General features: G+C 38.2%; 1 protein-coding gene and 1 pseudogene across 15 annotated transcripts; both read right to left on the bottom strand.

Annotated features, from left to right (window-relative positions):
• Positions 1 to 21,694: 21,694 nt before the first annotated feature.
• On the bottom strand, positions 21,695 to 22,315 carry LOC129082210 (60S ribosomal protein L10-like; annotated as a pseudogene).
• Positions 22,316 to 26,051: 3,736 nt separating this feature from the next.
• On the bottom strand, positions 26,052 to 68,703 carry FMR1 (fragile X messenger ribonucleoprotein 1). 15 transcript variants are annotated; one of them, XM_054587911.1, is made up of 17 exons: positions 68,558 to 68,703; positions 58,674 to 58,726; positions 52,782 to 52,875; positions 50,169 to 50,240; positions 49,738 to 49,886; positions 48,086 to 48,179; positions 47,888 to 48,004; positions 45,115 to 45,285; positions 44,940 to 45,018; positions 39,665 to 39,774; positions 38,841 to 38,975; positions 38,282 to 38,344; positions 35,878 to 35,964; positions 33,229 to 33,424; positions 31,504 to 31,686; positions 30,676 to 30,758; positions 26,052 to 28,510 (listed from the first exon to the last, which is right to left on the bottom strand). In XM_054587911.1, exons 1-17 carry the CDS (start codon positions 68,606 to 68,608, stop codon positions 28,349 to 28,351), a joined length of 1,899 nt encoding a protein of 632 aa, XP_054443886.1. In that variant the 5' UTR covers positions 68,609 to 68,703; the 3' UTR covers positions 26,052 to 28,348. The 15 variants fall into 15 exon arrangements, with proteins under 15 accessions (XP_054443886.1, XP_054443888.1, XP_054443887.1 ...); XM_054587913.1 differs by having other exon boundaries at positions 26,052 to 28,459; XM_054587912.1 differs by having other exon boundaries at positions 31,504 to 31,650.
• Positions 68,704 to 72,089: the final 3,386 nt, after the last annotated feature.

Raw genomic sequence — 72,089 nt, 5'->3', positions numbered from 1 at the left:
AAACCTACACAGACTGAAAGTGTGGGGTTGGAAAAAAACTATTCCAAGCAAATGCTCAGAAAAAAAAAAATAGCTGGGGTACCAATACTTACATCAGACAAAGTAGATTTCAAATCAAAGGCCCTAGAAAGAGACACAGAAGGACAATTTATAATACTCAAGGGAAGAGTCCATCAAGAACATATAAATATTCACACAGGTATGTGAACCCAACATAGAAACACCCGAATACATAAGGAAAATCTCGGAGGACTTCAAAAGAGATATAGACAGGAACACAATTATAGTAGGGCATTTTAACAACTCAGTGTCAACAATGGATAGATCTTCCAAACAAAATATCAAGAAGGATAGTGTGGACCTGAATGATGCATTAGATCAAATGGACTTAACTAATATATATAGAACTTTTCAACCCAAAGAACCAAAATAGGCATTCTTTTCAACTCCACATGGAACATTTCCAAAGATAGACAACATGATAAGACACATAACAAGACTCAATAAATTCAAGAAAATTGAAATCTGTGGTCTGAAGCATTTTTTCAGACCACAGGGACTTGAGACTAGACACCAACCTCATTGAAAAAAACTCAAAAACTGTCAAATTCACAGACACTGAATAACATGTTATCAAATAATTTATGGGTTATCAATGAGATCAAGGAAGAAATCAAAAAGTTTCTGGAAACAAAGGGAAATGAATGCAAATAGCCTAAATCCTACAGACATGGCAAAGGCAGTCCTGAGAGAAAAGTTTACAGCAATATAGGACCACCTTAGAAAGATAGAAACATTTCAAATAAACAATCTAACCCTACATCTAAAAGAACTGGATGAGCAAAACCAAACAAAGCCCAGAGCGAGCAAAGTGAAGGCAATAACCAAGATCAGAGCCAAATTAAATGACTTAGAGATGAAAATAACAATTCAAAGGATCAATAAATCCAGGAGCTGGTTCTTTGAAAAGATAAACAAAATGGACAAGCCTTTAAAAACAATCATCAGGAAAAAAAGAGGGAGTGCCCTAATGAAATCATAAATGAAAATGGAGAGATTACAACTTATATCTCAGAAATACAAAGGATTGTAGGAAATTACTATGAACAACTATACACCAAGAAACTTAAACACCTGGGTGAAATGGACAATTTCCTAGAAATATATATTCTTCCCAAACTGAATGAATAAGAATCAGAAAGCCTGAACAGGCCAATAACAGCTGATGAAATTGAAGCAGTAATCAAAACACTCCAGGCACACAAGAATCCTGGACCAGATGGTTTTACAGGGGAATTTTATGAAACATTTAAGGAAGAGCTAACCTCTGTCCTCAGACATTCCCAAAAAGTTCAAGAAGAGGGAAGACTCCCAGACTCTTTCTGAGGTTCAGAGGTCAGAATTATCCTAATCCCTAAACCAGATAAAGACACAACAAAGAAAGAAAACTACAGGCCAATATTGCTGATGAACATATACACTAAAATCCACTACAAAATATTGGCAAACCACATCCAGCAATACATTAAAAAGATTATAAACCATGATTAAGGGGGATTCATCCCAGGGATGCAAGGATGGTACAATATTCACAAATCAATAAATGTAATACACCGCATAAACAAAAGGAAAGAGAAAAATCGCATGATCATATCATTAGATGTTGAAGTAACATTTGATAAGGTATAGTACTCACATATGATAAAAACACTCAGCAAAGTGAGAATACCTCAACATAATACAGCACACATTCAAAAAATCTACAGCTAATATCATCCTGAACAGGCAAAAACAAATTTTTCACACCAAAATCAGGAACAGGGCAAACATATCCACTTTCACCACTTCTATTCAACACAGTATTGGAAGTCCTGGCCACTGCTATTCAGACAATAAAAAGGAATAAAATGCATGCAAATTGATAAGGAGGAAGTAAAACTGTCACTGTTTGCAGAAGATATGATATTGTACATAGAAATTCCCATAGACGCCTCCAAAAAACTACCCAACCTAATAAGTGGATTTGGCAAAGCAGCAGGATACAAAGGCAATATTCAGAAATCAAAGGCATTTTTGTACACCAACAATGAAATATCAGAATCAGAAATCAGGGGGAAAATCCCATTTGCTATAGCAACAAGAAAAATAAAGTACCTAGGAATAAACTTACCCAAGGAAGTAGAACTTGTACTCAGAAAACTACACAACACTGAAGAAAGAAATTAAAGAAGACACAAATAAATGGAAGTCTATACTGTGTTCAGGGATTGAAAGAATTAACACCTTCAACATGTCCATACAACACAGAGCAATGTATAGATTCAACACAATCCCAATTAAAATTCCAATTACACATTTCACAGATATAGAACAAACATTTCAAAAATTTATAAGGAATCATAAAAGACCCTGAATCACCTCAACAATTTTGAAAAACAAGAACAAAGGAGGAGGAATCACAATATCTGACATCAAACTATATTACAAGGCCACTGTAATCAAAACAGTCTGCTACTGGCATAAGAACAGACACATAGATCAATGGAAGAGAATAGAGAGCCCAGAAATAAACTCAAGTCTCTATGGGCAATTAATATTCCACAAAAGGGGTAGAAGCATAAAATGAAGTAAAAATATCCTCTTCAACAAATGGTGTTGGGAGATCTGGACAGCTACATGCAGAAAAATGAAACTCGGCCTCCAACTTATACCATACAAAAAAAATAAACTCAAGATTGATAAAAGATTTAAATATAGGTCTCCACACCAAAAACGTCCTAGAGGAGAACATAGGAAACTCTCAGATATTCCTCACAGCAATATTTTCACCAATATGCCCCCTAGAGCAAGGAAATAAAGGAAAGAATGAACAAAGGGGACTTCATCAAAATAAGAAGCTTCTGCACAGCTAAAGAAAACATCCACAAAATGGAAACGGAAACGACTGTATGGGAAAATATACTTGCTAATGAAACCTCAGAAAAGTGTTTGACCTACAAAATATATAAAGAACTCACATGACTCCACTCCAGGAAGACAAATAATCCAGTGAAAAAATGGGCAAAGGATCTGAAGAGACACTTCTTCAAGGAGGACATACACAGGGCCCAGAGACATATGCAAGGATGGTCAGCATAACGAGCAATCGGAGAGATGCAAATTAAAACTACAATGAGATACCACTTTACACTGGTCAGAATGGCCATCATAAACAAATCAACAAACAAGTGCCAGTGAGGCTATGGAGAAAATGGAACCCTAGTACACTGTTGGTGAGAATGCAGGCTGGTGCAGCCACTGTGGAAATAGTATGGAATTTCATGAAGAAAACTAAAAATGGAACTGACTTTTGACCCATCAATTTTCACTGCTGAGATTATACCCTAAGAATCCTGAAACATCAATTCAAAAGGACCTATACGCCCCAAGGTTTATAGCAGAAAAATTTACAATAGCCATGGCAGCACAATTTACAATAGCCTAGTGCCCATCAGTAAATGAATGGACAAAAAACTATTGTACATTTACACAGTGGAAGACTATGGAACAGAAAGAAAGAAGGAGCTACTACCCTTCACGACAGCATGTATGGAACTGGAGAGCATTATGCTAAGTGAAATCAGCCAGGCGGTAAAAGGTAAATACCATCTGATTTCACATATAAGTGGAACAAAATCAACAGAAAAAACAAGTAAAAAGAATATAACCAGAGACATTGAAATAAAGAACAAACTGACAGTAACCAGAGAAGAGAGGGGAGGGGATGACAAGGGCAAAAAGAGGAAAGGTCATCAAGGGACACATATAAAGTACACATTAACAAAGTCAAAAATGGTTAAGATTGAGGGTGGGAGGTTGGATGGATGGGGTGGGGAGAAAATGAAAAAACTGTGCTTGAACAACAATTAAAATTTTTTTAAAGGACTCTAAATAAAATATAAGCAACATTAAACATATTGGGAAATGAGCATTGTCTTATTATGTAATCTACAGACATCATTCATGACCAGTATTTTTTTTAATTAATGGATTTACTTTGCCAAATACATTAGCCTCTACATTCCCCCCACTACTTTCCCCTGACCCTAACCCCCTCTTCCTCCCTCAATCCTTCCCCACTGTGGCTTTGTCCACGAGTCCTTGCAATATGTTCCTTGACTTTCCCCTTCCCTTTCTTTTCTCCCAACCCCTCCTCCCTCCTTCCCTCTTGTCTCTGTTGGTTACTTTTCCTTTCAGTGCTGCTGGTCTTCTTTTCCTTGCATCTTTGTTTTGCTGGTTAGGTTCCGCTTATAGATGAGATCATATGGTTACTTGTCTTTTACCCCCTGGCTTATTTCACTTAGCACAATGCTCTCTAGTTCCATCCATGCTGTCGCAAAGTTTAGTAGTTCTTTTTTTCTTGCTGCTGCATAGTATTCCATTGTGTAAATGTACCATAATTTTTGGATCCAATAATCTACCGATAAGCATTTCGGTTGCTTCCAACACTTGGCTATTGTAAAGGGTACTGCTATGAACACTGGGGTGCATAGGTTATTTTGAATTGGCGTTTTGGGATTCCTAGCGTATAGTCCCAGCAGAGGAATCAGTGGATCAAAAGGCCGTTCCATTTCCAGCCTTTTGAGGAAATTCCACACTGCTTTCCACAGTGGCTGCACCAGTCTGCATTCCCACCAACAGTGGACTAGGGTTCCCTTTTCTCCACAGCCTCGCCAGCACCTGCTGTTTGTTGATCTGTTTATGATGGCCAATCTGACTGGTGTGAGGTGGTACCTCATGGTGGTTTTGATCTGCATTTCTCTGATGACTAGCGATGCCGAGAATCCTTTCAAATGTCTCTGGGCCACCTGTAACTCTTCCTTGGAAAAGTGTATGCCCAGGTCCTTTGCCCATTTTTTGATTGGGTCGTTTGTCTTCTTGGAGTAAAGTCAAGTGAGTTCTTTGTATATCTTGGAGATCAAACCTCTATCTGATGTATCATTAGCAAATATATTTTCCCATACGGTTGGCTCCCTTTTCATTTTGCTGATGTTTTCTTTAGCCATGCAAAAGCTCCTTATTTTGATAAGGTCCCACTTGTTTATTCTTTCCTTTATGTCCCTTGCTTTAGGAGACGTATCAGTGAAAAAATTGCTGTGTGAGATATCCGAGAGTCTCCTGCCAATGATCTCCTCTAGGACTTTTATCAGGTTGAGACTTATATTTAAGTCGTTTATCCATCTGGAGTTTATTTTTGTGTATGGTGTCAGCTGATGATCCTATTTCAATTTTTTGCATGTAGCTGTCCAGCTCTCCCAATATAATTTGTTGAAGAGTCTATTATTACTCCATTTTATGCTTCCACCTCATTTGTCAAATATTAGTTTCCCACATAGACTTGGGCTTATTTCTGGGCTTTCTATTCTGTTCTGCTGGTCTAGGGGTCTATTCTTGTGCCAGTACCAGATTGTTTTGAGTATAGTGGCTTTGTAATATCATTTGATATCCCATGTTGTGATCCCTCCTACTTTTTTTTCCCCTCAAAATTGCTGTGGATATTGGGGGTCGTTTATGGTTCCATATAAATTTTTGAAATGTCTGTTCTATTTCTGTGAAATACGTCATTGGTATCTTAATAGGGATTGCATTGAATCTATAAATTGTTTTACCTAGTATGGATATTTGGATGCTATTAATTCTTCCGGTCCAGGAGTACGGTATACACGTCCATTTATTTGTGTCTTCTTTAATTCCTTTCTTCAGTGTTGTGTAGTTTTCTGTGTACAGGTATTTTACCTCCTTGGTTAAATTTATTCCTAGGTACTTTATTTTTCTTCTTGCTATATCAAGTGGTATTTTTTTTTATTTCTTCTTGTTGTATTTTATTGCTCGTTTACTTCAATGCCTTTGATTTCTGAATGTTGACTTTGTATCCTGCTATTTTGCCAAAGTCCCTTATTAGAGGGAGTAGTTTTTTGGTGGAGTCTACACGGTTTTCTATGTACCCTATCATGTCATCTGCAAACAATGATAGTTTTACTTCCTCCTTTCCTATTTGGACGCCTTTTATTTCTTTTTCTTGTCTGATCACTGTGGCTAGGACTTCTAATGCCATGTTCAAAAGAAGTGGTGAAAGCAGACATCCTTGTCATGGTCCCGATCGTAGTAGGAAAGCTTTAATTTTTGCCTGTTGAGTGTGATGTTGGCTGTAGATTTTCCATATATGGCCTTTATTACCTTGAGGAATGCCCCATTTATTCCCATTTTGCTGAGTGTTTTGATCATAAATGGGTACTGTACCTTATCGAATGCTTTCTCTGCGTCTATCGAGATGATCATGTGTTTTTTTGTCTTCTCTTTTATTTATGCGATGTATTATGTTTATTGATTTGTGTATATTGAACCATTCCTGCATCCCTGGGATGAATCCCACTTGATAATGAAGGATGATCTTTTTAATGTATTACTGCATGAGGTTTGCCAATATTTTGTTGAGGATTTTACCGTCTATGTTCATCAGTGAAACTGACCTATACTTTACTTTCTTTGTAGGGTCTTTATCTGGTTTTGGGATTTGGGTGATGCTGGCCTCATAAAAAGAGTCTGGGAGTCTTCCCTCCTCTTGAATTTTTTGGAATAGTCTGAGAAGGACAGGGGTTAGCTCTTCCTTAAATGATTTGTAAAATTCTCCTGTGAAACAGTCCGGCCCAGGGCTTTTGTGTGCTGGGAGTTTCCTGATTATTGCTTCAATTTCCCCAGCTGTTATTGGTCTCTTCAAACTTTCTGTTTCTTCCTCTTTCAGTGTTGGAAGATTATACTTTTCTAGAAATGTGTCCATTTCATCAAGGTTTTCAAATTTCTTGGCGTATAATTGTTCATAGTAGTTTCTGTCAATCCTTTGTATTTCTGTGATATCAGTTGTTATTTCTCCTCTTTCATTTTGCATATTATTTATTTGGGTCCTCTCCGTTTTTTTCCTTGATAAGTCTTCATAAAGGTTTGTCAATTTTATTTATCTTTTCAAGGAACCAGCACCTGGATTGGTTGATCCTTTGAATTGTTCTTTTCATCTCTATGTCACTCAGTTCTGCTCTAATCTTGATTATTTCCTTCCTTCTACTTACTCTGGGATTTATTTGTTGTTTCTCCAGTTCTTGAAGGAGTACTGTTAGGTCTTTTATTTGCAATGTTTCTATCTTTTTTTATGTTAGCCTGTATTGCTATGAGCTTCCCTCTCCGGACTGCCTTTGCTGTGTCCCTTAGGTTTTGGACTGTTGTATGTTAATTTTTTTTGTTTCCAGAATTTTTTTGATTTCTTCTCTTATCTCATTATTGACCCATTCATTGTTTAATAGTCTACTGTTCTGTCTCCATGAGTTTGCACATTTTTGAAGTTTCTCTTTGAGGTTGATTTCCAGTTTCAAGCCCTTGTGGTCCGAGAAAAAGTTTGGTATTATTTCAATTTTCCTGAATTTGCTGAGGCTTGCTTTGTGTGCTATCATGTGCTCTATCTTTGAAAAATACCTATGCACATTTGAAAATAATGTGTATTTCTCTTTTTGGGGATGTAAGGTTCTATATATGTCAGTTAAGTTCATTTCATTCAATGCATCATTCAGCTCCACAACATCCTTCTTAATGCTTTGTTTGGAAGATCTGTCCATTTTTGACAGTGGGGTGTTAAAATCCTCTACTATCAGTGTGTTGCTATCTATATCTTTTTAGAAGTTGTCCAAGATTTTCCTTATATATTTGGGTGCTCCTTTGTTGGGCGAATATAAGTTTACAATGTTTATATCTTCTAGATAGATTCTTCCTTTAAGTATTATAAAGTGTCCCTCTGGGTCGCTTTTTATGGCCTGTATTTTGAAATCTATTTTGTCTGATATAAGTATTGCAACCCCTGCATTTTTCTCTTGACCATTTGCATGGAATATTTTTTCCATCCCTTTACTTTCAATCTGTGTAGGTCTTTTGCTCTAAGGTGGGTCTCTTGTAGGTCTCATATCTGTGGGTCATGTTTTCTTATCCATTCCGTTATCCTGTGTCTTTTGATTGGGACATTTAGTCCATTTACATTGAGAGTTATTACTCATAGAAACCTATTCATTTCTTCTCTTTATACCTGTGTTTTTCTTCTTCTCACTCTTTTCCTTCATCTGCTTAAACCAGTCCCCTTAGCTTACCTTGTAGTGCTGTTTTTGTGTAGACATATTCTTTTAGCCTTCTTTAGTCTGGGAAACTCATTTCCCCTTCTATTTTTATTTAGAACCATGCTGGGTAGAGCAGCCTTGGCTGTAGGCCCTTGCTTTTCATGACTGGGAATAGTTGTTGTCATTCCCTTCTGGCTTGTAGAGTTTCGTTTAAGAAGTCATCTCCTAGCTGTATTGGGGCTCCCTTGTATGTTACTCCATTTCTCTCTTGTTACCTTTAGGATTCCCTCTTTGTCTTTGATAGTTGTCATTTTAATGATGATGTGTCTTGGAGTGGGCCTCCTTGGGTCTCCTTTGAATGGGTTCCTCTGTGCTTCCTGAATCCATGAGAACTTTTTTCTTCTCAAATTCTGGAAATTTTCCATCATTACTTTTTCAAAGAGGTTCTCTATCCTTTGCTCCTCCTCTTCTCCTTCTGGTATCCTATTATGCTGATATTATTGCGTTTCAGGTTGTCCTGCATTTCCCTAAATGCCTCTTCATTCTTTTTGAGTCTTTTTTCCATTTCTTGTTCTTTCTGGGAACTTTTTTCTACCTTATCCTCCATCTCGCTGATTTGATCCTCCGCTTCATCTACCCTGCTTTTGAATCCTTCTACTGTGTTCTTCAATTCAGAAATGGTATTTTCATATCCTCTTGTGCCTTCTTGATAGTGTCTATATCCTTTTCCATATTGATATAGTTTGCTGTAAAATCCTGATAGTTTTTCTGGAGTTTCTCATAGTAATCTTTAAGGTGGCTGAGCTCATTGAGCTTCCTTAAAGCCATTATTTTGAATTCAATATCTGATAGTTCCCTTGCCTCCATTTCATTTAGCCCTCTCTGTGGGGATTTGTCTTTTCCCCTCTTTTGAGGGGAACCTCTTTTTCTTCTCATTTTTGTGAGAGTCTATTACTTTTGTTTGTTTGTTTGTTTGTTTGTTTATTTTTGCTTCTGCCTCAATTGATCAATCTAGATTTACTGACTTTGTGGATTAAACTTCTATGGTAGAAGGCAGGTCTTGTATTTATTTATTTATTTTTCCTTTACTTTTCTTTCTGGGTCTGCCTCTGATGGTGTCAATTGTTGACCATATCTGACCTTGGGTCATTTGTTTGGCCTTCCAGGAATCTACTGTTTGTGTCTGTCTCCTGCTTCGGGCAGCTCTGTGACCCCTTCAGTCAGGGATCCACTATTTCTACGGATTGCTCTGCACTCTCACGCAGGCTCCTTGAGCACCCTCCACAGCATGCAGGATCCCTTGCATTCCTGGGCTCACCCATGCTCAGGCCTGGGCGGGCACGCCCGCCTGAGGGTACTCACCTGACCTCGTGCACTGGCCTGCCTCCCAGCGCACACCCCGGCACTGGTCAGTTTAGGGTTTTTTATTGTGTGCTTCCCCTGCTTTTGGCTCTTTGGGAGCGTGGCCTGCCCACGCAAAATGGAGACTAGGAAATGGGAAGAAGTCATCTCCTGGACTCTGGTTAATCCTGTCTCCCGTCTCTCCCTAAGGGTCTCTGGGCAGCTCTGAGACCATTCTGGCTAGGGATCCACTATTTCTCCGGACTGTAATCGTGCACCTTCCTGCTCCTGCTCCAGCTTCTGCCTCTTTGGGCGTGTGTCCTGCCTGCACAAATAGGGACTACGGAATGGGGAGTGACTCTGGGGAGAAGGATCTCAGATAATCCTTCTGTTCTTCCCCCAACCCCTCCATCTCCAGTCTCTCCTCAAGGGTCTCTATGCAGATCTGTGTCCCATTTGGCCAGGGATCCTCTATTTCTTCAAGCCAGTCTGCACTCAGCCCCTAGCCCACACCTGCACAAGTTGTGTGTGGAGCGCACAAAAGGGGGGTTAATTGATTCTCTTTTGCCTGGGCAAGGCGGTAGCTGCAGAGTGGGAGGTGAGTTATGACCAGGGCTCCGCTGGCCACCGTCTCTGTTCTCTTCACAAAGTTTTCCTCGCAGGTCTTTCCTCATGCACCAACCCACCCTCCTGCTGCTATTAAAGGGCGGTTGGCCCTTTAAATGTCTCTTTGCATCTCCAGCCACCTGTCTCTGACAGAGAGCACCCCTTAGCTTTTTGGGGTTGGGTTTTGTCTGTGCGTTTTCCTGATTTCAGCTGCTGTAGTCTAGGGGTCCCCATTTATGGTTCAGACCCTGTTCTCAGGGGGATCTAATTGACCGTTTCAATGTCCCCCCGGTGCTGGTCCCCGTGGGTGCCCAGCCCACCCTTTCGAGCCTGCACCACACTTCTCACCCGTTGGGATGTGTGAGAGTTGAATCCACTGTCTGTCTGCGGCTTCAAGGCTCTTCTCTCTCTATCGTTCCATTGTTTTCCAGGTGATTTCTCCACAATTTAGTCGCAATTCCAGTTTGGTCTTGGGAGGAGGTCAGCGTGACTCCCATTCACTCCTCCACCATCTTTTTCCTCTAATCCTCATGGCCAGTTTTAAATACTGTCCTTTATAACAAGAGGAAACAATATTTTCTGGTTCAATATTCATTTTAGAATCACATGCTGCACTTAATTGTCATGTCTTTTTAGTTTCCTTTGATCATAAACAGTTTCTCAGTATTTCTTTGCCTTCCATGACCTCAATAATTGTGAAGAGTATAAATTATTTACTTGTTGTACTGTCCATCAATGTGAGCTTGTATGATGTTTCCAAATGATTAGATTTTGCTTATTAATATTTTTAGCAGAAACACTGCAGAAGTGCGTTGTGCTGAACTCAGTGTGTCATATGAGGAAACTCATATCTATTTGCCCTGTAATTATCTTTGAAAAATTATTTTTAATTTTTAATTGCAGTTGATATACAATATATTGTTTCAGATGTACAGCCAAATGATTAGAAAGTTATTTGTAGCTTACAAATAAGTCTAACATCCATCTGACCCCATACATCGTTATTAAAATATTAGTGACTGTATTCCCTGTGCTGCACTTTACATCCCCATGATTATTCTGCAACCTCCAGTTTGTACTTTGTAAGGCCTTCACCTTTTTCACCCATTCTCCAAACCCCATCCCATCTTGTAAAATGCTCTCTGTTTCTGTTCTGCTTGTTTTTTTTTCTTGTTCGTTTGTTTTTTAGATCCCACATGTAAGTGAAATCCTATGGCCTTTATCTTTCTCTATCTGACTTATTTTACTCAACACAGTACCCTCTAAGTCCATCTATGTTTTTGCAGATGGAAAAATTTTATTCCTCTGTACAGATGAGTCAAATTTCATTGTATATGTGTACCACTTCTTCTTTATCTATTCATGAATTGATGGACACTTAGGTTGTTTCCATATCTTGGCTATTATAAATTTGTTTCAATGAACATATGGATGCATATATCTTTTCAATTTAGAGGTTTGGGTTTCTTTGGATAAATACCCAGAAGTGGAATTGCTACATCCTTTTTTGTGTCTTGTTATATACCCTTTGTTTTAAAGGACATTATTGGCTGGTGTTTTTTGTTTCTTTCCATTTGCATGAAATCATTTTCAATCCCTTTACTTGTATGTGTCTTTTCATCTGAAGTGAGTCTCTTGTATACAGCCTATGTAAGGGTCTTATTTTGTTATCCACTCAGCCACCATATGTCCTTTGAGCATTTATATTTACACTTAAAGTAATTGTTGATAGATCTGTATTTATTATTCATATTTTTAATTGTTTTCTTCTTAAAGAAAGACTTTTAACATTTCATGTGATGCTGGTTTGGTGGTGATGAATGTCTTTATCTTTTTGTTATCTGGGAAGCTTTTTATCTGTCCTTTGGTTCTAAATAATAGCTTTGCTGGGTAGAGCAATCTTGGTTATAGGTCTTTGCTTTTCATAACTTGAAATGTTTTGTGCCAATCCCTTCTAACCAGCAAAAATTTTGTTGAGAAATCAGCTGACAGTATTATGGGACCTCCCTTGTAAGTTAACTACTGTTTTTGTTTTTGTTTTTTATTTTATGTTGTTGATGCTTTTAAGATTCCCTCTTTGTCTTTAACCCTTGCCCTTTTAATTATGATGTGTCTTGGAGTGGGCATCTTTGGGTTTATCTTGTTTGGGACTCTCTGTGCTTCCTGGACTTGTATGTTTATTTCCTTCACCAGGTTGAGGAAGTTTTCCATCATTAATTTTTCAAATAGATTCCCAGTTCCTTGCTCTCTCTCTTCTCCTTCTGGTACCCCCATGATGCAAATGTAAGCTTAAAATTGCTCCAGAAGCTCATTAAATAATCCTCATTTTTTTATTCTTTTTTTTTCTTTTTTGCTCATTTGATTGGGTGTTTTTTGCTTAACATTTTACAAATCACTGATTTGATCATCTGCTTCATTTACTCTACTATTGATTACTCTACTATTGATTATAATGTATTCATTTCAGTTATTGTATTCTTCATTGCTAACTGGTTCTTTTTTATGTGTTTTTTTTTTTTGACAGATCTTGTCTCGGATTTATTTATTCTAATAGCACAGGAAGACACCAGATCAATGCAGATAGCATCCCAGGGGTCACACAAGTCCTTTCATCCTCACATCAGTAAAAGAGGTGTCTACTGTCATGCCTTCATGGGAACCTGGGGAACTTTAGGAGCCTGAGCCAGAGCCAGAACCAGAGCTTGAGCTGGAGCCAAAGCCATAGCCACAGCATAGGGCTTGGTTTGAGCCTTGACCTTAGACTTTGGTTGGAAGGGCATGAGACCTTTATCATGTGGGTATGAGCATGGTTTTTAAGCTTGGGGTGAGCAATGAAAGCAAGTCAACTGAGGTTGTAGCTGCCATTATTTGAGATTTTGGGCTTGACCTCCTTGGACTTTGTGAAGTCCTAGATAGCCTTGGCGTGTTTGCTCATGGCCTTGGTGCTGTTGGCCTGCATATTCTTCGGGCCCTTCTTGCTGTGCTTCTTGGCAAAGTGAATGTTCCTCAGGAACTTGGAGTCTTCTCCTTTAAGAGATTTGTATCTTTGTGATCAGGGTTTCTTGATGTCATTTTGGCACCATTTTTTTCGGGATTGGTTGTGCATGCTGTGGTTCTTAAACTTGGCCATAGTGAAGCCCGCAGCTCCTAAAGCACCTGGGACCAGAAGAGGAAGAGACTTTTTAATATTTTATATCTCCATTTTTATGTTTCCTATATCTTTGTTGAAATTATCACTAAGTTCATCTACTCTTCCCTTAAGTTCATTGAGCATCCTTATAACCAGTGTTTTGAATTCTGCATCTGATAGATTGCTTCTCTCCATTTTGTTTAGTTCTTTTTCTGGAGTTTTGTTCTGTCCTTTCATTTGAGACATGGGTCTCTGTCTTCTCATTTTGGCTGGCTCCTTATGTTTCTTTCTATGTATTAGGTAGAGCTGTTACGTTTCCCAGTCTTGGTAGAGTGGTCTTATGTAGCAGGTATTCTATAGGGCCCAGTGGCACAGCCTGCCTGGTCATCCAATCTGGGTGCTCCAGGTGCTCTCCCCATGTGGTCTGTGTACACCCTCTTGTTGTAGTTGAGTCTTGACTGATGGCATATCAATGGGAAGGATCTACCCCAGGCATTTTGACTATGAGGATTGGCCACAACCAGCATGGAGGATCTGCTTGTAGGGGTTGATCTCACAAAGCAGGAGGTCAGCCCCTCCACAGAAGCATTCATTTTAGTAGTGCTCTGGTGTCCACTGAATCCAACACTTGAGTGTGTTCCTTGTGGAGCTTGTTGGTGGGTGGTGCTTTGGCATGGTCTGAAGCTGTCTACAGGGTATGCTGGATCTGGGGCCTCCTGAAAGGTGCAGTCCAAGGTCAACCGCTGCCTGTGGCCTGGCCAGGGCTACCTGGCATGAGCTATAAAATGAACTGCAGATGACTACTACTTTTGCTATCTTTGGAGGGGCCCAAGAGAGGCCAAGCTTCAAACCAAGACTGGCTGCTGCTAATGCCAGGCCTGGGACCACTTAGCAAAAGGCACAGGGTACACTGAGGCCCAATGCTGCTTGTTTGATAGATTTTAGGAAAGCCCACAGCATGAGCCAAAACAGGCCATTTGTATGGAAAAACCACAGCAAATTCCTTGGGTGGGCCCCAAAGTTAGGTGAGGCAGGGTCTCAGGGAATCACCAGAGATGGGTGAATAGTGTTAATCGGGTTGATGGCGTCTCAGATATGGCATCCACCTGCTGGCTCTGTTCAGGGAGCAAAGGAACAATGGCTTCTGCCAGCATTTCTGTCTGGAAAAAAAACTGCCCCTCCAGTCCTTGCCCTGATGCCAGACAAATTGGTTCCTACTCATCTTCCTCTGACACCTTTCAAGTTGCAGACCCAGCACTGTAGCTCAGAGAGAGTGAGTCTGAGTAAGTCTGAAGTCCCAAGAGGAACACTTGGGAATCCAGAAGACCTCTGTCTCACTCAGCCTCAGTCCCTGCTGGTTTTCATAGCCAGAGGTTATGGAGCCTTCTCTTCCTGGCACTGGAACACTGGGCTGGGGGTTCTGGTGTGGGGCTTGGAACCCTCGCTCCTCATGGGGGACTTCCAAGGCTGAGATATCCCTCTCAGGTTTTAACCATTGCACGTGGTTGTGGGGATCATCCTGTGTGGGGTCTCAGCCCCTCTTACCAGTCTTGACATGGCTCCTTCTCTATATCCTTAGTTGTACGACTTCTGTTCAGCTAGTTCAGGCAGTTCTGAATTATGGTTGTGCTGTAGTATAGTTGTAGTTTTGATGGGACTGTGAGAGGCTGTGAGTACCGTGTTTACCTACTCTGCAATCCTGAAAGGAAGCGCCATAATTATCTTGTATGCCCTTTTTTCTGCCACCCAGCATCTTTTTTGTCTGTATCTCCAGCATCAAATATACTGCCTGACTCATAGTTTATGTTTAATAAATATTAGTTGAATGAATGAATTTTGATTCCTATAAAAGAAAATATTACTCAAGCCAAGACTATGAATTATAAGCTTAGTTTCTCCTCTCTTCTTTTCCCCACTTGTAATAATCACTAAGTGTGTTGCAGCCTCTCTAGGCTGGACAGGTCCGCTCGGGGCTCAGGTAGACAGAAGAAGATGCATGGAGCCTTGGGGATGCTTGACATGCCTTTATTTGGGAGAGTCACACAGGCACAAGCCTGGTCCAGGGAAATCACACAGGCCACAAAGTCCGTATCTGCACCACACACAGGCCACGAGCCCATGTGGAGGGAGTCACACAGGCCACAAGCCCGAGTCCAAGTTGGTGCCCTGACTCCCCACCCTGTCCAAAGCTCCTATCTCTTTTATACTAGCCCCAAACAAAGCAGGGCAATCAAACCAGAAGGTGAAGTAACTATCATGAGCTGCACATGCGATCCTATTCAGTGCTACAGGGAAGTTTATCGCACCCTGGCTCAAGGCCGTGAGGCACAGGCAAAAGCATGTGGGAACATTGTTTTATCAGACTCCTCCAAGGTTGTGAGGAGTTGCTCCCTCCGGTTATCCATGCATCTGGGTGAGGGATCCAGACCACCTCCACGTACCCCACACTAAGTCTCACTCATTTTATCTCCTAAATATCATAGCAATGCCACACATATTCTTCATTCTGACTGCTGTTGTATTTGTTAATTATTTGAAAAGTCTGGCCTCCCTGACTTTCACTTTGACCCCTTTAAGCTATCTTTGAAAGGGAGTGAAAGAATCCATCACTGTCATGTATAATGGGCAGAAGAATAGATTAAGTTGGGGTAACTTACAAGCCCAAGTGTTAGTAAGTTGAGGTACATGGTCTCGTGTTCTGTCATTATCCCACAGTGAGAGCTGCCTTCCTGTTGGGGTCAGAAATTAATTATATTTTTCAATAGGATTTCTGGAGTTGGTAACTATGTCAAAGAAGACATTGTAAGATGAGAAGGGTCCTGCATATGAGTCCAAAGTTCATCATAAAAGTTGGAGAGTTCTCTGAAACCTCTAGTCACAGACTACAGACCAAGCGATGAGAAAAAGATCTTAGGGCTTAGATGGGGGTGGTTTAGAGACATGAGGCTAGCTTCTATAGTTGCTCTTGGGTAGCTCCAATTGCAGTGAGGTATTTAGCCAGAAGCAGCAAGAGCTGTTGGCCACAGTGCACATTGTTTAGTCAGAAAATAACCCAAAGCTATGAACAATACACAACATAATCAGAGGTAAAAGTCAAGGATATCTTTGGTAGTAAATCTCCTAGCTATCTCATTGGCAATCTCCCAAGTGAGCCTAGCGAGCCTTAGAAACATGTCTTAATGAGGGGAAACTCAGGTAAATTAGTGACAAATTGTTTCCCTAATGCCCCCAGAGAGAGCCTGCTGAGGGTATCAGCAACTGAGGCTGGGGATATATGGCTTGTGGTCACTGGATCTTTGATTACCAAAGAGGTGAATGACTACTCTCAGGAAGTGGTAACACTGTGTCTAATGGAGAAGCAGGGGAAGCAAAGGAGGCTGTCCTCCCACACAGAAAAACGAGTCCTAGAAGTGGATGGGAAGCACACAAATGCTGGTGTGTCCAAGGTCATCCTCTGCATACATTTAGCCTAGACATCACAAAGGATGGACGCATGAGTAGAGAAAGCCAAGGCAAACAGTGGCTGAGGCCACTGCCTGATAGAAGCAATACCTAAGGCATTGTTTGATAGTGGGATACTGATATGATTCCTCATAGCCAAATCAATTTGAAGGTGACATGTCTAGCTTTGTGATAGTTGGCACCATTGTCACCGTCCCAGACAGGTACAGCCTGCCCATACTTGGGCTAAGAAAACAGAAGTCATTTTCCCCTATCCTTTACTTATTTCATAGGGTTGGATATGTCCATGCCCAGGCAGTTTAGGTCCATGAGCTCCCCTTGACAATTATTCAGCCCTTATTTTATAGTCTGGAATAAAAAGCTCCACAGAGACACAGGGATAACAATTCATTTACCACAAGCAATCTCTTTATAGTGAGGGAGATGAGCATAAGAACCACAGCAGTGTCCCCAACTTGCAGAGGAAGTATGTGGCAAACGGAGTATCACAGCTATCTGCCCAGTGGGAAAGGACACCAAATGCCTTTTCAAATTTGTTTTTCACCCACATTTCTGTTACCCATGCAGTAAAAACTTCCTAGAAACTCACAATCATCAGTGCAGGTCCAAAAAAGGAATGGGTTTATAATTGTATAATGTGGTGGCCACACACATGTGCCATTCTAACCTGTTGTAGAGAGCACAATTGTCTGACAGTCCCAGTTGCTGCCCTTCTGGATCTATTACTGTGTGCAGAAGTCATATGTCCTATAGACTACTTCTAGCCAATAACTCAGCACAGTGGGGGTATTAATGCAGATCCACTCTTGTGAGTAAAAGAACTCCCTTAACAGGTGACTTTAGCTCAAGAACTCCCCATTGGCCTCATGAAAACTTACTTGGAATTGTACTGTAGTCTAAAATCCTTCCTACCCAATTCCTCTTCCTTCCTTTTCCTTTACAAATGTCCAATCTGCATCATGGTCTGAAAGTCTCTCTTCATTTTCTCTGGTATGCTGCAAAGGTAGTCCATCAAAGCCTCAAATCTACGTGTGCTATCTGGGGAAGTGGACAGCAACCCCATACCTAGAAATCTCACCTCCAAAATATGTAGGGGCAGGGAACCTATGAATTATATGTGCCAATATAAAAGCCAGTCCTGTCCTCTGTAGTAAGATCAAGTTCACCATAAATTACATGCTTGTGAAACCGCCAAGGGGTGTAGGCTCTGGGGGTGATAGTAGCTTCTTTGTATGTCAAATGACAGCCCTTCATGGTGGTTTTGTTACTGTGGTTGGTCTGTACATGGATCTAATACATCATCATGGGCATGATGACTAACTGGATCCTTTGACTTTCTCATTGCAGATGGCTTGCTTTTCTCAGGCTATGGTCCTTCCTAGGAGATAAATACATGTGACTTATTATGATTTATTAATTGAGCTTGTTGGTGAGTTATATTTTTTTCCATAGGATATGAATTTATTAGTCTCATCCTGATGGCCTGAGTGTGGCCATTAGAAGCAGCATGTGAGTCAATGTAAATATATATATTTGATTCATTGAGGAGCAGAATGCTTTATTATAAAAATCACCATTTGAAGTTCCACTCATTGTGCAGAGCAGCCGATGCCACAGGTTGTACAATTATAACAGATGGCTTAGTATTCCACTGAACTTGCTCACCCATCAATGAAACAGGCTTCCTTGTATGGTACCTAGTCTCAAAATTGAGACCCCATCGAGCCAGTAGCTCAGGCAAAGCAGGCAATGGGGACATCTCAGGACCTACTGGGTTGGCAGGTACCTATTCTTGTTTTTAGCTTGACTCCCAACTGAATATGATTTTCATTTCAGTTTTTTGGCTTCTTGCACTTTGTCAATTATTAAGCTAATGACTCTGAGTTCCACATTATCCTCCTTCCTATACTCTGCTCTGTAAGGATAGGCTGGGGCTCTGCACACCACATTTCTCCTTTGTTGGTGCTGCCTATTAGGTTCTGCAGTTAAGAGGTTCAGAGGGGTGCCCAACATTTTGGTGTCTCTGGGCCACAATGGAAGAAGAGTTGTCTTGGGCCACACACTAATTACACAAACACTAACAAAAACTGATGAGCAAAAACAAGGTTTTAAGTAGGTTTGAGATTTTATGTTGGGCCTCATTCATAGCCATCCTGGGCCACATGTGGCCTACAGGCCGCAGGTTGGAACCCCCTGCAGAGAGACTGGAAGACCATGGTTCTTCACTTTGTCAGGAATGGTTCAATAGCAGTAGCTGAATCCAGTTTCCAGATCTCCAACCCCCTGCCCTTCTCTTAGAACCAGTATCATCATGACTCCTCAGAAACATCAGTATCAGCCAGTTGCTGGCACCCCTTCCTTATTGGTCTGCCTGTGAGTTACCAAGGTATCATTACCGACTGAAGGTGCCCTTTCCCTAGGGTTCTGGGTTTTACTCCTGAGGGCCACTCCTTTGAGCTTTTAGGTTTTAATCATCCCAACATCATCCCCTCATTCACTCAGGCCACATAACAGTAAATGTGTCCTGCAGGCCCCACTCTGTGTTACTTCAACGTTTCTGTTTTGCATTTTCAATCTTTCAATATCAGTTTAACCAATCTCTGCACTAAATTCTCAGTTAAAATCACTAGTGTGATTTCTGTTTTCCTGACTGGACCATCAGTGATACGCCCATCTGAAGGGATTTGGTTTAGGGACAACCCATTACAGGATGGAAATATTGGATATCAGAGTTGCACTTTTTCCTTCAGTGAGACAATCTGTCCCAACCAGGGCCAGTAATTGTCATGCAAAAGGCATGCACCATTCAGAAGTGGAGAGATGACCCATCCTCAATGTTGGTAGAATCTTATTGCCAGAGGTATCATGTGTGGGACTGGGATCAGAATGAGTTGCAAGTGGAACAGGTATTGTTTTACTGTTGCCTGTGTTGCTCCTGTGGCTTCTTACTGCAGGACTCTCCAATCAAATTTGGCTACCAGTCTGGTGACTTAGTACAGACTCTTTTGTGTAGTTAGTGCCTGCAAGGCCAGCTGTCTTTCCTTATTAGGCTGTGGAGTATCTCTTTGGGCTGCTGCTCATATAGCCCCAAAGATAGGCACTTAGGTGGCTTGGTTCTGGTCTCTTTCCTCATTCAAGGCTCTGCCACCTGTGGACAACTGTGCTTAGAGAGCATGAATTATGGTGAGAATACTTTCCTCTGGGAGGGCTATTAAAATGTCATCAATATAATAGAATGGTTTGCCCAACTCTTTACTGATATATTACAGTTATTAAGTATTGCTGGGAAAGTTCAAAATGCCTGAGGCAGGACAGTCAAGGTGAACTTCATGCTCTGTCAGGTGAAAATAAACTACTCTTCTTTTTTTTTCCTAGAGAAATCTAGAAAGGAAAGCAAGAGTAATACAATGTTTTATTATATTACCATATAGAATTTTATATTTCCTGGTAGTCACTATTTAAAAAAAAATATGAAAAGAGACAGGTGTAACTAATCTTATTAAAATAGTTTTATGCCCTAACTGGTGTGGCTCAGTGGATTGAGCACCGCCCTGAGAACCAAAGGGTCGCCGGTTAGATTCTCAGTCAGACTACATGCCTGGGTTGCTGGCCAGGTCCCCAGTAGGGGGCACTCGAGAAGCAATCACACATTGATGTTTCTGTCTTTCTCCCTCCCTTCCCCTCTAAAAATAAATAAATAAAATCTTTAAAAAAATAGTTATTTGTCCTAGCTGGTGTGGCTCAATGGATTTGAGCACCTTCCTGCTAACCAAAGGGTCACCAGTTTGATTGCCAATGTAGGGCACATGCCTGGGTTGCAGGCCAGGTCCCCAGCAGGGGGTGTGCAAAATGCAACGGCACATTGATGTTTCTTTTCCTCTCTTTCTTCCTCTCTTCCCCTCTCTAAAAATAAATAAAATCTTTTTAAAAAATAAAAGTTATTTAACCCAACAGATCCAAAATATTAACATTTTGGCATCTAAATATAAAAATAATTAATTTACATTATTTTTTTCCAATTCTTCAAAATAGGTTGTGTATTCTACATACAGCATGTTTCAATTCAGACCAGCCATGTTTCAAACGCTCAACTCTCACATGTGACTAGCTGAAGAACTGGACAGTGCAGGTTTAGGGCCACCAAGTGCAAGTAATGGCTCGCAATTTAGTCTCCTGTTGGTGTATCAGGTGCTTTTAGTTCCATGGTAACCACTATTAAAGACACAATAATCTGTAATCAGGGGTTCAGGACACTGGATTTTCTCGCTGACTAAACCTATTTGCTCCGGCTGGTGTAATAAGCCTTGTACTGGTCTGTGAGAGTTTCAAACCCACAATCCTGAAAGGCTTGGAATAATGAAGCTCTGCATTCACCAGGAAGGATGGCAATGCCTGCACCCACCCAGCAGGTCAGTGTCATGTGCTGGGCTGGCAAAACCCTGCATGTCTGCATCAACTATACAGTGTGACAAAGGAACCATGAGCATAGTCTCACCAAAGGGACCAATGACATCTACAGTAAGTGTGTCAAGTCCCTTGGCTGTAAGTAAAATCATTCCCAAATCCTTCCAAGAAAATTAATTTACTGTAGACTTCATGGGTCCAGGAACATTTCTTCAGGCTCTAGTGTCTGGTAAGTCCAGTTATGCTGAATCCTCCTTACATTTATGTTCCAGGCTACATGGACTAGGGCAGAAAGTCAGCAATGCACTGGAACTTGGCAGAGGATTTGGCCCCAGGCCAAGTTTGCGTTAGAATGAGCTTTTGAAGGGCTTTCTAGCAGTCAGACTAGAAAACCAGTCTCCTGGGTGGTGCAAAGGCCTGTGGGGGATGGGTAGTATCTGAGTGTTGCTTCAGCAGCATGAAGATGAGGTTAACTGCTTAGCTTCTTCATCTGGATCCTTCTCCCAAGGTCACAGAAAGCTTTGGGGATTTGCTCGTCAGGCAGTGGGGAAAAATAAGAGCCTACATTCCTTTTTTCTTTTTTTTGACAGGAAGTAGGACTTATTGGTGGGTGTTAAGGTGGAAGCAGAGACTCATGACAGGATAGCCTGCCATTTTTCCAGGGGACAAAGATTAGGGATGTATTTGACCCCACGGCCATCTGGGATGAGCCGCTTTTCAGCCACCATGTCTTCAAATTCACTGGCATTAAACTTAGTAAAACCCCACTTCTTGGAGATGTGGATCTTCTGGTGGCCAGGGAACTTGAACTTGCCTCTGTGTAGGGCCTCAATCACATGCTCCTTGTTCTGCAGCTTGGTGCGGATGGACATAATGGCTTGGCCAATGTGGACCCGGGCCACTGTGCCTTGGGGTTTTCCAAAGGCACCCTACATACCTGTCTGGAGCCTGTCAGCTCCAGCACAGGATATCCTGTTGATGAGGATGACGTGGAAGGGGTGGAGCCACACTCAGATGTGAAATCCATCTTTGACACAGCTTTTCACCATGTACTTGGCAGAAATACAGGCAGCCTCCAGGGCCTCGGAGGAAAGCTGCTCATATTCATGACACCATGTGGTCAGAGTGGGAACTCATCCACTTTTGCCTTTTTCTGGGCCCAGGTCAAATATGTGGATCTTGGCATTACTGGATGGGACAGCGGCCCATGGTGACACCAGGATAGTCACTGGCATGCTGAAAGGAAAGAGCTAAGAGCCTACATTTCAGAAGAGAATCTTCCACCACTCAGGACCTCCTTGCTTTACCTCTCCATAGTTGTCTCCTTCATGCCCACTCTAAAAATCAGTCTTTTTGTTTTGTTTTGTTTTCTGTTCTTCCTGCAACCTACTTCGAGTGACTTGGGTTGCTTATCAGCCCACCAGACTCTGCTTTTCCCATCTCTCTCCTTACTTAGCAATTCCTTTGCTCAAGACCCTGAGCCCACAGAGTGCTTGCTGAGAGCCTCAGAAGGAAGTCTGGAGTTATGCTCTTTTCCTACCTTTTCATTTCTACTGAGACCTGTGAAACCTAACAGGGCCTCATATCATCTGCCACTTTTGGGTGAGGCCTAAATGAGCCCAAAAGGATTATCCTATCCCTTGCTCCCTGGCAGGAGTAAAATTAGGGATGTCTTCATCGAAGATCGCATCAAGCATTCTCTGAATTGAGTTCATTTGGTCACGAGTTATCCCTGATGCCTGGAATTTTCATCCAATGATGATATAATGCCAGACTGCCTCAAAGCAGCTGTGATTTCAGTAGGGATATTTCAGTTTTCATTCAGTGTCTCAAGGAAGTCTCTTCTTTGTGGCTATGTGAATCTGATTTCCAGGAGCATCCAACTCAAGCACAGGACAGGTGCATTTGCTCTCCCCACAATGGTCAGACTAGCCGATTTATTCTGCAAGAGGGAATCTGGTGGCAAACCCCAAATGCTGGCCATTCAATGTCCCTATTTCATGGGTGTAGCTTCATCATTATGTAAGCAGTTCAAGCCTCAGTGGACTCCTTGACCACTGCTGGGAGTCCAATTCCCTGTTAGTACATTGAAGCTCCTCAGGCTGTACCTCCCTCACTCCCCACACCCAAGCCCCTGGATGGTACACTGCACAATGATAGATTTCAAATCTAAGAGGTTAAGTTGCACCTGCTGTTCCAATGGCACCTGGGACCAAGGGCTATTTTCTTCTACTTTCTTCTTCCTTAGGGCTCACATATCTGGCTAACTTGTAAGGGAGTGCCAAGGAATCAAACTCTATCTGCCTTACATGGAGAACTTTCCAGAGCCTTTGTGGCACATGGCATGGCCATAAATAAGCACTGCAATAACCTGTTCACAAGTGATTTCAGTTCAGCTAGGTTTTCCACCACCAAGCCTAGGAGGAATGTTATCAATCCCTGTTATGGCTTAATTGATCCCTTTTGTAGCCTCCAAAAGGCCAGAGCTGAAATAAGTGGAGTTTGCCTGTTGGATACCATCTGTAAGCAGTGGGTGAAGGCAAATAGTACACTACTGTGTAAAAGGAAAAGGTTTTAATGAGAGAAAAATACAAGCAAGGTGAATCAGAAAGAAACCTGTTTCCTCATGCAGAAGCATGCAAAGGCTGGAGCACTGCTGGGTGCACCTTGGGGCTGAAATAAAAAAATCTGAATCTATCTTTCCACAGTGCAACCTTGACAACAGCCCTGCATGCAGATCAAATCACGACTTAAATAACATCTGTCAGGGGAGCTGTCTGGGAATAGAGTGCGAGCACCTGTGACCTTGTGGGAAGCTGAATTTGGACTGCAAGGCAGAGGATTTGGGCCCAGTCGTTCCTGCCAGCTTGGTTTCCTGGCAACTTGACAGAGGGTACCAGTTGTGGGGCAATCCTGTCCCACCACACATCAAGTGTAGATGTTTCAAACCCTTCAAAGCCTTCCTAAAAGTCTAACCTCTAGTGTGGCACCACAGGCCCTCCTTGACAGTATCTCTAGTTCACCTCTTTCACTCTCTGCTTCCAATTCTATGTCTGAGTCACACTGACTCACAAATACACCTTTTCATACCTAGAGCAATGCCCCCAGCACTTTTCCTCCTGGCTAACTCTTCCAATCTGCCCTCCCTCATAGGTAAGATTTCACTTCACCTGAAAAGCCCTTGACTGACTCAACAGCACCTCTGACTTCACTGTTTCTCCTATAGGCTCCCACCTCACCCTGAGCATCTAAACACTTATTATACCATATACTGAAACTGTCCATTGACTCATCAAGCTCACTCAACACTGAACTTTCAGAAGGCCTGGAATAAGATGCTTGTACCTCTACAAAGCTTGTGAAGTGTCTGCTATATACTGAATGTTGAGTATTTAATGAGAACCAGATGAAATCAAGTGGGTGGTTCGTTAACACTTACTCTCTGTAGCTTTCTCCATATAAAACCTGAATAACTTTTTAATGCATACACAAGTTTGGATTTCAGATACCTTAGCAAGTATCTATCTAACCTATGAAGAGACTGAAACCTAGAGAAGCAAAATGACTTACCCTGTTATCACAAAGCTATTCTCTGCTCTGGTCAAGTGTGAAATAACATAGGAATTATATTTTTTCCTCTTTTAGCATTAGCCATCTAAGTTCTGTACAATACTGAATAATGATAATGGACCCTAATTCCCAGGATTCTGTGTAATCATCTCCTGTTGATACTTAATCTCCCTTACAATTTTCAACCAAACCCTGTAATCAACTTGCCAAGACTTGTAAAAATGCCTCTCCCGCCATTAAAAATCTCTTAGCATAAAAAATCGGACTTTCCTGTTTCTTCATGGAAAGTTCTGAGAGAAATGTAAAGAAAACTTGTAAATGGCCCCAAATAAAAATTTAAAACAGCCCTAAATAAACACAGAGGAAAAGATGCTCAATATTTTAATGCTGGTATCTGTTAAGCCTTCTAAAAAGCAAGACTACCATCTTGTAATGGCTATTTCAGAATAACTGGTTATCAGAGGGAACAGAGGGTTATGAGGGAAAAGGTGCTATTTATGGTCATGGAGAAAACTGGCTCAATAGAGATCAAAAAAGTATATTGACTCTGAAGGGCACTACACTCTTAGCTACCATGAGCTCTAAAATCATGATCAGATGAGAGAAATGCCTCTGAGTGGGCCCAGTTGAGTCTCAGGCCCACTACTGCCAACAGGCTGTACTGAAATTACTGAAAACTCTGTGAAACCAAGAAAACCCAAGCAACCAAGTTACTCAAAGATTGTTTCTACCTACCACTTCTAACAGACTGTACTCAGCTCTTTTGCCTCTGGAAGAGCCCAGAACTAAGCAAAACAGGTAGCAAAGAACCAGAAAAGTACCACAATGAAGAACTAGAGAAGCAGAAAACACATTTTTCTTTAAAAAGAAAACAAACAACAATTTAGAGGGTACTGTCTTGCATCACTGGATTATTCTGAACTCTAACACCAGGTAGAATTTTGTAACAGTCACCTCTCCATTTCTACCCTTTTTTTCCAGGCTGTACCACAGTACCTTGAAGTGACCAGAACAGGCAATTCAGGCACATTCTACCTCAATCTTGTCATTTATCACTGAGATACTGACATTAAAGTAATTGTTTTTTTTTTTAGTTACATAGACCATTCAATATCTTCCAAATGGCAGGGCATATTTATGTGTACACAGACTAAAGTATGTATTTAATATGGTTTAGCAGTATTCTATGCAATTTATGTGTTGAAATCTTATAACTGGGAATGTGGAGAACTGTATTTTCAAATATCAATATTTTTGCTTTTTAAGGGCACATAAAGGATTATTTGCATGGCATATGATTTGCATGGAAAATAACTCCCTCTCCCACCCCCACATAGCATTAATTTTTTTTTTCAATATACAGTATTTAGAAATTTAAGACCAGGAGCAAGTATCTGTCAGACTAATTTTTGCTTTTTCATAAGTGCAACTTTTTAATAAAACTTTACATCTAGATAAACAATCTTCAGATTTTTGAAACTTTAATAAGATTTTAAAAACATCATGACTTTGAACTGAAAAAAACATACACATTTAGCACACAAATATTGTAATATGAATCAACTTCAAATCCATTTGAAAACATGTGAATCAAATTACAGTTTTAGAAGTTAGTAATTCACATTTAAGCAAGTTAGCGCCTTGCTGAATTCAGCCTTTGTAAAAAAAGAGACTTAGTGCATATTGTAATGGCACAATGTGCTTCTGTACCATTTTGTTGATTTTTTTCACCTTATTAAACAAGATTAAACAAGATCAATTTCATGGAAGTTGGTTGATAATGGCTAACTTTCTATGATGTGAAATTTCCAATGGGAATAGTTACACTTTATAACAGAACACTTTCTATAGATTTATTTTCCTATCTTAAAATTTTAAAAGCAATCATTTGTAAGGATTGCATCAACATCAATTTAGCAGAGGAAGATCAAACTTTATTGAAACTGCTTGCATACAAAATATATTGCACTATAACCAAACAAATGTCAACATAAAATCCAATCTGTTGTTGCTAATATGTACAGAGAATATTGCCCAAGAGCAGTTACATTACAAGGTCATTCTACCTTGGTTAATTATCTACAGTGTTTTAAACCAAACAGCTTACAGATGATGTGTGCAAGGTACCAATTTCTGTTTTCAAATACTATACATTCCCGAAATAAATAACTAGAAATCAACATTAATGTTTGGCAATACTTTTAAAAGACTTTTTAATATTCTTGAAATCATGTGCAGTTTGTTGCCATTTTTATATGCTTATTTGTATGCAAGGAAAAGTTACTGGAAAATGAAAATTCAAAGAAACAAACTCACAAAATACATCAGAGGCAGAACTTCGGTTTGTATACGGCTCTGTACAGATTCAGTGGTACCCCAACTTGGAGTTATTTTTTAAGAAAAATATAACATCTTACAGTGAAGGTCCTTCACATATTATTCCTCAGTAAATTTCACCCACTTAAAAAAAAAACTAAAAACAAAACCAAACCCAACACGTCAAAAAAGAAAAAAAACTTCCAAAAAGTTATTTGTTAACCAATCTTAGTCTGTTTTCCAATTCTGCTTATATGTTAGACCTAATATTTCAAAGTTTACAAAACATTTAACCTGTTTCCAATATTTCTTAGACAAAGTATCTGTACTTCACAGGGTAATTGTGCACACATGGAAATGACCTTCCTATCTCCCCAAAATAAGCTTGAAATTAAAGAATGAAAAACTTCACAAAATGGGGGAAGGGCAAAATAAAATAGGCTCTACATTAAAACTGGTCATCAGGCCAAAGAGCAGGCATATCCTACTAACACTCAACCAAAAAGATTTGTTCGTATCTGAAAACATTTTAGCCTCTCTCAAATGAAAAGACAATTATTTCTTCTCCTCTCTATAAAGACAAAATTACACATCCCTCTCAATAACACTATTTGTCAAACTTCAGTGCAACAAAACAGAAACAAAAACAAGTCCTATTCTTTATACTGCTTAACCTGATGTTTATGCAAGGAACAAAATATGGAAAGCATGCATTCTTCTATAAAGTACTAATGTTTTGACAGGGTTTGCAACATCTTTAACATTTAGTGTTTCCAACTTATCTTCCCTGAACTCTGCATCCAAATATAATATTCCTACCTGCCAAGATATAAAAAAGGCACAGATCATACAACTTTTTTTTGCTAATGAAATGACAAATGTCACATCACACACATCTCAGAGTCCACTAAAATACTGGAAAAGTGGACCATAACATAAACTGACACAGGACATGAAATGACATAGTATCTCATGGACTTCTATATGAGACTGAAAACAGAAGTCTACTATGATTACCATAAGTGCTATTTATTCAGAAAATCTGAAATGTACCAGTAGTTATCACCCTATGCAGAAAAATAATCTAAATTAACAAACAATATCACTTCTCAGCTCTTTAAAAAATAATCCAAACTAAAATCCTATCCTGAAGTGCTTAAGTATACTTAAAAGCAGTATTTCAAAATTTCAAGGTTTTTTTTTTTGTGCAAATCTGAAAATTGTTGCTTATGGCCAATACCAGAAAAATAAAATTCTTAAACAGAATTGTGTTCATTTCATGCCCTGTGCCATCTTGCCTACTATTTGTCTTTGGCCTAACAAAGTTTTCTATATGGAATAAGAATTATGGAAATAGTATAGGAAATGTAACTTCAGAATATGCAGTTTAGGGTACTCCATTCACAAGTGGTTGCTGACCATCCACGCTGTCTGGCTTTTCCTTCTTCTGGTTACGATCTTTACCCGTGCGCAGCCGATTACCTTCACTGGAGGTATTCTGTAATGTTTTAGTGTGGACACTCCTTTCATTATTGCAGTCAACTCTGATCTAAAACAAGTTACAGTTGTTATATACACAGCCCATATCCTATTGTAATCTGTAATTGGCCTGACAAGAAATTTAAGCTTGAAGTGCAAATTCCACATGTTAAAAAAGAAAATGAGGGGTGAGAATAGAAGAAGTGCAAGAAATTAGGTCAGGTAGGATCTTTATTTATTTATGATTTTAAAATGCTCTTCTTCTTTAACTGGAACACACTGGTCATCTCACTGCTTCCAAAGTTAGATAAAAACTCACAATCCTACCGTGTCTTCTTCTAAGCAGAAAACAGTGAGAAACAAATAGTTAAAATGAATTACCATTACTGATTACAAAATATACATGACTATAATACTCAAGTTCAAAAGAGTGGGTTAATCTTCAAAGACTATGGAATTCAGGAGAAAAAGAGACAAATTAATGCCTTCCTATTCTGACTTTACTAGGATACTAACTAACTCATTCATTAACTAGCCTTTAGTTTACAGCTTTATATCTATCATGGGTGTGATTCAGTTTCTCTGTATTGAGGGTTCCCATTGTCTTTGGTAGAATCATATGAGCACTGGTTTCTAGCAACTCATGTTTCAGTTAGGCAAATCAGATAATCATATAACTTGAATGCTGTCTGAAGAAGAAGAATTGTATATTGTATAGGGAAATCTGAAGACACTAATATGTAGAAGGACTGGAATCCCAGGAAGAGCATAAAGATGAACATGATTTAAAAAATAATATTCTACAATTTATACAATATTTTAAGTGCCAACACTGAACACTTAAATCACTGCTAACAGAGTTCTAGATGCTGTCCAAAAGGAAGATACATTGACCAATGGGCCTAATGACAAATATTGATCTGCTTCAAGTACATATGCTACATATATCCCAAAATGGCTCACTATAATTTCAAAGTATGTTTAAGTGTTGGGTCGGGGTGTGTGTTTTAAATGTTTTGTGGCAAGGGTTCAGTGCTTTGATTTAGATCTATTCTCATACTTACATAGAAAACACAGTCTTTCTTTTGATACATGATTTTAATTATAAATATGCATCCTTTTAGCAACATGATCAGAAAGCCTAGCTCATCGAACATGTATATTTAAGTAGGGAATTACAAAACTGATACATATAAATGCCTTATGTCTTTGTAAACCACATATAAGTACATTATTTCATTCACCTTTTTATTTAGGTCTAAGGTCTTATCTATGCTGGTCCTGAAGAAGCCACCAGTAGGTAGCACATACTTACAACTGCTATGAATTCTAAATTCTGTCACAAAGGTTCTGCTCTTAGAAAGTTATTTCTCATTTATTTTGGGTGTTGGTCCCAAACAGATCCACAGTCAAGATGGATCCCTAACCAGTTGGGTTAAGAATTAAGAATCAGAGAAGTGGAAGAGAACATGGGTTCTTGGAATCAGACAGCAGGGTTAGAATATCACTGCACCATATGGAAACTATGTAACCTTGGGGAAAGGACAATCTTTCTAACCTTCAGTCTACTCACCTATAAAACAGAATAGTAAAATTACTTACCTTGAGGGGCTGCTGTAAGGTTAAATTAGATAAAACACACACAAAACAGCCATGGTGTCTAGACATGCTCAGTGGTAATTTCAAAATTATTTAACAATGGGATCAGCACAGGTAATGAACAACTAATATGGGAGTTTCAGAATAGAGGCTGGCTATAAAAAAGCAGCTGACTGATTCAGCAGGTTCTAGCTGAGTATCATCAGCTTGCCTATTATAATTATTACCCTTGAAAAAGACATCTTCTTTTCATTATTTTCCATTTAATTTAAAGAGGACACCTAATTCCTGCTACTCAGGGGAGGAGGGACCCACAGGGCTTACTCAGGTCTCTCTCTCAATACATTCTGGGCTATTCTTTTCTTGGGGGAATTAGAGGGACCATCAATGTGCTACTGAAGTCATAATGTGGCTGTCAAAGTCTTCATAAATACTTAAGACTACATATTCTCTAGAGCAATCTTTGGGTACTTACACAAAAGACTAAGATTGCCTCAATTGTAACACTGAAAGGAAATTATTTCACATATATCAAATTTACACTCTTAGAATATGTTTTAAAAAGTAAAATAAACTCATACATCTCAAACTACCGTAATTCAAGCAATTTAAAAGAAAAGAGGCACATTAGTTTACCTGGAGAGATCCATCTGCTGTTCTTCCTTTAGCCTCTCTCGGATTACGCGGACGATTATCTGTTCGGGAGTGATCGTCGTTTCCTATACATTTTAAAAAGGTCAACGGTTATTGATTCTAACATGCTTATTGGAAGCTTTTTATTCCTATATCCTCAATTAGACCACCCACTAAATTAAAATATAATCAGCAAACTATTGATTCCAGTTACATAACAGTTAATAATGTAGCATTCTACCAAAAAGCAAAATATTTTTTATTTATAAAGTTTTTAAAATTTTTATTCTATACAGAGAGGAAGGGAGGGGGGGAAAGAGAGGGAGAGAAACATCACTGTGTGGTTGCCTCTCGTGTGCCCCCAACTTGGGGACCTGGCCCACAGCCCAGATATGTGCCCTGACTGGGAATTGAACAGGTAACCCTCTGCTTCGCAGGGTGGCACTCAATCTACTGAGCCACACCAGCCAGGGCAAAAACCAATATTTTGAAATCATTACAATTCTGCATTAACTGTCACAGGTCAATCTGAGCTAATAATTAGATGTTATGTTTGTTATGTTTAGAACCCCCAAAGAAGCTGAACTAATTATCAGCATTTATTCATATATTATACATGAACCATAAGGAAGGCTAATATTCTGTTAATAACTGGATGAATAAAGGCTGATCCTTTCCTATGGTAACGAGTACAAAAGAAGTGAAATGGGGTCTTGGTAACATGGCATTAAATCACCAATGTTTTTCAGAGCTTTTTTTACAATTTTTTTACAATTTAACAAGCAGTTTTTACAATTCACCTTTATTTATTAACAAATGAGAACCTTCTACCTTTGAAGCCGCCTCCACGTCCTCTTCCTCCCTGTCCTCTTCCTCCACCGCCACGTCGTCGTCCGTCTCCTCTGCGCAGAAAGTTCTCCCTCTCTTCCTCTGTTGGAGCTAATGACCAATCACTGAGTTCGTCTCTGTGGTCAGATTCTGTTTCAGAAGCATTTGATGCTTCAGAATTAGTTCCTATCGAGAGTTAAAAGTTATATACCATTGTCTGACTTAAAAAAAAAAAAAGTTAGGTTAACAGAAGCTTCCAGAGACGTTTCAGGGGTAATTCAATACTCTTCCCAATTTATAAGCCCACCAAAGAGTATTATCACCTTCCGTTTTGTAAAACATATCATCTTAAATTCAAAATAAATGGTTTTACAATATTTAAGGTAAATTTGGTAAACGTTTTTTGTTCCATTTTAAAAAGGTAAAGGTATTGTTTTAGTCATCTAAGTTCAAACTTGAGTATGCCACATCATTAAACAGCTGTACTCCTTTTAACCATCTGTGCTCTCTGGAGGAAAAGTTGTCTACAACAGTTAAATGCAATACCTTGATAAACAAAATCTCTATAAAGAGAGTTCCTTTTAATAAGGTTTGGCTAAGGAACAGAAGGGAATGCACCTATTTTGGTCATTTCTGAGAGGGTGGCAAAGATGACCACCATTGCACCCTGCCTTAAGGAAGGGTATCTTGCGGGAGCAGGGATCGGACCTAGCTGAATAGGGATATGCCTGATGTTTAGTCCACAACCTTCCCTCCCATTCCCACTGGAATAATTTATTATTAATAAAAGAATTATTGTAATAAACATATTATGCCTGAGTGGGTAGGGTTAATGACCTAAGGGATGGGAATGAAAGACAAGAGCTCCATAGTGAGGTGGGACTTCAACAGCAAAAAGAACAGACTTTTGAAAGAGGAGTTAGGGGTTAGGTTCAAGGTTGGCCTTAGGAGTAGGTCCATCTCTGCCCCCACTCCATAATATTAACTCTACTACCTCTCTTCTCCTCTGTTGGAGCTAATGACCAATTATAGCTTCACCATTATAGCTTCATTCCTGTGGATCTTGAAGGCTTTCCATCTTAAAGAGTTCCTTTTTGAAATGCAAATATTTGTGAGATGGATTATACCTTATACCATCATCAGCAGGTTACATAGTAGATACACAGTTGAGCAAGAAAGACAGTAGGCACTAGCAGGTGGGGAGAGCGTTCAGGGAAAGGTACTGGGAGACAAGAAAGAAGCACTGACAGAACAGCTGGTAAGGCAAAGAGAAACTTCGCCTACTTCTTGACTGTGCCTATGGCTGACTTTGGCCATGCCATACAAAATCACCTTATGAGCCACAGGATGCAGACCCCTGATTTACACAGTCCATCCAGCAAGTATGACCAGCACATGCCTGACAAAAAATGAGCCACAGGACACAAATGTAAAAAGTTTTGTCTATACGATAATAAAATCAGGAAAGGCCTTAGGAAAGTCATCAACACACAAGGGCTTAAGTAGATTTATCCCCAGAGCGTGGACAGAACTCATACCTGCCCTGTAAACTTTATGTGTTATTATCAGGTTTTCACTCTATGTCTCTTCCAACACAATTTGACCCACTGTGAATTGGAAACCATGTAGTGAGAAATTGTTATAATGGGGTTCTAATGAATATTAGAGATTAGCAGCTATTAAGTCTAGGAACAGATAAAGTTACTGAGTAAAATGCTTAGTTTGTACCTGAAGTATATCCAGGACCGCGTCTGCCGTGCCCCCTATTTCTGTAAGGTCTACTACCTCGACCCATTCCTTGACCATCATCAGTCACATAGCCTTTTTCCTTATCTGTACGATTTGGTGGTGGTCTAGAACTAGCTCCAATCTGTCGCAACTGCTCATCAATTTGTAATCTCTCCAAACGCAACTGGTCTACTTCCTATTTAAAATATACAAGATAACAGTAAAAATAATTTGACATTTTACTTAATAACACCTTTCTCCTTTTTATCAGATAAAAAGTATACTGGAAATATTTCAATTTCAGTTCCAAATTTATACTAAACATTGTTACACAGAATTATCAGGAAATTGAATGTTCTCCTTTAAAAAGAAAATTACTATAAATAACAGATTACTGATGTCCAGAATTAGAGATATAACAAAATACTCAGCATTAATAGAATTTAAAGTTGTTTGATTTGGCACTATCATCCAATAGAATCTGATAAGGCACAGATATGCTAGTTTTGGGACTTCTTAATGATAGGATATTGAATAAAACAATTCTAAAATGTATTTATACAGAAAACAGACATTTACGGTTTAACCAGCTAACCCTAAAAAAAAATCACACATTGTAAATAATCTAAATTGAAATTGATTTGCCAGTTAATATCTTAATTTACAAAGTATTGAGTTTGGGTCATCTTCTGTTTTCAAAGAGCACATATTACAGTAGGTCTTTGATGTGATTATACAATTAAAGAACAATTATTTTCAATGAACTGAAAATGCTCACATTCCTCTTATAGGAAAGAACACTATTTAATAGCTGACCAAAAAAGTTAGGTCTTACATCATGCCTTTCAAACCTCTTAAAGACTACAGCTCTCCTAGAACAAGTATGATGAATAGTATAAAATTTGTTGATCAAAATATGCATCTGGGGTCCACAGATTCTTACATACAGTGCTTCCAAAATGTTGGGTTCTGTCAAATCCATATAAAGTCTCAATTATAACCCTTGTCCATCCAATCTACCCATAAACATTTCATTTATAGATTATCGGGGGCTAGATCCGTAACTATAGTAGTACTGAGTGTCTCAGTCAAGTAGAAGCCATCAGAGAGACTGTCTACATGAATAGTCACTGGAGAAGCCCCTGAAAAGTTAAGTTACTAAAATCTTGGTTGTGGCAGCTTCTAGAAAAGAAAGGGCAGGTAATGATTTAGGTGAGTTTGATCTGAGCTCTGAACTAGAATTAGTTTTACAAAGGACTTGAATAAAGAAGAGACTGCAGCTGAGTGAGTGACTTACTCCAAAAGTATAGTTATAGCTCATGGAATGGGTATATCTTGCAAAACAGAATAGTCCAGGTTTTTTCACTGGGGCAAAACAGTCACCTTTTGGTGAAAGATGCCGGGCCCAACCAAGTGAAGATCTGGTGATGGAAAGAATGGCAAAAGCACAGCTGCTGATAACCAAAAAAGATATTCAAGATATTTGTGAAGAACAAATCAAAAGACCTAAGACAGAAGATTAGTCAAAAGAACAAGGAATTGATACAATGCAACACTAACTCTCCAGGTCTTCATAATTAATTTAAGCTAAAAATATGAAGAAAAACACATACAACAGATTACACATAGACAAGTTTTAAAACAAAAACAAATAAGCACATCAATGGGGTATCCTACCTATGCAAACCTTGTTGGATAAAACTTTCCCACTTTCGAATATTAACTAACCACCATAAGAATGAATGAACGGCCTAACTATTGCAATTTTCTTTCTTATTTGCATACAGGTAAAAATTGTTTAATTTTATTTAATAAATCAGCAATGAATTCTTAAGATAGCATTATAAATAAAGTAGAGTTGGGCTACTTTTAAAATATTATTTAGTACCAGTTACATTATAATTTTGATACATATGGACAGAAAGCAGAAATTATAAAAGTTACATGGAAAAGACTCCATTTCATTGACTTACAGAACATTTTGGCCAAAAGAAATTTTAAAAAGCATCTAGTTTAGGGAAGTGACTTGCCTAAAGTCACACATCTAGTTCATGGCAGAAGGGAATATAGAAGCAAATGGCTAGACTGCCAAGCCAGTGTTCTTTCCATTTATACCTTGTAGCCCCCCTCGTTGCTGCTTTCCAGTTTTCAATCTAGAGGAGGCATACATACTACCAACACTAACTAAAATAAGCACTTACAAGAAGACACAAATCCTTTCTATTTTGTATAACAGAGTATAGAGAAAAATATGAAGGGTAAACATTTAAAAAAAGACGTCTTGAAACACTGGGATTTCCTTAATAAACGACATAAAAGAGACAACAAAGGCAAGAGGAAAAGGCTAGAAAGGCTATGTATGTGTAGGATTTACCTAAATTGACTGTAAGGGTTTAACAGAAGAATAATGGGAAACAGGGGAATTTATTGAGAATTGGGATACTGGTCCTTAAATTTATGATGATGATGAAAATTGACTTGTGTTTACAGAAGGAATATAATAAGCTAAACAAAGTATTTTCTCTATTACTTTTTACAGCTCATTCATTATCATGTACAGAATGAATCTTAACTGATAAAAGGTTTATCATGGAGTTTTTATATTTTAGTGCAAAAAGAATTAGGAATTAAAGATTTTTCTGTTCTCACCTTTAAATAGTTCAGGTGATAATCCAAAAGAATAGTGGCATTAGCGATGCTGTCCTTTGTTCCCACAAAAACAAATGGTACCATACCCTGGAAAAGAAATGGCAACAATGACCTTATAAAATTAATAATGGATTAATCTGAAAAATGCAAATAATGACTAAATCTCTAGCACAGGGTCTGACAAACAGTAGGTACACAAATGTTTGTTGAAAATATAAATCAGTACATGAAAACAAAAGTAGCTGATATATTTTACACATCTACTGTGAAGGACAGATCAATACAACAACTCCTTAAATGCATCAGGTTATTACATTTTAAACACTACAATTAAATGCTGGCAAAGTCAGAAGTTATGTAATTCAAAATTATACACACTTTAACATAAATGCATAACCAAAACAAATACTCTAATTCATCTAGAATTTTTTATCAAAATCAAATTCTTTAAAAAAATCATTCAAAATTAGATACTAGGGTATAAAAGTAAAAACTAAATAAATTTTGCCAACCTAGTCAACAGAGTACAAACACAACACAAAGAAAATTAGGATACATGAAAATGTACTGAGTAATTATTCTGCGAGGGGAAAAAAACTGGCATATCCATGAGCATAAAATTTAACATTTCAATACATTTCAACAATATGCTCTGAAAATTATAAAAGGCTGAGTCATAAAGAAAGGTTCACCTTCTCTCTATGGTACTATTTTAATATAAGGATAGTTTTTTAAAAAGTACTGTATTAAAATTTTATACTTCCAGCCCATCAGTCCAAATGAGAAAAAAACACCATTTCTTGTCGCAACTTATAGGGAAGCCTAAGCCAGTTGTACAAGCTAACAGCTGGCAATTATGACATTCAGAGTTGAGAACATTTCAATATTTTGCTTAAGAAATACACATAATTACTGATATTCACAAGTGACTAAAAAAAACATACAATGGCTCTGACGTGGACATAATATTATAATTTTCTAGGCAAAGTTATCAGATGTTAGAAGCCAAGAAGCTGTCTCTTTATCAAGTATCATTCTTTTAAAAAGAGCATTCATTTGATAGATGTGGCTACTGCCGGGCTGCTTTTGCTTGCTTCCATTCAGTACACAGCATCTTTAATGGATGTAGGGCTGGAACAGGTTTGTTTTTGTTTATTTGTTTGTCTTTTCATTTTCCTTCCACATGAACATGATTGGTGATGGGGAATAAAACTGAACAATTAGAAAATATAGCTAGGAGACTGACCTTTACCTGATACAAAAAGGCACCGCTTTCCCAGTAGCAATGACCACCTGAGGAATCAGGTACAACTGAAAACCCATGGGCTTCATAACGGATTTTTTTTTGGCATCAAATAATATATAAACTATGGAAATTATCAGGTCCATGGGTCAGATCTTCTCAAAAACATTTTTGACCGTTGAGTTTTCCCCCAACTGTCTGTTACAAAACAGTTAACCACACTATTTTCCAAAGTGTCATATAAAATGCTATGCCCTTCCTTCTGGATCATACAACCAAAGTAGGATTTGAAACCCCATGTCACAGATTTAGGTTGATTGACTGTGGAACAAATGATTTTAAAACATTCTCTCTTTTAACATGTCCAAACTGCTGGTGTACCCAAGTACCACTCTAATTTAAGCACAGTGCTAGTAGCCCAGAATAGTAAATTAAAGTGAAAAAAGGTGAGAGCAGAATGGTCGCTTTCTGTACTGACACCAAGACAAAGTGATTCCCTGTTCTGGGATGAGAACTGAGCTGCCCAGCAGACACATATCCAATCCACTCAAGGTTATATTTCACTTTATAAAATGACATTTTTGCTTTGAATCTTTTGTGAGCCATAACATTTTTCCCATAAACAGTTCTCATGAGCCATGTAGGGGTCCCTTCCCTGTGCTCAAGGAACTCACAATGTGGCTGAGGTGCTAGAACAGGGTCAGCACGTCCACTGGAGCACGGAAGGGAGAAAGGGTCTTCAGTTAGTCAAGTCGGAGGCAACCTGGGGCAAGTACCCATGGAAAACTGCATAAGGAGTAAGGTCAAAACAAGGTGGCAGGGGGAAGAGTATTCTAGGCTGAGAAAACACATGCATCTGTCTAGAAGCAACACATAGTATAATTGTTCAGAGACCTCTAAGTACTTTAGCATGGCTCAAGCCTCTCTAGAGTGCAACGGGGAGGAGTTAAAACAGATGATACTGGACAGGTGACCAAAAAAGGAAGGTCTTATAAGCAACAGGAAGGAATCTGAGTGTTCTCCAGGGCAATAAATGCACATACCCACAAACACTCCTCCACCGGCCTCCAACCCAGATGATCATTTGTAGTCTTTCTTAACAAGGGGGATAAACATTAAAGTATAAAATTAAAATGTATTTTTCAAGGAATGTTCTCCTACCTGCCAAGCCTTGAGTTCAGGTTTCTGGGATTCCCCTGCTACAATTGATGAAACCACTAACACCTAAAGCAGTATAAGGAATGCAAGTGATGTCATTAACTATAACAAATGATACACAGAAGCCTGAACGCAGGACTTTCACTGTAGGACTTCTAAACTCATTTCTAACAGTTAGATTAGTTCAAATATTGAAAACCAGTTTCTAAAATATGGTTTTAAGTAGTAACAAATGCATCTAACAGATGGTATGTTTTGAGCTATTACAACCTGCAAAATTTCAAAAGATAAGGCATGAAAAAATTAAAGTCCACCCTCAAAAGAAAAATGTGACTATTAATAGCAACCCCATATTTTATGTTTACAATAAAAGTTTTGTCACTGTGAATAAACTGAAAAGTAGGTATCATTTCGGTTTGTGATATCTCATAAGCTAGCAATCAAATTTGAAAAAAAATACAACATGAGTAGCCTATTAGCCTAACCAGAGAAAATACCTGGAACACCATCTGAGTCAAAGAAATTACTTTTAGTGTAATTCAAAGTGACATATATTTCTTACCCTCTGAACTTTTGTACTGTTAGGTTGAGAAAAATGTGTGCTGTTTTCCTTTATATCTATATGTTTTTTTTCTTCTGAGGGAGTAGATCCAACCCTCGAGTTACTGGAAGGTAGGGAATTTGGTGGCATAATTTCCTTGGTAAAACACACAAAACACAAGAGAAAAAAGAACCAATTGTAAGACTTTATTTATCTCCATTATTGAATCAATGATCATATTTTAAGAATATAAATTACTATAACGTTTTGGTAAACAAAATAGAATGGAAAAATGCATGCAGTAAAAAGTAAAAGCCCCAAAATATTTCGTTCCAATCAAAAGAACCTTTCACAAAAAAAAAAAAAAAAGGTTAGACAATATTGGAAAATTATGGAAATTTGGGTGGATTTTATTTTAAACACTGTAGTACTGTACAGAAGAGCATGCCCTCACCTCCCCCATCCCACACAATACTTACACACAAACGAAAAAAGCCAAAGGATAAAAGCCAGAAAACCTAAGCAGTGTTGCAATTTTGTCTCAGTCAGTAACATCAAATGGTATTGAAAAGTGCTTTACACTTTTTTTTTTACAATTACAATAACTCATCTTAAAGATTGAGAAATAAGACTTAAAGGAGTTAAAGTGACTAATCCAAAGTCACAGCATTAAAGACTAGACAGAGGCCATTACCTACAACTATACCATTAACTGGCATGCCTGATAATCAAAACTTTTAAATCTACATTATTTACATAGCAGAGAGGCCTCTAAATTAATGTGAAATAAAACAATAAAAAAACTTTTCTTAGGCAAAGCAGAAATATATGCAACTAGAACATACCTCTTCTTGTGGAATATTTTTCTCATTTTCGGCCTCAATTCTCACCCTCACAACTCCTGATTTGTCCACAATCTCCTGAATCAGTTTTCCATTTTTTCCTATTACTTTGCCTAAGTTAAGAAATGAATAATTCATGTTTGATTTTAAGAACACCTATCAAATCAGTAAGCACACCCACTATAAACTATCATGTTATTTTATATAAAACTGTAAGGCCAAAACATAGTTTTTGAATGAAAATAGTTACATTGACTTTCCATTTTATCAGGTCATCACTGTTTACATTCCTTTGTTTAGTTATTAGAGGTGATTAATACTCATGAACTGACTGGAAAATTTTGAATTTTTAAGGTGGTTCAAAGACAGACTCTTATTTTGCTAAAAAGGGTACACTTTAAATTTGCTAGTACAGTGGTGTGTGTCATTCTTTTTTCAAAATTCTATTAAAATTAAGAAAAAGAATAGATAAGAAAAAATACATTTGCATATTTATTTGACAATTTCAATTCTATCTTTACCTGACTTAAATCTCTTTATTTGCTCATGGTAAATACAGTCACACACTGCTTATCAATGGGGATATATTCTGAGAAATGCTTAGCAGCAGGGCGATTTTGTCATTGTGCCAACATCAGAGAGCACTTACACAAACCTAGACGGTGTAGTCGATTGCTCGTAGGCTACAAGCATGCACAGCATGTTACTGTACAAAGAACAATAGATTAAATCAAGCATAACAGAAAATGATGCAATGAAGAGACTCGAACATGAGATGTATGAGGCTGCTGCTGACATAACATGACATACTGTTTTACAGCAAACTTTTTCTTGGAAGTAGAAAAAATGATAAAAGTGATAAAAAATACAGCACAGAATGTACATAAACCAATAACATTTATTATCAAGTATTATATACTATACATCATTGTATTGCTATGTATGTATATGAAATACACAATTGCATTGTATATGAAAGTATAGCAATATAATGCAGTAGGTTTGTTTATACCAGCATCGCCATAAACATATGAGGAATACGTTGCACTATATCACAATGGTTATGATGTCACTACATGACAAAAAATTTTCAGCTCCATTATAATCTTATGGGACCACCAAAGTATATGTGGTTTGTCATGGACCAAAGTGTCATATGCAGCACATGACTGTATTTTTAGAATTTTATATTACACTTTTATAAATGTTCCCCTAAGTTTTTAAGTGGCTTAAGTAGCTATACGCACATCTAAATTCTTCAGGCCAATGTGTTAACAGAATAATACTATGCATTACACAAAAATTATATCACTTCATTAAAAGGCAAAGTAAAAGATTAATAGATCACACTTCCAAGTAACTCAGCACCATAATGAAAAATCTCAAAACCTGTTGAAGATTAAATATTATTTAACAACATCTGTTAAAACTCCAAGATGTCAGGCACTGGGTTCTTTCCCTATCAGTCAGTCATATAATTAACTGGGAAGTGACTGCTTTCATAGCCATCATCATGCATTAGCGTAAAGTGACACATTACAAATGTAATAACTACTGATTCTAGAAATCTACATGTAATTCCAAGTACTCTCCCAAAGTACCTAAAACACTACACTGGTGCTGTTCATCATGTTCTTGCTGCACTGTCTCATCTAAGGAAGGGATGGGGGAAAAAAGTAGAAGCCCAAAATTTGTTCTAAAACAGTCTTAGATAAGGCCCCAGGGAAAGCCTTCTCACAGCAGGATCTTGTGGTTCTTCTAATCAGCACTGCCTACACTCATGCAGCATGTGGTACCCTCACTCACCCAGGTAACTTTGACCAGTGGTCAGGGAACAGAACTAACACCACTAAATCAAGACTCCTGATCTAGATGTTTTTGTCAATTATTCCTGTTCTGCTTTACTTCAAACATTAAGGAATAAGGGGAGTAGAGAAGTTAGATGGAATCTTCCCAGTTTGTTTTTAGTCTATAACACGTTTTCATAAATTAATGATGATTTTAATAAAGATCTAAATGAGTTAGCAAAAAGAAAATTGAGATTTTGGCACATGGTTCTATTAACATCTTAACTGTCCTAAGTACTGTGTGTTAACAATTGCTGAAAGAAAACCAAACCAATTCACTGTCAAAGTGGGTGAAGAACAAGCAAATATTTAGAAAAGAAAATTAAATTACTGTACAAATTAAAGGTTTGTAAAAAATAAAGAGATCATAAATCATATTGTAAGACTCAAATAAAACTCATGCAATACTTATTAGACATCTCCCTAAAGATCTGCCTTGCCAAATCTTATTATATAAGAATGTTTTCTGAAAACTCCCAACATTCCCAGTGCTGAAGCAGATAATCTCATTTTACTAACTAGAAGGAAAATAAAAATCAGGCTGGTTGTTACTTCAGCTGGTTTTCTGGTTAAAGGTCACTTCTGGAACCCTCTTCTCTAAGACCACAGGTAGCTTCTACTTTTAATAGCAGTTATTTCAAAATCCCAATGGACAGTTTAGTATAATTCTGCTCTACTGAACTGGATGGAACTGTTCTGAATAAAGGGATGGAAAGGGAACTAACATTTAGAGTCCCCTACTATGCTTACAGCTTAGGTAATATACATCCATATACCTATTCCTAGCTATCTAAATATTCCTATTTAATCATCACAACAACCCTGTGAGGTGGACACTATTATCACATTTGTTTTAGAGGTGAGGAAAGAAAGACTCAGGAGGGCTAAGTCAGTAGCTAAGGTGAAATAGCTACCAAAAAGGGAAATAAGGTTGAAAGCTAGATCCAACTACAATACCCAAGGACTTTCCCCTATCACCATGCTACATCCAAAATGAACTTTAATGAATCTGACACAGTAAGTTTCTAATTGGTAAATATTGCTTGACAAACTGTAAATAAGAGAAAAATAAATATCATTCATAACAGCCCTTAATCTGAGATAATCAGATGGGTGCACAACTGGTGTGCTAGCTACCTCAATAACATTATGTAGTCAAGTGTTTTAGTTGTTTGTAGTATACACTTGAGTGAATTATTATATATTATTTCACTAGTATTTATACTGTTTCTTCAATACAACTAATTTTCTTTGGAGAAAAATATTGTCCCGAGTGTTTTTTCAACAGCATAGGAAGACAGTTATATAATTCTTTGCTGACAAAAAGCAGGCTAAGTAGGACTGAAACTGTGAATGAAATGCATACAAAATCCTTATTTTCTTTATTCTTTACACTTTCCAAAGGGCACAAATTATTTTTTTCAATTGTTAAGATTTCATTTATTTACTTCTAGACAAAGTGGAACGGAGGGAGAAAGAGAGAGAGAAACACCAATGTGTGGTTGCCTCTCATATGCCCCCCACTGAGGGCTCAGCACGCAACCCACAGCATGCGCCCTGACTGGGAATCGAACCAGTGACCCTTTGGTTCACAGGCTGGAGCTCAATCCACTGAGACACACCAGCCAGGGCTGAATTACTTTTTTATAATTAGTCATGATATAAAGTTTAAAAAATAGGTACAGGCAGTATGTCCAAATTTTATTTATGTATTAAAAACATAGGTAGTGTTCTTGATAAAACTGCACCTTGACACATTCTACTAAAGATTATCTGCAGTGTTTGAGAGTATTAGTGAGGAGTTCCCAGATAGTTGCTGGTACTCATCATGATCATGAAACAACAGTTAAAAGGTCAAAATGAAGAATTACCGCTGATGGCAAAGGAAACCATCAAGAAAGCAAAAAGAAAGTCTACTGAATGGGAGAAGGTATTTTCAAATGATATATCTGATAAGGGGTTACTACCTACAATATATTAGGAACTCATCCAACTTACCAACAACAACAACAAAAAAATGAAAAACCAAATTAAAAAATGAGCAGAGGACCTCAACAGATTTCTCTAAAGAGGACATACAGATGACTAACACTCATGTGAAAAGACGCTCAACATCACTAATTGTCAGAGAAATGCAAATCAAAACCACAATGAGATATCACCTTACACCTGTGAGAATGGCTATTATCAAAAAATCAACAACCAAGTGTTAGTGAAGATGTGGAGAAAGGGGAACCCTAGTGCACTGTTGGTGGGAATGCAGATTGGTGTAGCAACTGTGGAAAGCAGTACGGAATTTTCTCAAAAAAATTAAAAATTGAACTACCTTATGACCCAGCAATACCACTTCTGGGTATTTACATGAAAAAAAAAAAACCCTACTAGTTCAAAAAGACATATGCACCCCTATTTTCATTGCAGCATTACTTACAATAGCTAAGATATGAAAGCAACCTAGGTTTCCATTAATAAATGGATAAATATGCATATCTCTCTCTCATACACACACACACACACACACACACACACACACGAAATATTACTCAGTTGTTAAAAAGAATCATTCCTTGCTATATTTGGGACAACATGTATGGAACTAGAGGGTATTATGCTAAGTGAAATAAGTTAGAGAAGGACAAATACCGTATGATTTCACTTATGTGTGGAACCTAAAGAAAATAAAGCAAATAAACAAAACAAAAAATAAACAGACCCATAGACACAGGGAACAAGCTAATGGTTGCCAAACTGGAGGGGGGTGGTGGATGGGTGGGAAAAACATTACCATTCATATTGTAGAAAGCCCCAGAGACATTTGGAGTTACTTATAGCTTTGAAACTTACTACATTTAAGTAACCTGCATTCAGATTTTCAACTCTCAGATAATTAAGAATGCTATTGTTTTATAGCTCCATTAGAGGGATCAAAATATCAATCTATTCCAAATTATAAAGCCCCCCAAATGCCATTCATTTTGAAAACCATTTTTAATTTTAGTATACATAAAATATACAATGAAGAGGCTATGCAAAGTTCTCTCTCTTAGCACATGTAGGTTTGAACTATATTTTGTACACCTTCTGAAATGTAATCTTTGAGTATCATATTTACCAAATATTTGCTATACACTGTAGCAACAGACCATATTTCAAAGATTAAGCTTCAATTAAATAAGTTAAAATGGAAGGGTCAAATCAAGGAACATGCATAAAGGACCCATGGACAAGGACAACAGGAGGGGATTGAATGAGAGGTGGGGGTCTGTAGGGCAGTGGAGAATAATGGGGGAAAAATGGGGACAACTGTAACTGAACAATAAAAATAAAAATAAAATCTGCACATCTAGGGGAAAAAAAGAAATTATATAGGTGTAAATAATTTACCTAACTTTTGTATTTTTGGTGTATGCCAACAGCAATTTTTGACTCACCTACTAAGTTCCTTGGAACTTGTATGACATCTTCAGCAAATTCAAGAAAGCTTCTAGCCTTTTTCACTGCATCCTGATCCTATTAAAAAGAGAAAAAGATTTAAACCAAAAATATGAGCCATCTGAAACATGGCTTTTATTTTAGGGGAAGAAAACAATTTAGTCAAATATTTACCTCTCCATAAATATGAAATGTACAGGTATCTTCATCTAGATCAATAGCAGTGACCCCAGGTACTTTTCTAGCTTGCTGAATATTAGCACCATGAGTACCAATAGCTAGACCCATCAGATCTTCTCGTACGATAAATTGTTCATGAAATCTTGAAGCAAGCTGCCTTGAACTCTGAAGAGAAATATATATCTGATTAATATGCTTTATTAACTACTGAGACAACTGTATTTAGGCCAGCCATGTAAATTACCTTGACCCTGTATACCAGAGGTCTATGAATTAGTTTCAGTTGGAAAGTAGCAGGTTTTAGAACATAACATCCACCCACAGCATAAGTTCTTTTTAGGTTACTGAAGGTCTATGCTATTTGATGTATTTTTGTTAATAGGAAAGGGTTTGCTGACAATTTTCCAAGGTAAATTTTGAAGACCTATTTGCAAGGTCACCTTAGTTAATCAGTGACATCAACAATGTAGTGATTAGTTGAGCACTGGCCTGTGAGCCAAAGGGTCCCTGGTTCGATTCCCAGTGTAGGGCACATGCCGGGGTTGTGGGCAGGGTCCCCAGCAGGGGTTGCGCAAAATGCAACCACACATTGATGTTTCTCTCCCTCTCTCCCCCCGCGCTAAAAAAATAAATAAAATCTTAAAAAACAAAAAAAACGCGGTGATTAGGAAGCAGATCAAATGTTCCCAAATAAAAACCAGTTCACTGGGTCTGACAGACAAAATGTTTTTTTAAAATACCATCTCTAGCCCTGGCTGGTGTGGTTCAGAGGACTGAGTACCGGCCTGTGAACCAAAGGATCACCAGTTCAATTTCCAGTCTAGGGCACATGCCTGGGTTGTAGGCCAGGTCCCCAGTGGGTGGTGCATGAGAGGCAACCACACATTGATGTTTCTCTCCCTCTCTTTCCTCCTCCCTTCCCCTCTCTGTAAAAATAAATAAATAAAATCTTTTTAAAGAAATACCATCACTACAGATATTGTATTAACTTCATTTTTATTAAAGGATATCGGGGGTGGGAGGTGTGTGTGTGTGTGTGCATGTGCACGCATGTAAATGTATATATCTGTATGTGTATATATAGATATAGATATAGATATTCCGGAAATGGTGTCATTTATATAACTTATTACTTGATACTGTGGTCTAGACATCCCGTTGATGAAGTGATGACATTAAAATGACATCCTCCATCCTCATCTCCTAACCTGAGGAAAGGGATTTAAAAAACTGTTGGTTCAGTAATTAAATTAAACTGAATAATTACAGAATGTCAAAGATTTATAACTTATATTTTATATATATAACCTAAAATGAGGTAAGAGTCTGTAAGACCTTGGATCTGGATCTACAAATATGATGTTTTCTTTCAAATATTCAGTGATGACTGAACTAAGTTAAACACCCAAAACTTGTGGATAATTCCTCTCTTTAAATAGTATTATCACAACTTAATATTTAATTCTAACATGCCATTAATGAAATCCAAACATATTAATGGCTCACACTGAAAAATGAAAATGTCTGATCTGAATGGGTGTATCTCTTTATAGTATATTAGTAGTGAGGAAAGATAGGCACACATACTAATTTCTCATTCAACATACCTGATAATTTGAATAAATGGGTATAACTATTGTAAACAATTTTAAAAGTATAATATCCTTTTTTTGTAGATTAAAGCAACAGAGTGTATCAAATATTTGCAGGATTTTCTAAGAAATCATCTGTTTTGAGTCCCCGTTCACTCACCTGGTTTATTCTTTTCATTGATAATTCACTGTCACATGGTAAGGTACAATTAAGTAATTCATTTAAGAATTAGATGTCTAAGAAGAGGCATATGAGTATATTTCCATAGTACTCACAATGAAAAGTAAGGAGGCTGTTCTGAACTGCAAGTTATGAGAGAATCACTGCTAAAGAAGCCACAAACTTGCGACCACAAGGACATTAAGAAAGAATGACAGCAAAAACCCATTCAGCAGACCTCCATGGCCAGAAGGAAAGCAAAGTAGCAAAAGAAGATACACCAAAGGGAGATGCGAATGTCTCCTCTCCTACTAAGAGTTTAGAAAACACACATCAAGTTGGAAGGTGGCAAGTTTCACAGGATTTTACAAGAATACAGCCTTGCCTACTTTCTCTCTTAAAACGTAGTTTGGAACTCCTTTTTTTTTTTTTTTTAACTTAGTTTCTATAGTAATGGATGGAAGTACTAGATAGTTATCAATGAAAACAAATGTATGGGTGATGGAAATTACTGAAGGATGAATAAAAGTAGGTAAAATGCACCTTAAGAGATGAAATAATAAGTTAGAGAACTAGCTTCTGGCAGGAATCTTAAGACAGAAGTTTTAAAAAGTGACAACTAATTAGAATGAAGAAGATCTATATCCTTTTAGACAGAGATAAACATACATAATGAAAGGAATATGATTCAATATTTAAATACTCTCTAATACTTTAACGATAACACGTAATATGGAAGAAGCATTCTCATTTTATTAGCCCCTTTGACAAACTTCTAGTAAAAGTTGAGTTCCAGAAGTTCCTTAATATATGTAACCATGGTTTAATTCTAAAGCTCCATGCACGAACATTTTAGTATGATTATGCTTTACCCAATTTAATTTTTCAAATACAGGATATAAGGAATTGCTAATGAACAGTAAATAAAGAACAATCTGCCCTTATGCAAGTTCTGTAACTGAACAGTTATCATTTCTAGATAGCATTACAAGCAGCACTAGGGAAAGCCACATACCTCTAACTGCTTACTAGCTTCTTCATTTCTCAGTATCAGAGACAGCTTAGTGCGCAGACTCCGAAAGTGCATGTCAATCAGCATGTGTGCTCGCTTCGAGGTGACTTCATTGATAGACTAAAAGGTATAAATCAACACCATTATTATCAAAGCAAATGTCCCAAATGATAAACACCAAAATAATTCAAAAACACTCACCAAAATGACAAGCTGATAATTTTCTGGATCGTAAGTTACAGAAAAAGCGCCAACTGCCTTTTTAAAGTCCTTATGTGCCGATTCTTTGGCACACCTATAAATAAAATAAATATCCATTGTGAAATTAAGATGAATGATTACCAACTACTGGCATAAATATATGCAGAGAGATCTGTACTTAGAATTGTAGATTCATATTAAATTTGATGACTTACGAAAGGTATACTGTATCTATTTAAAGGTTTAGTTCCTTCGCTATGAACCTCTGAAATACTCAACCCAATCAAGCATTTGAGATTATAGAGAAAGGAAAAACACCAGTTATGTTCTTAAGGGATTATGGATGGTCTTAGATTACCAAAAGTGACATATTTAGGGAAGCCACTCTTCCTCTGCAGGCTTCCTCATTTCAATTAAATATAAGTAAGTAATATTCTTGAGTTAACTGTTGAAAACTGTTGGGGATAGCTACAGGATACCAAATTTTGTTTTGTTGCTCCTTTTGTAAAAAACTGCTGACCAACTTAAGAAAGAGAAGGAAATGTGTATGAATCAGAAGGCACAAAAATATACATGCCTATGAAATCTCTATAATCAAAATGCAAGGTTCCTATGCATTTTGAACTGTACATTAATGTTTAAAGTACAGCATGTCCAAATCAAACTTATTATATCCCTTGGATGCAACCTTTAAAAAGGAATCCCTTAACAAAAAAGTATTTAAGCCTTCCTCCAGATCAAGGTAGAGATGACCTTTTAGAAAAAGGACTCATAGGCATGGACAACAGTGTGGTGATTGCAACGGCGGGCGGGGGGTGTTATAAGGGGATTACATGGTAATGGGAAAAATACAATTTAAAAAAAGAGGATGCCAAATGAAGACACACACATATGCACACACACTCACACTCCTCCATTCCCTTCAACTAGGGAATGTGACCATCTCCTATTTCCACCTGGAGAAGGGAAGTTGATGGGGCAGGAAGAGACATCCCCTTATCTCTGCCTGCCTTTGCCTGGTGCCCGGGTGCCTGTAGCTCCTGGCCTGGGACCTTCCCTGCTCATCCCACTGAACCTTCGAGAAGGGGCAAGAACAAAGGAAGAGTCCCCAGCCCAGTGGCCACAAGTGCCAGCACTGACCCCACCTCTCCCAGCCATGCACACCACATACAGGTTTCCCTGCTGACACACAGCCCCAAAACACATCCCTGTAAAAAAAAAAAAAAAAAAAAAGGTAGAGATGACCTTCAGAGACTTCATTAGCTCTAGTTATTACATATTTATCTGAAATTATTAGCTATCAGGGAAAAAACCTGGAGTAACCTTCATCATCTACAATTTGATTTGTGACTTATGACAATATCTGTATTAATCAGTTCAAAACCTTAAAAGCCTGTGAACAAAGTTAGTTTATTTTAGAAAACAAATGTACATTAGCCAGATATCCAGACAAGTAAGTTTAAACAGGTACAATATCAGTTTAGTTATATAACTGAAAAAACTATTTTTCCACAACTTTTGCAAACCATTTTCACTGAATTTAAAAAGTTGATTTTTATTATTTTAAAATGTATATTCTAAAAAAAGTATATTTTTATAAACTAATTGCCTATCACCTGTAAATTCTCAGCATTTCTTGCATATCAACTTACATTTGTCGTAAGTCTTCTGGCACGTCCAGTTTGATTTTATGAAAAGTATCTTTTGTGGCAGGTTTGTTGGGATTAACTGATCGTAGACGTTCAATTGTGACAATTTCGTTGTATGTAGCATCACATGCTGCATATTCAATCACATAAAACTGAGAGAAATAAATAAAATTCATTCCTGGTCATAGCATTTAAAGTAAGAGCAATAAACTATACTTATTCAGTAATTTTTTTAATTATCAGAGGTGTAAAAAAACTGTATTTGTTCAACTAACTGAAACACATGAAATATACTAAACATATAGAGAAAATATTTTAATAAAATGACTCAAGTTATTTATTACTTTAAAATAAAAATCCAGGCTGAATTGTTGTACCTGAGTTTAGAAAAGAGATATAATATAGGAAAAAAATTTAAATATGCATTCTCCTACCTCACCCTTTATCATCCTCACTTTAGCTAACCACCAACAGCAAGGCTCTTTTTCATTTGCTCTGGAATAAACCTACACAAAGATTACAACAGAATATTTCATGGTTAATGTCATTCAGAAATTTATAGATTAGACATTGAGGAAAATTTCTTAAAATGACCTTAGGTGTCTTTCAAACCCATATGCTGTATCCTTAAACTAGATTGGACCCCTACAGCTAGACATAGATACATAATCAGAAACTGCCTGATTATTTGGGATGGCCCTGTAAAAAAAGCTTTCCTATTTCTCTGTTCTAGTTCAGCAATAAGCTGACTATCCATAAACCTGGGCATACTTTCCTTGGGTACTCTGAAAGTTAAAAAAAAAATCTAAAAAGGTACAAACTTCTTTTTTATTCTAATAAGCAAATAACTGGAAGTCACTGATCTGGGCCTACGCCTGGATGCATGGTAACTAAATGGGTAAGGCTGCTGACTACTCACAGCCCAGTAAAAATACCACTCTGGCATTCATGTCTCCTAGGGACTAAATGAACAGATCCTTGGTCACTCGCTGGTCTCTTGTCCCCTCTCCACTAAAATGGACAACTCCATGTTGGCAATCCTCTGGATACCGCCTTCCTGCTCTCACACACTGTGGATCAGTTCTTCTAACCACTCTCTCTCGTGACCACTTCAAAGTTCGCTTACGATGTGCAGCATGGAACCTTTTGTGAAAACACTAGCAAATCCAGGTTAATAAGAAAAAAAGATAATATAGTATACACAGAGAAACAGTAATACTCAAAAGCATAAAGCAGGGAGGACAAGAGGGGTGAGGAGGAGCGAATGAAGAGAAGTACAGAGCCTAAGGCTAACAAGCAACTCAAAGCTCCAACTCTTGTTTTCCTTTCACAATTGAAGTTAATAGTTACACATATGACTAAATACAACTTAACCCAAGCTATCTTTCCCTCTTTCCTCCACAACTTCTTAACCCTGCTCTAGCTAGAGAAATAATCTGGTAATTGTTTTGTAAAACAAAGAGGTCATCCTGGCAACAGCATCTCATTGGTCCCTACTGGTCTGTGACTAAGTTGGGAAAAAAAGCCCCTCTATCCATTAATATTATGAGAATTCCCGATACACACAGACCAAAAGACCTGGTGTCTTACCTCTCTTTTATAACTTAAAAGTAATGGATATAATACAGTGACTATATACAACTTAATTTAAAGTACCTTTCCCTCTTGCCACCATCATTTCCTTTCAACTCTGCTCCAGCCAGAGAAATAACCTCAGTTATGTTAGGCAATATTGTGAGGTCACCCTAGCAACAGTTTCATTGGTCACCACCTGTCATGCGATTCAATTGAAAAAAAGTTTTCTTTATCCAATCAAACACTACTATGAGCAATCCTAATACAGATAGACCAAAAGTCCTGATTCTTGCCTCCAGGAAGCTTGTAGTCTCCTGGGGGAGATGAATAGCTAAAGGTCCTCAAGTATAATTAGTATTTAGCTCCCTACTGGGATCCCTCACAAAACCAAGCCCAGGTTCCTTACACCTAGTAGGTAGTGAGTACATTTTTGGTAAATAAATAGTACTTTATTCTATTTCTGGTTTAAAATTGTAGATAAAAGGACACAGACCTGAAAATCCAGAGACCTTCCCTGAGCACTCTCTAAAATAACACTCCTACCCCTACATCACCTTCTATCCTCTTACTTTTTTTTCTTCCTAGGACTTACACCTGCCATGTTAGCAATCCTCATTAGAATGTGACCTCATCAAAGGCAGGGACTCTTCTGTTTCACTGCATCGTCTGTACCTAGCACAGAAAATAAGAATTCAAATACCTAGTACACTTAACCTTACCTGTACAAATGTCTACTTAGCTGTTTCCTTTATACCACAAATATTTATGAAGTTGCAACTACTAACAAGGCATTGTGAAGAAAGAGGCAGCTTAAAACAGAGTGTGTGAAAGAGGAGGAAGGAGAGGATACTACATAGACCAACTATAAGATAAATCAGACCCAAACCAAGTGTCTTAAGCCCCCCACCCCCAAATTTTCAGTAACTAGAGAAAGCACTAACAAAATGTTTGTTAATTATGTTACTTCTCCACAGCACTTTTCAGTCAAAGACAAATGCCATATGAGCTATTGGTTCACAGCACACCCTGTGAAAAGATGTTTTACCTATATGTGTACATACTAAAAATCATAGATGATTTTTTAAAAATATACCTGGAGGACTTACGACTACTTAGAGAAATCCTATGATGAAGCTGTATTATAAAGGCATGATTTTTTTCCTTTTAAGACTAATTTTCCTAATCCAAAGATTCAGAGATTGAGAAATATGAGAAAAGAAGTACTAGTGGGCAAAGGAAATGAGTGGTAACTTTCCAAGATGTGCCTCGACTACCGCTCAGGCAGTCACATTTAAGCATCATGCATTATTTCAAATCATTATTAAGGTAGCTCAGTCAAAGGCATATGTCCATCACATCTAAAATTCTCAAGGTAGTTTAAAAGTATCAAAGATAAAAGGTATAAAAGGCATAGGCAATTTAATGCTCCCACTCCTTCAGTGCTTAATAACTTGATGACATGAGAAACTTACCTCAACTTCATCACTTTCATTTATATCTTTATTATAACCTACAGGTGGTGGGAATCTCACATCATGGAACGGAATCTGCCTCTCTGGCTGCCAGCTGCAAATAAACAAACACCCAATTATTTAACCAGCTTTCGGTTTAATGGAAACAATGATCATGATGTCATCAATTTTAGTTAAGTATGACCCTCTGGTATTCTAATTTAAAGGAACAAATGCTTTAAAACTGTCAGTATTTTGCTGAGTGGGGCATAAGAACAACATAGAGACATTTCACAAAATCTGCATGCACACAGCAGCCTTGTAGTCCTATTTGGAATATTTCTCTAAACACAACAGATCAACATTATAATTTCCCAAAGGAGCCCTTTTTTCAATAATTTCAGCCTCTAAGAGTTCTAAATGTAAGGCCACAACAACAATTTCCTTTGATGCTTAAATTAAATATGTTAGTATCAGTAAGTATTAGTAATATCATCACCAGACTCCTACTTGCAAAATAATTTTAATGACATTCCAATTACGACAAACACTGTACTAAATGCCCCCTAATTCCCAAGCAAAATGGAGCAGTCCGCACATTAGCAATTCAGAACTCACTTTTCCCCATTTAAATTTTAGATCCCACGAGGTGGTCAATTCTTGCCATGAATAGCTGCTGATCAGTATGACCTACCAGCATGCACTGGCCTTGGTGGGGTCTCCTAAGCCACAGAAACCCAGTGGAGACAGCCTATAGGAGTTTGGTAAATTGCCTATGTCTTTAATTTAAAATGACATGAAACTATTTTGAAAAACCCCAAATTATTCTGTTACACCCAAAATGATAATGAAATACTAACATAAAAAGTTTGTAAAAACACCGGAGGATTCAACTGCTAGAGCAGTCATTTCTGTTGCTGTACTGTTTCTTTTTAACTAAACAGCTTTCTTAGTAAAATCCTATAGAGAAAAGTGCATTTTTTTAAAAAAGAATTATTATATAAGACAGCAGGGTAGGTAAGGAAGTCAGAATTTATGGAAATCTGATTAGGGCCTACGTGAGACTGAAACTTTGCTCTAAATTATACACACCTGAATACTATAAAACAAAATTGCCTTTACTTCAGGAAAGTCTTTTTAAACTTACTGAAAAAATAGTTACTTTAAACATTACAAACTCATTGGTAAAATTTATTGGTAAAGCAAATAATAATATATTTTCTTGGTTCAAATAACAATTATTTTAAGTCTTACATGTACAACGATAAAAATTCAAACTCTCTATTAAAAAAATGTGAAGGCCCTGGCCAAGTAGTTCAGTTGATAGAATACGGTCCCAATATGCCAAGGTTGCAGGTTTCGTCTCCAGTCTAGGCCAGAATCAACCAATAAAAGCATAAATAAGTGGAAAAAAAAATTGATGTTTCTTCCCCCCTCTCCTTCCCCTTCCTCTCTTTCTAAAAAGTCAATCAATAAAAAATATGTGAAATATCCCTGGCTGATGTGGCTCAGTGGATTGAGCGCTGGCCTGCAAACCAAACAGTCGCGGGTTTAATTCCCAGTCAGGGCATGTGCCTGGGTTAGGGGCCAAGTCCCCAGTAGGGGGCACATGAGATGCAACCACACATTGATATTTCTCTCCCTCTTTCCCCCTCCCTTCCCTCTGTCTAAAAATAAATAAATAAAATCTTTTAAAAATATGTGAAATAGGGAAGGTAAAAACAAAGCATCTAAAACAATTTGGTATTATTGTAACAGGAGGTTTTGACTACAAGAAAGGGTAAGTAGAGTCTGAAGTTTATAAAATATTAGGGTTTTTTAAACAGAGAAACAAAAAGAAAACGAAGAAGGGCAAAGAGACTACTTTGGTAGGAACCTATCAAATCCTGGTGATATGCTTAAACCCAGTGTTGACTCTCAAACACACTTCATGAACTCAAGAAAAAAGTTTATTTCAAATTCCAGATGTTAAAGATAGTTTGAAGAGAAACTTTTATACAGCTATGGTATACGAGAGAAGTAGGAGGTTCAAGGATATACTAATTTTAAGTTTATGGTAGAAATATGATTGAAAATAAAAGGGAACTGACTTCTAGCCAAAATGGAGGTGTAGGCAGATACACTTTGCCTCCTCACACAACCAAAAGAAGGATAACAGGTTTAAAAACAAAATAATCAGAATTGCCAAAATATCCAACTGTATGGAAGTCCAACAACCAAGGAGTTAAAGAAGAAGCATTCATCCAGAGCAGCAGGAGGGGCAGAGAGGACCCAAGACAAGGCAGCAGCTGGTCGTCCCATATTTGCATGCAGATGAACAGGGAGGAACAGCTGGGGAGCAAGACAGACCGAGCAATCCAGGGTTCCAGTGCATGAAAAAAAAAGTCTCAAAATCCCTAGCTGTAAAAAAACTGTGGGGGATGCAGAAGCGGGAGAAACTCCCAGCTTCACAGGAGAGTTCATTGGAGAGACTCACAGGGTCCTAGAAAGTACACAAATCCACCCACCCACCGGGGAATCAGCACTAGAAAGGCCCAATTTGCTTGTGGGTAGCGGAGGAAGTGACTAAAAGCTGGCCGGTAGCCAAGCAAGTGGCACTGTTCCCTCTCAGACCCCTCCCTCACATATAGCATCACAATGCAGTGACCTGGGTTGCCCCGCCCTGGCTAATACCTAAGGCTCCGCCCCTTCCAACATAAGAGGCACACTGAGACAAATAAATATGCCCCAAATGAAAGAACAGATCAAAGCTCCAAAAATAGAACTAAGATATGAAGGGATAACCAATCTATCAGATGCAGAATTCACACACTGATAATCTGGATGCGCACAGAAATGGTTGAGTATGGTCGCAAAAGGGAGGAGAGTGAAGGCTATGCCAAGTGAAATAAAGGAAAATATATGGAGAATCAACAGTAAAGGGAAGGAAACTGGGACTCAAATCAATGACTTGAAGCAGAAGAGAGAGATAAACATTCGACCAGAATAGAATGAAGAAACAAGCATTCAAAAAAATGAAGAGAGGTTTAAGAACTACTGGGACTTTAAATGTTCCAATATCTGAATCACAGGGGTGCCAGAAGGAAAAGAGGAAGAGCAAGAAATTGAGAACTTATTTCAAAAAATAATGAAGAAGAACTTCCCCCATCTGGCAAAGCAAATAGACTTCCAGGAAGTCCAAGAAATTCAGAGAGTCCCAAAGTAGTTGGATCCAAGGACGTTTACAAGGCACATCATAATTACATTACCTAAGATTAAAGATGAGGAGAGAATCTTAAAAGCAGCAAGAGGAAAAGAAGAGAGTTACCTACAAAGGAGTTCCCATAAGACTATCAGCTGATTTCTCAAAAACAAAAAACAAAACAAAAACAAAAACAAAAACACAAACACCTTGCATGCAAGAGGGGGCTGGAAAGAAGTATTCAAAGTCATGAAAGGCAAGGACCTACATCCAAGATTACTCTATCCAGCAAAGTTATCATTTAGAGTGGAAGGGCAGATAAAGGGCTTCCCAGAAAAGGTAAAAGTTAAAGAAGCCATCAACAAGCCCTTATTCTATGAAATGTTAAAGGGATTTATCTAAGAAAAAGATCATCAAAAACTATGAACACTAAAATGACAACAAACTCACAACTATCAACAACTGAACCTAAAAAAAACCAACCCAAAATAATAAACAAACTAGGCAAACAACTATAACAGGATCAGAATTACAGAAATAGAGATCAGAGGGGAGGGGGAAGAATAGGGGAAAAAGTACAGAGAATAAGAAGCATAAATAGTAGGTACAAAATAGACAGGGAGAGGTTAAGAATAGTATAGGAAATGGAGAAGCCAAAGAATTTATATGTATGATCCATGGACATGAATTAATGGAGGGAAATGCTGGTGGGAGAGGGGGTGCAGGGCAGAGGGGAATAAAAGGGAGAAAAAAATGGGACTACCGTAATAGCATAATCAATAAAATACATTAAAAAAAGTAAAAGAGAACTGATATGATAAATCAGTGTGTAAACTAGATATAGCCTTAAATGCAGAGAAAATGACGGCTTGCTAAACACTAATAACTCTAGATGAGGGACTACAGGAAAAACATATTGTGACAAATAGAGAGAATTGTCCTTTTAGCAGAAACAGTGTTTACCTAGTGATGGGAACAAGCAGTAAAGAGTATAATTACAAGAAAAAATTAATCTCCAAGTTAGCAGGATTCCTCTGTAAGGTGTGATGATGTTGTTTATAGTATAACCATAGTTACCAGAAACAACATGAAGCAGATTCTGGAACTTTGGGTCTATGTATTTAGAGAAAAGTGTTCTATAATTTGGACTAAAATTATTAGTCTAGAGCTAAGAATAGGGTCAGATACACTAAGTTATTTTTATCACTATCCCCCTAAATGTGTTTCAGGCATCAGAAGATACTACTTTGTCCTGTTGATAGCTAAATGAATCCACAAACAGTATAATTACAGTATGTCTGGGCCACATATTTTAACAGATTTATTGAGATATTCACGTACCATATAATCTATCCACTTAAGTGCATGTAAAATTTAATGGTTTTAAGTACATTCACAGATATGTGCAACCATTACCAGTCAATTTTAGAATATATTCATCACCTCAAAAAGAAACACTATACTCTGTAGCTATGGCTCCCTATTCCCCATTTCTAAGCAACCACTAATCTATTTCTTCTCTCTATAAATCTGTAATTTGCTTTTGATATACTACTAATTCTCTTGGTACATAAAAGCCAAAATAGTATAACTGCTGAACATTCTTCAGAGTTCAGTAAAATCCTAAGATTATGACCACATCTACACTTTGGCTAAGGAGTTTATTTTACTTTATAATCTTGAATGGCTACTCTGAAAATAGCGTTCATTAGCAATCAAAAATTTTAGTCAACAGAGAGACAGAAAACAAAACGACAGTTGTCAGAAGGGAAGGGAGAGGAGGACTGCATGAAAAGGATTAAGGAATTAAGCAGTATAAATTGGTAGTTATAAAATAGTCACAGAGATGTGGATTACAGCAAAAGGAATAGAGCGTCATAATAACTATCTTTGCAGCCAAGTGGGTCCTTGGGACACTGGAGGGACCACTGTAAAGTGCGTGATTTTCTGGCCACTTCGCTGTGCATCTGAAACTCGTACAGAATGTGGAGCATAATTCAAAAAAATTTTAGTCAAGCGACTGGTCTCCCCCAAGAAAATGTTAACATCTATATTAGTGATGCTCTCATGTAGCTAATGGTCCTAGGCCTGTAAATATGTTTGTTTATTTTTATTCATCTAGCAGAAGAAAGCAAAAATATCAGTTACTGCTACTATTGATTAGAAATATAATAAACAGATAAAAAGTATGTTAATGGGTAAACATGATTATTTCCAATAAAATATAATAGGTCATGGCCTGAGGGAAGGGCTGGGAGGAGGGCAAAAGGGAGGAAAATGGGCACATCTGTAATACTGTCAATAATAAAAATAAAGTTAAAAAATAAAATATAGTAGAAAACTAATACCACTGATTTTAGATTTAATTTTAGAAAACTCACATCGATTTTCTAATAGCCATGAATCCATTCATTTTAATTTTTTAACAATTACAAATATTCCTACACAACCTCTCAGTTACTAGTACAGAAGGATCTGGTTTCTTTCTTCACATTCAAAGAAACTGAGATGTAAGGATGAAGATTATACAAACGGGATCTCTGAGGTCATTAGCAGGAACAGTTTTTCCATTGGTTTGATGCGGAATTGTTGAGGAACTTCCTGGTCAGTAACATGAAGATCCATTCCTGAAAAACACTCAAACTAGACTTGATTTTTTTAATTGAGGAGTAAAAAGAAAAATTAGCATAAAATATCAAAGGACCTGAACCTAAAATTATATCGACACTTACTTGTTTTCAAACGCAACTGTTATTGAATCTTCATGAACATCCTTTACAAATGCCTGTAAAAAAAAAAAAGTTAAATTAACTTCCAAACCTGAAGATCATTTGTTTTTAAATTTTATAAATATCAGACATTTTATATTTAAGAATAAAATGGAGCTTCAAATCAAAGTTTGTCATTTTGTGTGGATAACTCATTCATGAGTCACATCTATATGTAGCCACTTACTACGTGCAGGGCCCTAGGAATATTGAGTAGTTAAAACAAAACATGAAAAAATTGCTCAGGAGTTCAGCATCTAATAGGAGAGGGGAACGGGAGGCAGAGGGAGGAACACAGCAAACTGAAAATTTCAATGCTGGTAGTGAGTGCAAAGCTGAAAGTATACTTTAGCCTACAATAATTTGAAAGTATAAAACTTGTTCCAGGGCTGTATGTCAGCCAGTATAGATCTGTTGTAACTTATCTTTCTCTCCTTAATAAATTTAGTATACAGTAGTAAATTACTAAATATAGTGGAAAAATCTATGTATACACAAGTACAATAAATTTTCTTTAACAACAATATGCTGCTAATACCACTAAAAAGTCCAATTACCAGAGTTTAATTAAATTTTCACTCTCAGAGGCACATGGAGAAAAAAGTAGTAATATAAAGTACAGAGTTAAATCTTTTAAGTCTGATCATTTAATTGCAAAAAGGCATAACAATAGTAATGGCTAATTACAGAGAATTCTTTAATCAGCACAATGTCCGTAATTCTATAAAATGATGTAACAAAAGACATAGCTAATTATCAAGAATTTATTAATCAGCATGCTGTCCATAATTCTGTAAAGTTGTTTTTAACAGGTGCAGGAAGTTTGGTTTTTGTTTTGACAATTAGAGTAGAATAAAACATAAAGAAGAAAAAAAAAAGAAACCCAAGGACCTTTATATCTTAACTCATTTTATAATGGCGGAAGAGATTTAAGCATCTTACTCAAATTTGTTGTGTACAGTTCCTCTTTTTCCATGGTTTCTCCGTACCTGCAACGATTATGCCCAAACACCTTCTCTGGCTGTAAAAGGCACTTTATGACCTGGCCCCACTGCTCATCTATGCAAGCTTCATCTTTCACATCCTTGTAGGTTCTGACCCAGCAATGCTAAAACACTTGGGCCTCTCTTTGAAAATTTTCCTTCTTTCCAATTTTCCTATTGGTCTTTTTAGGTTCCAGTTCAGATCTCACCTCCTATGAGAAAACCCTGAAGACTAGGTTAAACTCTGTCCTCTGCATTTTTACAGCAGCTTATGCTTATCCCTATTATAAATTTATCTCACTTTATTAGTATTGCCTAGTTTCCCACTAACAGCAAACTTCCGGGGATGGGGGGGATGACAGGTCTTATTTTATTTACTGTTTATTTATTTTTATTTACTTCAGAGTGCCTACTAAGACCTCAATGAACAGTTATTAAGTGAATCAATTCCTAAGGGGTTCCTATGCTAGCTATGGAGGAAAGCTATGTGTGTATGTGTTGATCAAGGAAGACACACAAGAAGGTGAGGTTCCTATCAAACTTTAAAGAAAGAATTAGCCTAACAAAAGAGAACAGAGGATGGGTAGGAATGCTAGGCAAAAAGGGCAGTAGGAACACAGGCTTAGAATTGGAGAAGTGGGTGTGATAATAATAAATCCTTTGTGGACAAGGAAGCCAAGATGATTTAATGGGAAAAATACTGTTTTCAACAAATAGGACAACTGGATATCCATGTACAAAAAAATAAAATCTGATCCTTACTTCATACCATATATAGAAATCAACTAAAAAAATGCATCAGAGACCTACGTGTAAGAGTTAGAACTATGAAACTCTTAGTAGAAAATATATTTGTAAACCCTGATGATTTTGGATGTTGGGAAGATAACTAGTTTAGATTAAGTTCTTGAATTTTTATATCCTCACTAACCAGCACAATTTTAGGTATACAGTAGGTAGCCAATAAATGTGCTAAACAAGCGATTCAATGCAAATGTCTTGGTAAATGAGTATGTCTTCAAAGACCAGAAGTTAGAACTTCTTTTTTTAAAAAGCTACTCAAAATACAAAATTAAAACATATCAGGCAAGTATTAATTAGCTGCTCCTAACAAAAATAATGGCAAGTGAGGCAGGGCCCTGGAAAACATATTGATGATACATAAATAGAGACATCAAACTTCTGCAATTTCTTTTAAAAAAAAATAAAAGCAAAGCTATGCTAAAGGAAATTTCCTTGTAAGACCAAGACGGACTAAAATGGAATCTAGGTGTTCTGCTATACCCAAGATGGCTAAATTATTATTTCTAACCTAAACATGTGTATATATCATTATAACTGCCAGCTTAAGCGGGGGGGGGTCCACATTTTCTTCCTATTATTTTGTTCTTGCTTACATTTACGCCGCTATATTTAAATCATGAACAATTTCTACAGCACATTTTGAGAACTCTGGTTTAATAGTGACCATGACTTTTCAGGATACACTAGATTTCGTAACGGTGCATGACTCTAGTTTTCTAAGGGGTTGTTTTCCCACTATTACTTCAGGAACACAAAGACTTGATTTTGAGTTAAAACTGCAGGAGTTGGTCGCTCTTAGTTTTATAAAGTCAGTCCCCAAAATTATTGAGAATGGGAAGAACAGACCTCTCTCCCCCACATTTCTCTCTTCACATGAGGCTAATACCAAATTAACAACCTGCTTTTCAGGGGTGGGATAAGAACTAAAATCAAGGCTCTTATTACGAGGTGATCTCTTATTTACCAAGAAGGGACATTGCTTCCGTTTTCATCCTTGCCTGAAATTTTATGTTTGCATGTCCTGGCTGTACAGTTGACCCTTAAACAACATAGATTTGAACTGCATGGGTCCACTTAGACACAGGTTTTTCAATAAATACCTGTACTGTTTTCAATCCATGCCTGATAGTCCACAGATGTAGAAGTCCATTAGTTAGCTAAGAGAACCTTGTTATAGCTGGGTGACGGACTACTGTCATTAAGTCAGGTGTCTTTCCAATACGATTGCCCTTGTGTAAAACTGTGATGTCCACCATAGCAACCAGAGGTCATATGTGACTATTGGTATCTAAAATTAATTACAATTAAATAAAATTAAAAATCAGTCTCCCACTCACACCTGCCACATTTCAAGTGCTTACTAGTCACAGATGGCTTAGTGCCTACTGTAGTGGACAACACAAGCAGAAACCATTTCCATCATCACAGAAAGTTCCACTGGACAACACTGATTTAAAACTTTTACAAATGTTGGGGATTGTTTTCAAAATCACCTCAGAAGTACTCTGAAAATCAGTCTCATAACTTTATTGCTATATTTTTTATTTGCCAAGAAGTTATTGCACAGTTTAATCATATTCATTCACCACATTTGTCCATTTCCTAAATCAAAGGAGGAAGATCTGCAACTCTTATGACTATTTTAAATAAACAAACAAACAAAAAAAAGCTTTCAAAGGCTTTGAAAGCAATTCTGGACAAGGTGTCACAAATAGTTTGAGTAATCATCATAGCCTACCAGGGCCACTGCCTTTGAGGTAATGACGCTTATCTACATATGGATGTTTGCATGATTGCTCCAAAATCGGTCATTTGTTTGGCCACTGTTTGCATATTAAGTAAATACAGAAGGCATGTAATACCTTCTCGAAGCTATCGTAGTAAGTGGAATAAAAGAAAACTCATTGGTTTCTTCTGGCCTGGACTCACACCAAGAACAACCATCTCCGATGACTTCTAAGGCCTTTTACTCAACTGTCACTTCCAACAAGGGTCCTATCTTCCTGTTTCTTATACTTTCTCCAGTAACTTTCCTTTTGTCCCTGACTCTCCATTACCCCAACATTCATACTCTACCTTCCTGGCCACTTTCAAAGCACTATCACCCCACCCATCACCAACTTGGAGAACTAAATTTTGTGATCCCCACCTATCTGTATCAAGCAAAGTTGGCATTTGGGGAGAAGACAGTCAAGTTGGTTTGGGGGAGGGGATTTCTAAGAGGTTACCAAAAAAGGCAAAATGAAGGGGTTTCAATGAATACACAAAGGGAACTCTACTAAATGAGAGCCAGGGCTCTTGTATGAATCAATAAACTTAGTGGTCAAGAATTTTGCTGTGAATGAGACCTAGGTTCAAAACCTTGGTTTTATCACAGCACTGCTGTGGGGCTCTGCAAGAAGTGGTCTCTGGGCCTCAGATTCCTCATCTTCAGGTAATGAATGAATACAGGGCGCTGGACCTGCTTTCTAAGGTTGCTGTAATGAAATCACACATGTCCAGTGCCTTAGCACAATGCCTGGCACAGAGTTGGCATTAAGTAACTGAGAGGAAAAGCACAGAGGGGCATATTTTATAAAAGATGCAGAACCATAAAAGCTCTTGCATTTGAGTAAGTTACATCTCAATAAAAGCACATTTTCAAAAAGACTTAAAAATTGAGATATAAAAAGAAATGACTATTTCCTCAAAGATAGCTAATAAATACTAAAAGGTTATTTATAGATTCTGAGAAAGAAGAAAATGTGTTGAAAATCACTGGGGTCTTAGAAAGGTGCTAAAGTGCAGCTAAAGAAAGATACAGGTTCCTCATTTGGGGGAATAAATAGGACATCAAAAGTCATTATGGGATCCCCAACTTATTGGCAACTGGCCCCAACAGGCAATCAGAAAAACCATACTTACCAAAGTGTGTAATGACTGGAAATCCAATGCAAGCATTACATTATCGGACTGATGAAATTAAGAAGAAAATCCATCCCTTTTTGGATGAACTCTTCCTCCCCCACTGTGTCACATCCTTTAGTTTATAGTAAATTCTCTCACAAATATGAGTCACTGATCACAAGAGAGGGTGCCATGCAGAGAAATTTCAATGTGAGCCCCTGACTACCAATAACCACAACTGCTACATTATCACTGAAGACAGCACATGTAGTGTAATGATTATTCTCACTAGAGAAAACTTAAAAACAGTGTTGGAAAATTATCCTTCAAAAGAAAGTCTGTAAGAGATAGAGAATAGAGACACAATGGATAAAATATGATTCAAACCCAAGACCTCATATATAAAGTGAGTTATCACTTTGTCACCCTTTGTATGTGGGAACTAACAAAATAAGGAAATGAACAACAAAAAGGGAAAAGCACAATAAACCTCATCAACAGCCTTTCCAACTACACTGCATATCTAGGAATACTTGACTCCTCTGTAATTACCACAAATTCTGAGGAAAATAGTGTCTTTCTGGTTCACCCTGAACCAAAAACAACACACACGTACAAAGACAATATTAAAAGTTATTAATTTTCCTGTGTGTGAATATTCTAACTTTTGAATATTTAAGTTCTTATGTGCTCCCAAAGTAACAAAAGCCAATTTCATAGCAGTGTCAAAGATTTCTGCCTTTAACTTTCCGTAATAGGCATTCGTATGAAGAATTACAGCGTAATATGTCAAGATACAAGAGAATAAAAACGAAGCTGATACATTAGTTGGATATTTTACTACATTTCACATCTTTGTATCAATAGTGAAAAAATGGCAACATAACTGTGCAACTGCACTTACAGAATGCTAAGGAAGTGGTACAATAATAAATACAATCAAAGGTTACAATGAAGTAAAAAATGGGCAGGAAATCAAATCCAATTAATTTCTTCAATCTAAATTTCATCATTTCAGGAACTCAGTCTACTGATCTCAAATCATGGATCTGATCCTTACTAGTTCTGACACACAGCAGTAAGTCACTTACCTAATTTGTTGGTACATCTATGTTCTCACCTATAAAATGGGAATGACAGTACCTCAGGATTGTGGGAGATTAAATAAATTAACAGGGAATGTGCCTAGAATCGTGCCTGGCACCCAGAAAGCTGTCAGTACCTGTTAAGAGCTACCATAATCGTGATTGTAATCATCTCAGTAAGCACATTCCCATAGTGCGCAGGCATGAGAAAGCCAATTATTATATCACTGAATTATTTTTAAAAATTTAAATCTTCAACCATTGATATATGTTTATTAATTTTTTTTAGAGAGGAAGGGGGAGAGAGATGAACATCAATGTGAGAAAAACATGGATTGGTTGCCTCCTGTACCACTATGACCAGGAACTGAACCTGCTACCTAGGTATGTGCCCTGATGGAAAACAAACCCTCAACCTTTTGGTTCACAGGACAACGCTTCAACCAAATGAACAGCCCAGCCAGGACTATATCGTTGAATTTTGTATTTGATTATTTGGAGGTTTTCAGAATGTTTCGGTATGAAGTTGGAAAATGAATAGTTTGGAAGGGGAAAAAATAATGTTTCCACAAAGGTACTAAACACTAACAAGGTTATTTAGATTCTGGGAAGAAAAACCATGTGGTTGACCTGAATAACGCACTTCCTCAAAGTACACAATAGCACCTGTATGCAAAGTTAGGTCTAGAAACATCAGAGGAAACATGAACAGTGCCTTATACAAGTTTAGTAAAATAGTGATTTCCAGCAGGCTATGTAGCCGATATGACATGTTGGACTACTTATGCCTTCATTAAGAAAATGTCCTCAATTGTAGATTTTGTCATATTTAGCTGCTAGCTCCATATTACTACTATCCTCAGACACCAAACCTAAAAATATAAAATATATTAATATAATCTAACAATAAAAATGTAATTTATTATATTTATACCACACTACGTTTAACTCAGTATATATTCAGAAAACAAAAATTTTTTCTATTTTTTTAAATTTATTTTTATTTTTTATTTTAGAGAGAGGGTAAGGGAGGGAGAAAGAGAGGGAAAGAAACATTCACGTGAGAGAGAAACACTGATTGGTTGCCTTCCGTATGTGCCCCAACCAGGGACCAAACCTGCAACTCAGGCATGTCTGTGGCCTGACTGGGAATTGAACTGGCAACTTTTCAGTTTGTGGGACCACGCCCAACTGAGCCACACTGGCCAGGACAAGGTATTGTATCTTATGTTTCTAACACAGGACTTACCCATCTTTAGTAATTTTCATACTAGTATACAAAACCTAGGAATCTTGGGATATATTAGTACATTTATATTGAAATGACATATATTCTACATCTAAAATGGAGTTAATTCATTACCATTCCCAATATATAACTCAGTCAAAACAACAACAATAAAACCCCCACTACACTATTTTATACAAATGTTCCTAGAATAAAGAACTTAATTCAACATTACTCATTTAGGAGCTGCTTTGAAAAGCTTTTGAGGTATAATTCAAGTGTCTTCATGTCTTAAATAGCATACATTGTACACATGACTAACTTTTTCAAGTCAAAGAAACACCTAAGCATAATAGTAGTGGCTTTGATAATTAATAAATCTAACTTCCCAGTTTTTAAGAATAAACACCAGAGGGAAGAGTAGAAATGAGCTGTTACAATCTTTGGGTTTAGGTTTCATGGTTCTGTTAATTCTGCAACCTGAGCTTATTTTTTAGAAAAAGAATTAAACTGTTCCCAGCATATACTCTATCCAGTTTATATGGCAACATTGTATCATGGGCCCAGAAGATGGTAACTGTCCCTTGCCATATCCTGGTTCTGTTAGGCAAATCACAGTCTGAATTCAATTATACTGAATTCCTTTGAGTATTTTAAAGGCTTTTCTATGATTTCTCCACTATAGTTCATTTTTTTTGGTCTTTATTTTCCATCTCTTCTGCCAATTCCCACTAGACAAGCAACTTAATTTACTTTTGTTTTACTTTTGTAACTCACAGCAATTAGTCCTATAAAAGTTCAAACCTTTTTCATTATACAAACTATTTTTTCACCAATACAGACCATTTGAGGTTTTCTTAAAAATAAACCTAATTAAATAAATATAACAGTAATTTCTTTATACACATATGTTCATATTTCACTTTAGGGAAATACAGGACAACATATCATTTTTATTCAACTTCAAATTAAGCAACATTGTTAAAAAAAAAAAGGCAGGGCATTGATAGCATTTCTTATATTCCAATCAGTTTGCAAAAAAAAATCACAGGAATAAAGCATAGGTTGCTGGAAGAGGCGAATAAATCCTTCAAGACCAGGATGTGCTATTTGCCCTCTATAGCAAGCAAACTCCACTACAAGACAATAAGTGTGGCATCCAATCTAAGTTAATATCACAGATTAGAATACTGTGCAACCATTGGCCCCTGCTCCTCTTTATTAATACTTAGCACCACAAATCTAGTAAAAAAAAAAAAAACTACTAACCTTGGAATGAGAACGACTATACACAAACTAGCAAAAATTAAAGATCATCATTTATATGCAACCAAAATTTTGACTGCAGGGTCAATTTTATATTGGTGAGACTGTTAAAAATGTAAATTCTGGGTTATTTCTTCTCTTTTTATAGCAAAAGGTTTAATCTTTTTGCTAAAAGTATGGAACCGTTTATATACTTCACTCACTTACGAAATATTGATCTCCAAATATTTCCATAAAATTGGTAAACGCATTTAAAGTCAATTTATTTTCCTTCAGCCAAACCAGTCTCATCTGAAACATTTAAGTTCTTCTATAATAAATTTAAGAATCTTGGACAATGGCAACAGATAATTTCCATACTTCCTGACATACACACCATCTATTGCCAAGACTGTAATAAGGTGAGATAGTACTTGCAGAAGTTATAGAGGGGCACTGAAGAGGAAACAATAAATTACAGATTACTAGGTCTGGAGTTAGTATGTACCAATGCACTATGGACACATCAAAATATTTTTAACCCTTCTTTTGAAAATCTAAGATATTAGTTGATATGCAGTGATGTAACTTAAACAAGAAAGACAGTAAAACCATCATGCCTATTTAAAACTTCAACAATGCAGTCCACTGCAACACTACACATTCAGACCTGACAGTTAAGTACTTAGGAGCACAAAACAATTATTTTTACTCACTTAAAAAAATTCCCTAGTAATAACATTCAGTTAATTTCCTGAAGTTTCATGGCATACATTCAAGCCTTTGGAGGATTAAAAAAATGTTTTTTAAGTAGCAGAGTTGCTAATGACTTTAGATGCTGAAGCATCTTTATTCCTGAATTTGTCTACATTTTATAACGAAAGGAAGTGCGAGAATATTCAAGATTATCAACTTCTTTAATGCACTACTCAGATATGTCAGTGTTCTTGAAACTTTTTGATCTAAAATACCTGAAATATACAAAGAGAAGCCACTAAAAATCAGTTGTCATTGTAATTTGAAAGTGACTACAGCTTCTTACTACTCTTTCTTCACACCCCTTGCCCAGAACAGTGGAGCTCTCCGAAGTCCCAATGCTGGACAGAAAAATAGAAGCCAAAGGAGATCCCAAACCCTCTTTGCACGACAGGAGGCGGCGACAGAAGCGACCCCGCTCCTAGGCAACTACCCACACAGCGGGCCCAGATTCCACTTGGAGGGGTTATTTAGGAAAAGACAAATAGTCCCTTTCAGTCACTTCATGGAGATACTGGCCGTTCTTGCAGGGATCTCCAACCTGCCGCTGGCCCTTGCCTATCCCCAGCTCTCCTTGGAGCGACTCGGCCCCCGAAAGGGCACCCTCTCCTGCTTGCCCGCTTCTCATTCCGGTAGGAGCCAGGGCCTCTAGCAGGAGAGGAAGCGGGGCTCCAGTGGCTTCCTACAGGCCCCAAGTCTGGTCCTTCCCTCCCAAACAACATCCCGCCTAGTGCGCCCTGGCCCCCCCCCCCCCCCGGCGCAGCGCTGGGGAACAGGGCCGCAGGCCTGCCTCGCACCGAGTCCGACAAGAAAAGGGAGGGAAAGAAGGGCGAAGATGGGGCCTGCCCTGCACCGAAGTACCTTGTAGAAAGCACCATTGGAGCCCCGCACTTCCACCACCAGCTCCTCCATCTTCTCGACAGCCCTGCTGGCGCCAGGAGCCCGCCCAGGAGAGGTGGGCTGCGGGAGCTCAAGGCCCAGCCCTCGCCGCCGCCGCCGCCGCCGCCGCCGCCGCCGCCGCCGCCGCCGCCGCCGCCGCGGCCGCCTCCTGCTCTAACCGTCGGCTCACCGCCAGCTCTGAGACTACCCCTCACCGGAAGTGAAACCGAAACGGAGCAGAACGCCTAGCTGAGGCCAATTCCTCCGGCCGTTCCGCGTGTAAACAGTGAAACCGCGTCACGTGACGGACGCCGCCCCACCCCCAAGGCTTTGGGGCCCCCCCCTCAGCCCCGCCCTCTCTCTCCGCGCGGGTCCTGGAGCGCGCGCGTGCGCTCTGCTGAGAATCTGCTGGGGTGGGGAGGCCTGAGCCAATGCTAGGCGCGCGGGCTTGGGTGCTCAGACTCGTAGGAACGCGGGAAGGCAGGAAGGTCGCCGACAGGTCGTACCGCTGGCGGAGGTCGGGTCGCCTGGCGTCCCCTGGCGAAGGCTAACGTGCCCATTCCTATAGAAGAGCAAAAGGAGGCGTGGGAAAGGGCCTACCATAGCGATCACATAAATTCACTTATGAGTCTTAGCTGGCTTGGTTTGGAGGTATTTTTTGTTTATTTTTTTGTTTTTGTTTTTGTTTTAAGTGAGGCTGAGCCTGATTGAGGGGGAGATAGAATGGGGGGACAGGAATAAAGGTGAGGAATTAGATTGAAGACTGAGCTAGCAACAGTAGCAACCAGTGACCCAGGTTTGTGTGATTCTTACTGGCAGAAGGTGACAGTAACCCCGCCCCTCTCCAAGATATTTTCGGCTGTCCTGTGGATATATCCTGTGTCTTGTGAGGGGCAATGGATTGTGTCTGGACCTCTGGAAATGTTAGTCCTCCCGCAGACCCAGCACTGACTCATATACTTCCCTTCCCTTGATTTAGTTTCATAGTTTTACTTGACATACCTAAAAAAAAATGTGTTAAACATTTGTTAATATATGTATAGTTGATCAGTTTATTTCCTTACTATTTTACTAAATGCCCAGCCTGTGCCAAAGAATGTGGGGGGGGCATGTGTATAGGAGTCATGTGAGGTAGAGGCCCATGCACCTGTTTCCTTGCAACTTTCCTCTCCTCACAGAAAAACAAACCCACTTTCTCCTTGCTTCTGCAATGTAATTGTATCCACCTTAACCTAGGTTTCTTTTGGAAGACTTGTATCCAACTGAGATGTTATTGAGCCTCTACTGTATGCCAGGCACTGTGCTAAGTGCTATTGAAACCTTGGTGAAGAAAAGACTCATCATTGAACTTGGATCCCAGATAGACATAAATAAAATGATCAGAAAAGTTAATGTGAAATTGCAACTGTGATAAGAGCTATGAAGGATAGGTGCACCTATGATAGTGGGACAGGATTCAGCCTGGGGTGGGAGAGGGGTGGTCAGAGCTGGAAATAGAATCCACCTGGAATATGACCAGTGAGAGTGAACCAGCAGCAGTGAGTTGGTGGAGACAAGGTGAAGAACCCCAGGCAAGTGCCCCAAGATGAGAAGCATTCCTTTCTACCCCATTCCTAGCCAGAGCAACATGTTACTTTAAAAGCCGTGGATCAAGGGCCACATTCCATGAGGCCATAGTAAACAGGAATGATTCATTGGACTTGGATTTCTGGAGTACTCACAAGATGCAAAGACCCCAATAGGGCTGAAAGAATATCTTACCATAGGCTGGATGGGAGCACAGCATGATATTTAAACCCAATAGTATAAAAGAAGACAGATGAATTTAAATGATAATACTTTCCAAGTATAGGGTGTGTTCACTTTACCCAGGGCTTTCAATTATCAGCTTTTCACAGCCACAAGCCCCATTAAACCAGGTGTTATTCCCTGACACTTTGGTGCACGTTCATGCCTTCTTGTTTCTGCACACCCTTCCTGGTCCCCAGAAATACCTTCTCTTTAGGGTTATCAGCTGGATTCCTGTTAGCTAGTTATTTTACTTCAGGTGCAGAGAGTTGAGTTAACTTTGCTCTTCAATTCTCAGCACATCATCAGTCCCTGCAAGGCCCCTCTCTTATTTATATTATTTTATATTGTTAATATTATCTTTCCTTGACTTTTCCATTCTCCACTCTCATTCTTTTTCTAGACACAAACTGCAACTTGTTTCATACATATCATTGATAATTTAAGATATGCAGTGTTTTGTGTATGCCTTTTACATTTACAGAGATGTTATTATACTGTAAATTTGTTTCCCACTGTTTCCACTCAACACTATGTTCTTGAGCTAATCCATATTGCTGTGTGTACACCTGGTTTTTCACTTCTAACTGCTGCTGAATATTCCATAGCTTTTACTGATACATTTCCCTAGTGATGGGTATCTAGGTTACTGCCAACTCCCTGATGTCACACCCTAATGAAAACCCTTGTAAATGTCTGTATGAACCTTTTTGCAAGAATTTATTTTGTGCTCTTATAGAACTTTAGGCTTAACCCCTGCTTCCTCACCATACTGCTTGACATAGCAGGGACTCAGTAAATGTTGAATACCTCGACTATGATGCATAATGTACTAGAATCACTTATTTATGTTTGTTTTCCTCATTGGATTGTGTTTTCCTTCTGGGTAAGAAAGATGTCTTATTTACCTTTGTGTCTCTGGCACAAAGTGGTTGATTTTATTTTTTTTTTTTTTAATTAATTTATTTACTTTTTTAAATACATTTGTCTCTGCCTTCCCCCCCCTCTTTCCCTTGCCCCCTCCCACCTTCCCTCCCTCAGCTCTTCCCCTTTGGTTTTGTCCATGAGTCCTTGCTATATGTTCCTTGACTTTCCCCTTCCCTTCCCTTTCCCTGCCCCCCCCCCTTCCCTCTTGTCTCTGTTGATTTCTTTTCCTTTCAGTGTTGCTGGTCATATTTGCCTTGCTTCTTTGCATTGTTGGTTAGGTTCCACTTATAGGTGAGATCATATGGTATTTGTCTTTCGCCCCCTGGCTTATTTCGCTTAGCATGATGCTCTCCAGTTCCATCCATGCTGTTGCGAAGTTTAGTACTTCTTTTTTCTTTCTGCTGCGTAGTATTCCATTGTGTATATGTACCATAATTTTTTGATCCGATCATCTACTGATGGGCATTTAGGTTGCTTCCAACACTTGGCTATTGTAAATTGTGCTGCTATGAACATTGGGGTGCATAGGTTCTTTTGTATTGGCGTTTTGGTGTTCTCAGGGTATAGTCCCAGCAGGGGAATCGCTGGATCAAAAGGCAGTTCCATTTTCAGCTTTCTGAGGAAATTCCACACTGCTTTCCATAGTGGCTGCACCAGTCTGCATTCCCACCAACAGTGGACTAGAGTTCCCTTTTCTTCACAGCCTCGCCAGCACCTGTTGTTTGTGGATCTGTTTATGATGGCCATTCTGACCGGTGTGAGGTGGTACCTCATGGTGGTTTTGATTTGCATTTCTCTA

The sequence above is a fragment of the Pteronotus mesoamericanus genome, unplaced genomic scaffold (assembly GCF_021234165.1).
Source record: "Pteronotus mesoamericanus isolate MK-2021 breed Mesoamerican mustached bat unplaced genomic scaffold, CSHL_Meso_final scaffold_12, whole genome shotgun sequence".
Lineage (NCBI taxonomy): Eukaryota > Metazoa > Chordata > Mammalia > Chiroptera > Mormoopidae > Pteronotus > Pteronotus mesoamericanus.
This window is presented reverse-complemented; position numbering and strand designations above follow the sequence as displayed.

Excerpts from the sequence above, each read along its gene's own strand:
- FMR1 (XM_054587911.1), bottom strand. The coding sequence starts at position 68,608 with ATGGAGGAGCTGGTGGTGGAAGTGCGGGGCTCCAATGGTGCTTTCTAC. Across the intron at positions 48,005-48,085 it reads ATTATCAGCTTGTCATTTTG|TCTATCAATGAAGTCACCTC; the intron begins GTGAGTGTTTTT and ends TATACCTTTTAG. Across the intron at positions 35,965-38,281 it reads CTGAACTCAAGGCTTGGCAG|GGTATGGTACCATTTGTTTT; the intron begins GTAGGAGAACAT and ends TTTCTTTTCCAG.